Source organism: Taurulus bubalis (assembly GCF_910589615.1).
Source record: "Taurulus bubalis genome assembly, chromosome: 5".
In the NCBI taxonomy this organism is placed as follows: domain Eukaryota; kingdom Metazoa; phylum Chordata; class Actinopteri; order Perciformes; family Cottidae; genus Taurulus; species Taurulus bubalis.
The window spans coordinates 26,704,605-26,775,014 of record NC_136593.1 but is presented as its reverse complement, the minus strand read 5'-3'; the positions used below and the strand labels follow the sequence as shown (position 1 = coordinate 26,775,014).

The 70,410-nt window shown below is 41.9% G+C and overlaps 6 protein-coding genes across 6 annotated transcripts in view; 2 read left to right on the top strand and 4 right to left on the bottom strand.

Moving 5' to 3' along the window:
• The window catches only part of LOC306737118 (leucine-rich repeat neuronal protein 2-like), a gene marked incomplete at both ends in the record, with an annotated part of 2,316 nt that extends 2,264 nt beyond the window's left edge, over window positions 1-52 (bottom strand). The window contains one exon of the mRNA XM_079218819.1: window positions 1-52. This exon is cut by the window's left edge and continues 2,264 nt beyond it. Coding sequence (XP_079074945.1) covers window positions 1-52 — 52 coding nt within the window.
• Window positions 53-18,659: 18,607 nt separating this feature from the next.
• Window positions 18,660-21,276, top strand: LOC306736468 (acidic mammalian chitinase-like). Its single transcript, XM_079218110.1, has 11 exons — window positions 18,660-18,693; window positions 18,839-18,868; window positions 18,962-19,163; window positions 19,273-19,329; window positions 19,419-19,584; window positions 19,701-19,825; window positions 19,907-20,030; window positions 20,115-20,297; window positions 20,411-20,530; window positions 20,614-20,752; window positions 20,833-21,276. The coding sequence occupies exons 1-11, from the start codon at window positions 18,669-18,671 to the stop codon at window positions 21,129-21,131; spliced, it is 1,470 nt and encodes a 489-aa protein (XP_079074236.1). The 5' UTR covers window positions 18,660-18,668; the 3' UTR covers window positions 21,132-21,276.
• An 8,543-nt stretch (window positions 21,277-29,819) lies between these two features.
• LOC306737163 (acidic mammalian chitinase-like) lies at window positions 29,820-32,721 on the top strand. The gene is made up of 11 exons (XM_079218864.1): window positions 29,820-29,853; window positions 30,000-30,029; window positions 30,123-30,324; window positions 30,434-30,490; window positions 30,580-30,745; window positions 30,862-30,986; window positions 31,068-31,191; window positions 31,276-31,458; window positions 32,013-32,132; window positions 32,210-32,348; window positions 32,429-32,721. The coding sequence occupies exons 1-11, from the start codon at window positions 29,829-29,831 to the stop codon at window positions 32,680-32,682; spliced, it is 1,425 nt and encodes a 474-aa protein (XP_079074990.1). The 5' UTR covers window positions 29,820-29,828; the 3' UTR covers window positions 32,683-32,721.
• A 6,054-nt stretch (window positions 32,722-38,775) lies between these two features.
• Window positions 38,776-49,261, bottom strand: LOC306737117 (sodium- and chloride-dependent neutral and basic amino acid transporter B(0+)-like; the record flags this gene model as incomplete). The annotated part of the gene is made up of 11 exons (XM_079218818.1): window positions 38,776-38,783; window positions 39,413-39,538; window positions 39,643-39,735; window positions 40,086-40,221; window positions 40,323-40,463; window positions 47,058-47,190; window positions 47,280-47,394; window positions 47,609-47,770; window positions 48,270-48,401; window positions 48,496-48,640; window positions 49,256-49,261. The coding sequence occupies 11 exons, from the start codon at window positions 49,259-49,261 to the stop codon at window positions 38,776-38,778; spliced, it is 1,197 nt and encodes a 398-aa protein (XP_079074944.1).
• Window positions 49,262-52,863: 3,602 nt separating this feature from the next.
• Window positions 52,864-60,211, bottom strand: LOC306737116 (sodium- and chloride-dependent neutral and basic amino acid transporter B(0+)-like; the record flags this gene model as incomplete). Its single annotated transcript, XM_079218817.1, has 10 exons — window positions 52,864-52,899; window positions 53,444-53,611; window positions 56,549-56,658; window positions 57,074-57,173; window positions 57,218-57,254; window positions 57,365-57,479; window positions 57,695-57,856; window positions 58,356-58,487; window positions 58,574-58,718; window positions 60,188-60,211. The coding sequence occupies 10 exons, from the start codon at window positions 60,209-60,211 to the stop codon at window positions 52,864-52,866; spliced, it is 1,029 nt and encodes a 342-aa protein (XP_079074943.1).
• A 6,828-nt stretch (window positions 60,212-67,039) lies between these two features.
• LOC306736745 (sodium- and chloride-dependent neutral and basic amino acid transporter B(0+)-like) overlaps window positions 67,040-70,410 on the bottom strand; it is a gene marked incomplete at both ends in the record, with an annotated part of 6,592 nt that continues 3,221 nt past the window's right edge. Inside the window, 9 exons of the mRNA XM_079218407.1 lie at window positions 67,040-67,195; window positions 67,346-67,513; window positions 67,841-67,950; window positions 68,052-68,151; window positions 68,331-68,449; window positions 68,522-68,647; window positions 68,737-68,829; window positions 68,922-69,057; window positions 69,141-69,281. Coding sequence (XP_079074533.1) covers window positions 67,040-67,195; window positions 67,346-67,513; window positions 67,841-67,950; window positions 68,052-68,151; window positions 68,331-68,449; window positions 68,522-68,647; window positions 68,737-68,829; window positions 68,922-69,057; window positions 69,141-69,281 — 1,149 coding nt within the window. The remainder of the gene's footprint in view (window positions 67,196-67,345; window positions 67,514-67,840; window positions 67,951-68,051; window positions 68,152-68,330; window positions 68,450-68,521; window positions 68,648-68,736; window positions 68,830-68,921; window positions 69,058-69,140; window positions 69,282-70,410) is intronic.

The following is a 70,410-nucleotide window of genomic DNA, read 5'->3' as shown; positions in this document are numbered from 1 at the left end:
CCAACACACACAGGAGACACTGCGACTGTAGAAACACTAAAGTCGGCCTCATAATCCTCGCAGGTCACAGGAGCTGATTCAGACAAGGTGGGGAAGAGTATAATAGGATGGGAGATCAATCATTTGGACCAGAAATGTCTGTGAAGTCCTGTTATTAACAGTTTCAAGATGTGTGTGCCAACTGTTAAAGGTAGAGCAGATGGTTCAGTGTTGTCATTCATAAAACCTAAATCAATTAAAGAGCAATGCAATTGTTAACAACATTCGGCAGCATCGTCTAAAAAACTGAAATGTTCACTTTATAGCCACAGACTTTAGTTTATGTCGGTAGAGCAGTAGCTGGATGGCGGCCTTTGTTGTCACAGGATCGATGTCACATCCTGGCCACAGGTGGAGGACTCATGGCTCCCAGCGGGATGGCTCACTGTTTTGTCAGAAACACAAGAAGAGAAAAAAAGAAATTGAGAGAGGAAAAAGAGAGAAATTAAAATAATCAAACCAAAATCAGCTGTTTGCTATAGTCTATTAAGTACAGAAGCTGATAGTGTAAAGGATCCGGAGGGTCTTTTGAGCTGTTACGTAATAAATAACATGTGTGGGATGCTGTGCTCTAACATTGAACATTGAAGGTGAAGCACTGAGATGAAATATTAAAGTGCAACACGATTGACACTCCTCCTGAATATTTACCTATTTTCCTGAAGGCTGAAAGAAACCCTGGGGTGGGAATGCTGTAGCATTGCACTTTCTCTCCCTCACCGATTTTCTTTCTTTCATTCAGTTTTTACCTTCATTTGTTTGTCATTACTCTGTCCCCGTCTAACTGTGCTACTCCAGTCAATGCCACAACTCCTTTAGAAAACTAAAATTCCCCTCTGTATGCTTTTCTCTCCGTGCTCATCCATCTTCTTTCCTTCACTTCTCACTTGCAGAGCATTTCTGCAAACTACATCCTTGAACACTCCATGTGACCTTGCCAAGACATCTGTTGCATTTCAAATGCACACAGATTTAATTGAGAGTAGAAAAAGATATGTTCCGTTGTGACATGTTCCGTTTTAAGGCTGTTGTGGGTAAGACTGCGTGAAGGTAGCTGCTGCTTGAACAAAATCACACACACACACACACACACACACACACACACACACACACACACACACACACACACACACGGAGAGAGACACAAACACACCAGTTATATCAGTATTTACATTTGCCGCAGTTGACAGACTGTTATCCAGAGCATGGTTCAACACCATCACACTCTTGGCAGCAATGGGATCATTTCAGTATTTAGCAAACCAGTAGTGCAAAAAGAAAAGGTGTGTCACAGTAACAGCTATCCACCTATTCGTGACAGCAGGTTTTAATTTACACTGTATATGGAAGTCAGGATATACTTCATACAATACATGTACAGTATGTACAGGCTAAAAGGTTGCGTGCTGTTTATTGTATATTAAGCAACATCCAATAAACAGCAGTAATTTAAATCTCATTAAATCTACATTGATTGTTTATTTGAAGAGCAGCGAGAACATGTAAACACCTTGTAAAGTTGTTATGTTGTTCCAGCAGACAGAGCAACAGAACATCTGGCGCTGAAGCTCCTGAATGCTTTACTATGTTTAATGGCTAGTTGCTCATTTTCAATGTCTGCTGTTTGGCGCTGGATAGGTAGGCATATTTGCTGGAAATAGAGACACTACGCTGACAGGAGGGTGAATCATAATTAGCTTAAGTTACAGGTCATAAAAACAAAACATTAGGCCCTGTAGAGCTGAGGAGAACTGTAGAGTCTGGTGCTAATTCTTTATGTTTTAAACTACAAGTGATTCCACATTACACATTGTGTGACTGATTTGATTAATTGATTGTACGAAATATCCGTTACAGCAACTTTAAGTTTCGACAGCTTAAAAAGAACATCCTGCTCTAATTTTGTACATTTTCTAATATGTAGAATTCTTATGTGATGGTCATCTTTCAAATGATTGTGATTATTCATGTCCTGATCGTTGACACATTAGACATCCAAGTCTAACGTAATGCAGTTGTGTTCAGACAAAAGTCAAATTTTGGCTTTGTCATTTATGGCTTGTGCACAATTGTGACCACTACATATAACAAATGTATTGTTTCTTGCTTCTTAGACTATCTGATAGATGCCAAATGTGTCATGGTTGCTCATACTTTATACATTTTAAATAAATACACCTCTGTGTTTATTTTCTATGCTAACCATTTACATAGATTACTACGAGCACACCAATGCATTTGGCTGAAATTCACTAGATGACACGTTTCACCACAACACTGGCGCACTGCACAAAGGATCAGAAGCCTACTTTCTGCAGGCTGCTTTTAATTAATTTTTAAGATAAGAAGTCATGGCAAAACAAAGCAGTTTGTTTAATTTTGTCACAAATAGACGAGGAGCAGGAGACTCTTTACAGATGTAATTTGGATGGAAACTGGCATCAGGGCATCGTACAGACTAAACTCTTTGCTTTGTCCCTGCTCTCATTTGGAAGAGAATATAATGAAAACATTCAGGGTTTAACACCGAGCTCTGTTGTCTTCTGCGATCATCAGAAGTTAGCCAGTTTGGACATCAGTCACCTATTTCAATATTAGTATTCATTGGGTTTAGTTTTCGTTGGGTGTACAATTGGATTTTATGCTGATGTTGATGGGTCTGCCATCTGTGTGTGTTTGTGAGCGTGGATGTGGTTTACGTGTGTAATGTTTAAAGTTGCTGGGCATGTTAGTGCTGTCTATTTGTACGTTTGATTATTGATGCTGTTGCTTCCATCAGCTGTGCCTGTGAATATGAGACCGACGTGCCAGGATATGAGAAGCTGGTAATGTATGTTTTGTTAGTGCCTGTAATACCACCTCTGATGATGGAGCACCAGCCTTGTGTGATTAAGCTATGATGCATTCAGGCAAGTATGCTTCTGATGGCTTATTTTGGTTTCAAAACCTGATTTTCTGCCCATCCAGTCTGTGATTTCTGACTAGTTTTTTTTATTTAAGTTTGCTTGTAATTGAGCAGACATTGGCAGTGACATGTTGCTGTTGCTGTGCTCTGAAAGTTTGTCTCAGTGGAACACACTACATTATGCAATATTGGTATTGTGCATGACAAACACACACTATCACACAGGCAGAGAAGGCTTACTGCATAGTTGCTATGGAAACACATCTTCCAGCCTGACTCTGACTGAGTGTTTAGAGATTTTCTTTGTAGTTTATTTATCTGTTTATCAGTTGATAAGAATACAGATGTCTTTAGTGCATTTTTTTATATTTATCTTGCTTATTGTATGTCATATGTACGATGAGAGCAACGTGTAACCGGAGTCAAATTCCATGTATTTGTACACACACAAGATTTTTACAAGATGAACTTTTAACCTTTGTTGCAAAGTCTTTCCATCCTGGCAGCTGGTGTGATACAACATGACTAACAGGAAGTAATGTACAACTCTGCAGGCTGTAACGTCTGTTATGAGTCTGCGGATGAGGAGAAAGTGTGCAGAGATGCTTCGCAAGTTTTTTTCCCCCAACAAGAAGTAGAAATAATCAACAGATTCAATAGAGAGAAAAGTGATTCGCATTCAGACACCATGCAGTTTATTTGTTTGAGAAGCGCAAAGAGAGGGACTTTGTGTGCAGTAAGAGCTGCATGTAATCAAGCTCTGAGCTGTCACATTAAAAACACAGGAGCACCTTCTGGGGCTCCTCTTACTCTTTATCACCCATTCATCTCCTCACTCTCATCTTTTCAAAAGCTCAATCATTTTGATGCCCCGCCCGCCCCTTTTTTTGCTCTTGGTGTTTTCAGGAAACCAACACTGTGTGTAGATGTGTGTATACAAATGAATTGTCATTTTAACTATTCAGAGAAGTGTGAAATAGATCTGCATGACTCAGCGACTACTTTCATAACGCTGTCTCCTCCCAGCTGTCCACAGTCTTATCCCTCTCCACAAATAGGATGAATATTTTGCTCTTATTACTCTTCCGACTCAGATCTTTTGGAAAGTTTAGTATAACTACACAGTAGCGCACATATTAATACCACAGCCATACAAAGATGAGTAATAATAACAAAAACAAGACAAAGCTGCACTGACCTTAATCCAAAATCTGAAGTGACTCTCCAGTCGACAGCTGAGGAAGAACTTTTTTTTTCTTAACACTTTGTTGCAGGACCTAAGTTGCAGAGGGAAAGTAATGACCTAAATAGAAATAGTGACTGTATCTAATTCTACTGTAACGTTGTTGTCTTTTGACCCCATTTCTCATACATTGTATTAGCAAGTGCTCAACTAAAAGAGTCAATCAGTTGTATGTGTATTGATTTGGATGCCTGCACTAACATAAAGCTCCTCTTCTCCAACTAGTGCATCCATTTTGCGAAGCCTTTTAAAAGAGTACTCCAACGATTTAGCATTGCACATTGTTGGACTCACAATAGTTTTTTAAGAAATAGATACAAGTGGATTACGGAGCTACAAAGCTCTGGTCAGCTCACTTCTTTCTGACTCCACAGGCTCAGAGTCTTCGGACCCAACCGACGCTGACTCAATGACATCAATTACAGACAAGCAGCTCCTCTGTAGCCACAAAGGCTTTATAAAAATGTTTTTCTTTCTTTTAGAAGATGTCGTTCTACTCAGCCTACTAGACGTATGTGCAGAAGCAGTTTGGATCATACCGTACCACGTCACATTGGACAGGTTTTGCTTGTTTCTTTTACACCAATTTTGAAAATGATTCTCGCAGGCATATAAATGGTTCTGTTTCCCTCCCACACACTCACCCACACAGCTTATACCTGGGCAAATCAGCTAAACCTCCACTATCAACTATCTACCTGTACCCTCATGGCAACCAAGAAAACAAAACCATCTAAAAGGATTATCCATTTAATTAGATTTGCAGGACTCACAGTTTTTTCATTTGTTTGAACAACTCACTTCACTTGACACATGCAAGTTCCTGTTTATAGTGGAGCCATTAACACTTACCATTTGATACAAGAGAGGAAAACAATCGTATACAGTGTTGTAAAGGCATACATTAACACCTCTTTTATACTACACTAAAGATGTTTTTTACTTTAAATATCAATTCTGGCAGTATAGCTTGTGCTGTGTAATTCTATATTGAACTGAGACACTGAGGTGTGGGATAATTGATTGGTCTCAATCCTCTTATGATCAACTATCAGGAAGTCAATGGCTTGAAAGTTTTCAGAACCCCGAAAAACAATAGTTAAAGGTCTGTGTTATTTCCGGCTAGTCACATGAATGCTTCTGCAGAAGTTAAACATGCCTCCCCTATTGGCTCCATTTGACTTTGCTTTGAAAGATAGAGCCAGAGAAAAGCTTTTACCAACATTTTCTCACAGATAAAGGAGAATATAACTTTGGAGTAGAAATATATGCTTAAACCATTCATGTAAAAGGGTTTGTTTTTGCTGTGCACCTACGACACAGAGAGACACTGCAACAGGGCGGAGAGAGAGAGAGAGAGAGAGAGAGAGGGGTGATGGATGCAGATCCTAACATAAATAATATTGTTCAAAAAACAGACGCATTGCCCTTCAGCTGAATCTGTTCCTGCATGCACACGAACACATATGGACAAACTTATGATGTTTAGTAAAGAGACCCTCGAGCGTCTCCACACACCTGTGTACCTGCTACCAACACCTTTCAATCAATACTGCTTTCCCTCAGAGTGGATGGTCATGCATCCACAGCTGCATGGCTGTGTGAGTGCTGCAATGATCTGTTTGCTTAAAAAATGTACATCAACAAATGTCAGGTTTCTTACCGCAGCTGAAGCACCGACTACATCGCTCTTCGTCGTTTCTTCCTTTCTTCATTTGCTCAGTCTTTCTTTGCATTTACCTCATGTGCCGGGATGTCTTTTATCTTCAGTCACACGGTTGTTGAAATATCACTTCCCCATCTCTCCTCTCTGTCACTGGAGCCGAAGAGTAAATTGGCACAGACTGAATCTCTCTCTCTCTCTCTCTCTCTCTCTCTCTCTAGCTAAAATGGAGATGAGGTGTGTTCTGCAGCAGAGCTTCTGTTCCTCTCATCTCTTCTCTCACTGCCTGCCTCACTCTCACTCTCTCCTTCGTACTCTTTTCCTGTTTTACAAGCCAAAGAAAAACCACATGCAAAGTTTTCTTTGGCTCCTGCTGGCCTTTTAGTTGTTTGCCACAATCTACAAATGTAAGACCATCTTACAATGCCAGGTCATAGATTACAAAGCAGCTAGACAGACTGTGCTTCAATGATGAAAGTCATTATGTCTGTGTTATAGTATCTTCATACCTTTAAATTGCAGATTCTGTGAAACTTTTTTCAGCGCTGAAGTTGTGTCTCACAAGTCTATAACAAATTGTGTACGGATTTCATTTTTGTCAGGTTTCAATGTGGAATGGTCTAGTAATAATTGCATATAGCTCTTCAGAGAGTGCTACAGGCATGATGTATTGTTGTAGTTAGCATCGCACTGGTTCCCTCGACAAAAAACACATGGATTTCTTACATTGATTGGATTTTGGCTTATTGCAGAAAATAATCTCTGAGGCAAACTAAAGTGTATGATACGTACACTTCTTCACAAATGCACAATGCTTTTATGATTTTTGAAGTGTATATGCAATTACAGAAATAAAAAGCTAGCGTTGGGCTATAAATAAACTACACCACAGTCATATCCCTTCATGTCTCCACGACGAAGCTAAAGGTGGACTATAGTTTGGTGTGATGACGTTTTGTTGTCTCGTTTACTGAGACTGTGGCTCAGTGGTGAGCAGGGTCGTCCTTCAATCAGAGGATTGCCAGTTCGATCCCCGGCGCCACTAGCCCATGTCGATTGCTCCTCTCATGAATGGGTGAATGATGTCATGTAGTGTTAAAGTGCTTTGAGTGGTCGGAAGACTAGGAAAGCGCTATACAAGTACGGGTCCATTTAGCAACCGCCTTTTTAAAGACACTTTAAAGCTTCAAAATTCACGAGTGGGGTATACACTTACATATGTTATGTTGTAGAACAGAAACAGTACAACATATTTAGTGTCTGTTAACCACAGACTTTTCAGGCATCTAACCAAAAACCCGTAAAAAAAACGTTGACTTCAGGACGAGGAAACAGGAAGTACAAAAATGCTGTCTCATTTCTGGGTTTTAGGACTCATTCCTGCAGCACTCAATTGTGTGAGTTTACACTATTACACAGAACTTTACTTTTGTGTTGATTTTGGCGGCCCCTGTGGACAAAAGAGGAAGTGTTTTGATTGGTTTTGATTTCTCTTGTGCCTCCCTTTCCCCAAGCGGGAGATTACATTGATCCCTTTATTGGATAACAGCTTCTGTATAATGCCACATTGGCAGGAGGTGGCCATTTGAAAGAAAGGGCATTTAGTCCAGTTTGTGTGCAGACATTGAGAAGATCTCAGACTGCTGCATGCACATACTGTATATTTTTTCAATATCTTCTAGACAACTATAAGGAATGAGGTATGCCCTTACGTTGGCTATATATTGAAGATGTAGATATAACTATAGCTCTGTGGATTGGTCCAGGCTGCAGCAATACAGCAGTATATAAGATAAGATAATATAAAATAAGATATTCCTTTATTTGTACCGCAATGGGGACATTGCAGGATTACAGCAGCAGACCGCTAAAGTGCACACAAGAGACAGTCAAATAAAAAATATGAAATAAATACAAAAAAGCAATATAAATAAACAGTAAAACAGTAATACAAACTGTAGATAATCCACAATAGCAATATTATATATACAGACAGAATAGAATGTACTTAAAAATGTATTTATATTGCACCAGTTGATGTGATTAAAGTGACTAAAGTGATTGAAGTGTTTTTGTGGTCTCAGCTGGTTGTTCAGCCTGACAGCAGCAGGAAGGAAGGACTTGCAGTACGTCTCCTTCACACCGGGGGTGAATCAGCCGGTGGCTGAAGGAGCTGTGCAGAGCTGCCAGTGTCCTGCAAGGGGTGGGAAGTGCTGTTCATCAGGGATGATAGCTTGGCCATTCATATTACGAATAACATGCATGAAGCATAGTAAGTAATACCCTGTTATTGAAATGAACTTGGCAGTAAAAGACACTTCATACAAATGGTAGGGCAGGTAAAGACTGAAGTGGAGGTTTGTGCAAATAGCATCTGCAGTTAAAGGAAAGAAGCACATGCAAGAGCGTTGTTTTCTGTCACAGCTGGCAGCAAATAAAAAAAAGACTATGCACCAAACTGCTGACTGATAAAGTTATTAAATAGCTGGTGAATATTGTTGAACATTTTGCAAGTCAGAACCATTTATTACAGGTACAGTAACTATACAGTAAAGCATTACTTAAGCTTTCAGCAGCAATACTTTTACAAATGTTATGCATCCTTACCAAAAGGTAAGTGAGCTGCTCAATAAACCTCTCTGCATAAATAATACATAATTGTATTACTTCAACCACCACCATTTTTGACTCTACTATATTTTGCTGCAAAAGTGTTGGTGGTTAAATAAAAGACTAAATTCAATGAATGTTTATTTGATTTGTGAGTTAAACATGATTAAACATTTAGTCAGTCCAAAGGGACAAGACATCCAGAGTCTTTACTGGGTCAAACGATGCTGGCAGCTGCCGTATGAGGGCATGCATTTTTTATTTAAGCAATTAAATGAGGTGCTTGTGAAGAGAGAAGGGAGGTGTATAGAAACACAGCCTTTGGAAAGTGATACAAAATACACCCATGATATTTTTGAGCAGTTCCTCAACAGTATGAAAACTAGAAAAAAAACAACTTTATGTGTCACCATGTGTAGTTTAGTTAATGTTGAGACAAGTATAACTAAATCCAATCTTTCTTTGTGATCTAATAATTGGACTAAGTATAATAAGTACTCTTGATACTTTACCACCCATCAAACTACAGTGCAATGTTGGGATATTGCAGACTATATAACGTGATGACCTGGATCCTGTGACAGTTTTGAAGTGGTTCCGTTTCGTGGTATATGATTCATCTATAGCATTCATGATCATTGACCTTTTGTTAACGGAAAATAAATGACAGACTCACTCACACAGCTCCCTGCTTATGCTCATCTTTTATTTCATTGTAGTTCATGTTTACAACGAGTAGTGCTGGTGAGGAAATGTGTGTATTTGAGTGGGTGTATGGTAATTGAAAATCAGGCAGTAGTGGTTATGAAAGAGCTAATAAGAGGATAGAGAACTGCTACTAGAGGAATACACTAATAAAAAGCGCAAGAAAATAGAGAATGAACAGAAAGAGAAGTTGGTTACCTTGTTACTTGTGAAGTGAAACATATTTCCAGCTAGTGGGCTTATATTATTATTATTATGTATTGATGCATATTATTGTATATATCTATACACGTCTGTGTGGAGAACAGTTTGACTTGGCTCTCTAATGGCTTTCTCCTTCATTTGCCTGATTCATTCAGGAGCCGACACACAAACGTACACACACCCACATGCCCTGCTGACTGAAAGGCAGCATGGATAAGTGGTAGCTCGCCAAAAGGAAGGGGGAGAGAGGAGGTCGCCATAGCAACACTGGGGGGTTGTCGCTTTTATTGGAGAAAGAAAATCAGCTCTGCCTTATCGTCCCATCTCCCTCTCTCAATTCTCCTTTCTATGCATCGCCTCTCTGTGCGTTTATTTCAATTTTGCACGAGTTGACGTCAACTGCCTGGGAAATCTACAGAGCATTGTTAGCACTTTAGTTTCGCAACATTGCTAAAGATATAGTATCATGTATGATGCTGCACAGTGTAATAACTAAGAGTCTGTCTCATATTATATGATACAACGTAAAGTACTTGTACCTCATCAATGTAGCAATGGTCATACAGAGAAACCAGAACACTATCATAAAGTGTGTTTTTTCAGCTTTCAGTGGGTCAAGGTCTTAAATCCTAAATAAGTAAATTGACTGTTCTCAGTACATCTGAACAGAAGAAGGTGTATCTGTCAAGTTTAGAAATGTGACATATCAGAAAAAAAGCTTGCTTGCAATGCACACAATGCACAAATGTGCAACCTGTTATGGGATATCATGTGCTAACATGATATCCCATAACAGGTTGCACGTGGATATGTTGGAAATGTAGAATGCTATATGCATGACACAACAGCCCTTCCCTGTCACAGCATGCTGTATGAATTATGTTCACATGTGCAGTGAACCAGCTGGACCTGGGAACACTCAAGGACTTACGTATAACTCGCCCAAAATCACAACAACTAAACATGCATGTGAATGTGTGTGTGTGTGCGCGTGCACAGAAACATGTCAGATCAAAAATGATGGAGAATTTGCTGCCATGGTGACAAGACCAGCAGTATCTAATAGCAAAGGGCTGCTGAAGCCTGCCCACTGCGGAGGAGAGGCGGGTGAGGGAGGTGGAGGGAGCAAGGACAGAGATAGATGGAGGAAACTGAACGCTCAGTGCTACACAGTTTGCACAGTATTCAACATTTGTATTGTGTTTTTTGCACGTGGCATCACACTCTACATGCAGTTGTTGGACAACTTCCATACAAAAAACATAATTGTTATGTACTCCTAAGAATAATCACACACTGTAGAGAGCAGCTAATTGCACAACTTGATTTAACCTGCTCCGCTGGGATAGACCTGAACATAGAACATTAGATATATTATAATTACAGAGCTTCACCGTGAGTCTGTAGTATGTTGTGTTATACACAAGAACAGATGGCTGCAGTGGCCTCTTCTGTGTCTGGATGTGATGGATGACGATTAATCCTTGTTTCAATGCGTTTCAAGTAACTACAGTGTGTGTGTGTGTGTGTGTGTGTGTAATGCGTGGGAGATAGCAACAGGTTTGTGTTTATCAGCCAGTTCTCTGTGCAGGGTTGCCATGGTAAACGAGCTTGGTTTGTGGTTCAATGTAATATATCTCTACAGTATAAAAAGATCTGTTGTTTCAGAGGTTAAGACCTGTCTTGCTTGCAGTGTACATGAGCATTTTGACCATTGCAAAGAGCAGATGACATCACTGGAGGGGGAACTAAACTGATCCAGGAATAAATAGTCTTTCATTTTTGACCATTTGTTACAAAATGGAACCCAATGTACTCTACACAGCCTTTTGACTCTCTCTAGTGGTGATATTTGGTAGTGTATCCAACTCTATGGTCATGTTGTCAAAAATAAGGTACATAGTGTAAATCACTTTCATTATTTTAAATATTGGCCAAACAACTCAATTTCTTCTTCTGTCCCCTCAAAGTGGAAGTCTGAAGGGACATTTCACACAAAGTGCCCACACAAATCCTCCCAGATTTGTTTATGACGGTAAACAATTTGAAACCTTGCAATTTGAGTAAAGATTCAACAGTGATGCAAACACAAAACAATACGTTATTGTAGTGGCCGGCTATGGCCAGGTGATGGCGCACTGATATATGATGTGGTGATATACGTGTGAGAAGAAGTATTATTAAAGTTGTCGAGTTGCATCCTGATGGTTGTGTCCTTAAGTACCGAGTGTATAGGCACAATACATGGTGTCAGAAGCGTGTAACCCGCGACAGACAGAGTCTAGTGGTACAGACAACTAGTCGGAGTAGTTTGACGGTGAGGAGAGAGAAGACGGTGACGTTTGGAGCTAGAGAGAAAGTTTGACGGTGAAAGCTAACGACAAGCTAGCGGGAAGCTACTAGCACACAGCATAGATCACATCATTACCATCCCACCACCGGGACCTTTCGACTTCGAGCCAAGCTCGTGGCCCGCATGCATAAAAAGATTCGAACACTTCAGGCTGGCTTCTGGTTTGAAAGAAAAAGACAAAGCTTACCAGATGAATTCTCTCATTTACACAATGAGTGATAAGGCTGACGATATCCTGAGCGCACTGCAGTTGGCTGAGGATAAACAAAATGACTATGACGAGGTAGAAAATGCTTTTGATGGACATTTTGTCGGAGTGCATAATGTAATTTTTGAACGAGCCAAGTTTAATAAACAAAGTCAGGAAGTTGGCGAGACTGCAGATGATTCCTCAGCTCCATAGCATAGACAATGCAGAGACATACTTCTGCTCAACCTACGCAGATGTCTTTACAGGGCTAGGTAGACTTAAAGGTGCATATACAATTAAGCTGAAAGACAATGCACCACCCTATGCCCTCTCTGCCCCACGACGTGTAGCCATCCCACTCCGGGCCAAAGTTAAAGAGGAACTAGACCGGATGGAGAAAATGGAGGTCATAGCCCGTGTTGAAGAACTAACTGAATGGTGCGCAGGCATGGTGCCTATTGTGAAAACGTCAGGGAAACTACGCATCTGTGTAGATTTAACCCATTTGAACGAGAGTGTCATCAGAGAGAGACAGTGGATGAGACGCTGGCCAAGCTGGAAGGAGCCAGAGTTTTCACAAAGCTTGACGCGACATCAGGCTTTTGGCAAGTACCACTCCATCAAGACTCAATGCTGTTGACCACGTTCATCACACCAAAGGGCCGATATTACTTCAAGAAGTTCCCCTTTGGTATATCATCGGCCCCTGAGCACTTTCAAAAGAGGATTTCCCAGCTGATTGATGGCATTGACGGAGTGCTATGTCATGCTGACGACGTCCTCATCACAGGAAAGGACCGGGCAGAGCACGACGATAGGCTGCACATTGTGCTACAGAAATTCAGAGAGTCTGGGCTCACTCTGAATGAAAAATGCCAGTTTGCACTGACAGAGGTCCGTTTTCTGGGCCACGTCATAAACTCCCAGGACATCAGAGCAGACCCGGATAAAATAAAGGCGATCCGTGACATGCCTGAGCCAAAGGATGTGGCAGATGTTCGCCGTTTCATGGGCATGGTGAACTTTGTAGGAACAGTTTCACCACGCCTACCCGACTTGACAAAGCCCATTCGCGATCTGTTGAAGACAGAGAACAGCTGGACATGGGGAGCACCCCAACAGAAAGCGTTCTTGGACACTAAGAAATAATTGGGGTCAGAGAATGTGTTAGCCCAATACAGCCCAAACCACGAAACCATGGTGTCAGCGAATGCCTCTTCGTATGGACTAGGAGGCGTCTTGACACAGAAACAGCTAGGCGGTGAGTGGAGACCTGTGGTTTTCATTTCAAGAAGTTTGACTAAAGCCAAGTCAAGATATGCCCAAATAGAAAAAGAGGCTTTAGCTACGAGCAAGACCTGGAAAAGGAATGCAAAGCTTACTTGGACAGTGTAGTAGAAAGCCTGCCAGCCACACCGACAAAGCTGGAACAAATCAAGAGCGCACATATCTCTGACAACACCTGCAAACGTCTCAGTCGATACATTGCAAATGGCTGGCCTGACCACAGACGAGATATGCATGAGCTGCTGTTGCCCTACTTGCCTGAAAGGTCAGTCCTGCATGAAGGAGGAGGACTGCTCATGAAAGTTGAGAGACTCATAATCCCTGAACACATGAGACCTGACATCCTGCAAAGACTTCACCAGGGACATCAGGGTGTCAACAAATGCCTAGGGGGGGCTAGAGAATCTGTCTGGTGGCCAGGCATCACGTCTGCTGTAAGGCAGATGGTCGAGAGATCTGAGATTTGTGCACGTGAAGCTCAAACACCTGTCGAGCCTCTGCTCACGACTGACCTCCCAGAGGGTCGCAGCAGATCTTTTCCAATGGCAGAATTGGAACTATTTAGTCATGATAGACTACTTCTCTCGCTATATTGAAGTTTGCACCCTACCTGGAGCCTCAACAGCTAAACAGACTATTGCAAGATTTAAAGTTGTGTTTGCTAGGTATGGATGCCCAGAAGTGCTAGTCATGGACAATGGTCCTCAGTTTTACTGTCATGAATTCTCTCAGTTTGCAAGAGATTATGACTTTACACATGTGACAAGCAGCCCCCGTTATCCCCGCAGCAATCGGGAGGCTGAACGGGCCGTCAGAACTGTTAAGTCTCTCTTAGAGAAAGATGGTGATTTCCACAAAGCTCTGCTGGCCTACAGGTCTACTCCATTGGCACACGGGACCTCCCCACCACAACTACTGATGGGGAGGAGACTCAAAACACCAGTTCCAGTGTCACCGCTGCAGCTACAACCACAGTGGCCGGATCTCAAGGAATTCAGAAAAAAGGACACTGCGTTGAAACTGCAACAGCAACAAACGTTCAACCGGAGACACCACACTCAAACCTTGCCACCTCTTCAGTCTGGACAGCAGGTGTGGATCAGACCCACACGCACCAGAGGGACAGTTGTGGGCCCTGCACCTACACCACGCTCATACGAGGTGGAGACTCCGGATGGACGACGGCTGCGACGCAACCGTTCACACCTCAGGGAAGTACCAGTGCCCTCAACATCAGGTGACATGTCAATGACTAGGTCAGGGAGACTTTCTAGGGCTCCTGAAAGACTGGACGTTTGAACACTAAACACACACCACGGAGGACAGAAAAGAAAAACATGAAAAGATGTTAAAACAAAAGAAGTCATAATGTTCTGTTTGAAGAGTGAAATGTCTAGTTGAAAAGCTACGTTCTGAGTGGATGCATCTAGTGAGTAATCTCATACAATAGCTACAGTAAAGTATAACTTCTTCTGTTAGTTTCTCAGTTCAGACTTGAGTTTTAAAAAGGATTTGCGTGAACTCCTGAAATTATAAGATAAGTTCGGAAACTGGAAAGTAGCTATATTGTTGAATGCACTGTGTCATCTTGAGGTTCTGACAAAGCAGTTAAACTTTCATCTAAAAAGGGGCAGATGTAGTGGCCGGCTATGGCGCACTGATATATAATGTGGTGATATACCTGTGAGAAGAAGTATTATTAAAGTTGTCGAGTTGCATCCTGATGGTTGTGTCCTTGAGTACCGAGTATATAGGCACAATACAGTTATCTCCTTCATTATGGAATTAAGGAACAGCAGTATGCTTAATGTCACATATAACAGGTTGATATTTGTTCACACTTTTTTACCAAGCAGTTTAGCACTCAGCGTTTGTTGCCAGGGATAATACTTTGTGGCTGACGCTCAAAGTATGCTTAAAGGGAAAACCAATTGAAAGCCAGGACTGGCTGAGCTGCTCATATGTGATTATATATTCATTTGTTTATTTTAGTAATCCCTCCAGTGTGTATCTGGGGGTGACACAATTGGTTGGTCCACCACTTTAGACTAGACAGCAAAATCGCGACAACTATTAAATGGATTATCATGAAATATCGATATCCAAGTTCTCCAGAGGAGAATAATGACTTTTGTGATCCTGTGACTTTTTTGTGCTATATCACTGGATAGCATCATTTCCCGGTGATATCCTCCAGTAGCTTTTCTCAAACTCCACAACTAAGTTGACATTTTTGGTTTATAGTGAAAATACTTACAATACTTACTGCCTACAAAATAGATGGCAAAACTTTTGCATAGACTTTCACGATTCCCAGAGAGTGAATCTAAATGACCCCCAGACTTTCCATCTATGTAGTGCCACTAGCCATTCACATCTTTGTCCACAACGTTGGTTTATAACCGAATACCTGCAAAACTATAGGACAGCTTTACTTTGTGTTTTGTGCTAATTAACAAATATTAACACGTCAAACTGTCAGGGTAAGGAGAGAGGACCCAAACGCCGAAGAAACAGTTCAAAAAAGTAAATTTAAATTCACAAAACTCAGGCTTCCAAAAACAGGAAGGAGGAACGCACAAACAAAAGAGTAATCCCAAACACGGAGCAAGAAAAGGAGGCCAGTACCAGGAGCAAAAACAGGGAGCAGAAAAAGGGAACAAAAACAGGCATGGGCAAGAACCGACAAAAACAGTTACACTCACGGGACATCCAACAGGGGTAGCTGGGGAAAACACAGTACAATCCGACAAGGGGATAGGAGACAAACAGGATTTAAGTACAATATGAAGGTAACGAGGAACAGTTGGAAACAATGAGGGCAGCACAGGTGAAAGGAATACACAATCAGGGATCAGGGCAGACAGACAATCACAGGGGAGGAAGTGCAGGAACACAGAGGACACACAAGACAACGGCCGTTTCTCAATACACAAGTTCACAAGTACGGACTTGTGAACTTTTGGAGTCTGGACTTGGAGTCTGGACTTGGAAGTCCAGACTCTCAAAGACAGGAGAACGCAGGACGGTCTTTCTGCAATTGGAACAGCAGCTGACTTGATGACGTCACCACCTCAGCTGTTGTTGTCATGAGTAACTCTGATTCTTCACTGTAAAGTATTTTTACAGTCAAACAAAATGTGACAACCCTGCTTTTTTGTCCTGTCCTGGTTTCACAGACACACACATACCATTGTATATATATTGTGTGTATATATATTATTGTGTTTATAAATATATATATATATATATATATATATACATATATATATATATATATATATATATATATATATATATATATATATATATATATATATATATATACACACACAGATACACATCTCATTGTATATATATTGTGTTTATAAATATGTATTTTATATAAATACTTATAGATACACATATACTTGTATATATTATTTGTTTATAAATATGTATTATATATATACACATATAATTGCAAACAATTCAGTCAAAAGTAATAAGACACCGCTGTAGTTCAAAGTAAAAGTTAAATTAAAATCTTAAGTTATAAACCTTAACCTTTCCCTCAGTCAAACTGATTTAAAATAAATAATAATGATTGCTTGTTAAATCCTCGAAACAGAATTATATCATATATATATATATCATGTTTAATCGATACGTAGACATCGGAGCCAGCGGATCATTTCAAAAGGTCCAGCCGAGATCAGGCTGCTGTCGGCGGGCAGCAGAGCGCTGACGGCCCGGTGCTGCGGGGCTCACGGTCCCGCGAGCAGGACCTCAACCCGTCGGCGTATCTTTTTAAGTCGGCCGATTCTTGAGAAAGCGACCACAGATTTGATGCTAACTTCTCGCCTGAAAACATCCTAAAATTACATTTTGTGACTCAACAACGGTATTCAGAGAATGTCAACTTTCAGTTATGAGTTTTCTCATCCGTCATTGTTCCCCGCTTGCTGGTCCGAAATGCATTCTGGGATATTGGCTCTCTCAAGTACGCTCAAGTCTGCTCTGATGCATCCCCGGTAAAATGAGCGGATCAAGTCACATCCGGGCATTTTCACCGTTCTTGGCGAGAAGCGGACTTTTGAATTGGAACAGTACTTGGGCCGCGACTGATGACGTTTCACGAGTCCACGAGAACACAAGTACAGAGAAGAACGCTCATTGAGAAACGGCCAAGGACTTCACAATAAGACAGGACACCAAACAAACCAACATCATAACACAAACACTCGAAACTAAGATGTTGAAAGTGAACATCAGGTTCAATCTATCGCACACAAATACTGTACCTGGTATTTCGGATATTACAAGTGTGAATGTGACTGGAAGGTTCTCTCCCCATTCACACTAAAAGGTGGTGTTCATTAGAAGTACAGTCAACCTTCAATTTCAGCCAATATGGTCAACAGTAGCAGATGTGGTTGTATTGGGCAGCACCCAGGTGTGACGTAAGCATGACTGTGAACTCTAACAAGGTCTAACAGATTGCTGTTAGACCTTGTTAGAGTTGCCTCGATAAGTACAAGTTGAATTATATACAACTTCTCATCTTATCCACACCAATACAAAGCAGCTATGAAGGCTTAATCTTTCTTCGTAATCTTTGTTGTTTTATTTTAAATGCTGTGGCTATTTAAAGAGGTTTTTATTTCTGTGTCATGGGACTACAAGACACCACTATCTTTAATTTATACACGTACAAAAAAGTTAGGACCATACAAAAAATGCAATACTACATTATAAAGTACTACTAATCAAATAACACATTTGAAACAACACATTTCAAATGAACTGCACACTGAAAATAACTACTACATCCTTAGAGTTTATCCTAATGAAGAGCGTTTAACTAGATAATATAAATGTTTCATATGTGAACAGAAATGTGTCCCCTTTAATGAATGCATTGCAATCACCAAACTGCTGATCCACATTGAAGGACAGGAAAGGACAAACAGCCTCCTTCCATTTCAGTATGACAAGCAGCACAGTTCATTTGATGCACTAACAGTGTTAACTGCTATTAAATCATGTCTAAATGTGATAAGGCATGTAGCATAGTACTTAAGGACAGCTGAGTAAACATCACTATCAAACAATTTATGTCAATGGAAAATTATGGAAACAAATTATGCTGTTGATGTATTCACAATACTGAAAAGGTTGATTGAAATATGAAGCAAAGTGTAAACCTAAAACACTCTTTTACAATTTAAACTGCTGTTGGAGTGTCCTGCACTTTTTGGCTATCAACAATAACCTTGAAAATGCCTATTTGAATCGCATCATATAACTATCAGAAGGCACTTGAAGGTTATCAGTGCTTTCCACTCTGGTCTTTGCCAAACACATCAATGAGTTTGACTCAAAAACCACAATCAAACAAATGCAGATAATCCAGATAATGCAGATATGTAGAGGAACCCAGGAGTATAAAAGAGTTTGCTGGTCGTTAGGTTGTTGTACAGAAGCAACATGGGCAAGCTACTCATCTGCGTCGGTAAGCTGAGCTTTTGCTCATAGAAACTTTTTAAACTTTGCACATTTTAACTTAATTTCATCTTGTGCATTGTGCAGATTGTTTTTCATTAATACGGAACCTGCCTCCTCCTTACCTTCTCAAATTATGTCTCCTCTCTCTGCAGGACTGGCTCTCCTGCTGCACGTGCAGCTAGGTAAATATATCCTTTATGCATTCAGTGTTGGTGTGATTTGTGTAGACCTAAGTTGGTGACACAATGTAAGAACAATTATTCCATATGTTGCAGGATCATCCTACATCCTCTCCTGTTATTTCACTAACTGGGGACAGTACCGTCCCGGAGCAGGTAAGTATTTCCCCACCAACGTTGACCCATGTCTCTGTGACCACCTCATCTATGCCTTTGCTGGAATGGATGGCAACATGATCAAGACCTACGAGTGGGATGATGAGAAACTCTACGGACAGTTCCAGGCCCTGAAGAACGAGTCAGTACACACATAGTCATAGTATGACTCCAGCACACATGAAAACACACATTAATACATCATTTATGCAAGTGTGACAGGTTAAAGTAGATGTTGTTGCTGCCTACAGGAACAGCAACCTGAAGACTCTGCTGGCCATCGGCGGATGGAACTTTGGTACCGCGAAGTAAGTCGTAATGACATGAGGATCAATACTCCCACCAAGAGGAACTCGTTACACAAATAGAAGCTCTCTGACTGTCTTCCTGTCTCCAGGTTCACAGCTATGGTTTCCTCTGCTGCCAACCGTCAGACCTTCACCAACAGCGTGATCAAGTTCCTGCGTCAGTACCAGTTTGATGGTCTGGATATCGACTGGGAGTACCCTGGCTCTCGTGGCTCCCCACCTCAGGATAAGGCTCGCTACACCGTCTTGGTCCAGGTCGGTCAAATTACTAATCAAATTCTAGACAAAGTCAGGTTGTAGGTGGTAGTATTAAATCCAGTATTACTGTTGTTAAACATGGTATCTAGGATTCAACTTGTTATGTGTTGTAGGAGTTGTTGGCCGCCTTTGAGGCAGAGGGCAAGAAGACCAACCGTCCCCGTCTGATGCTGACTGCTGCAGTCTCTGCTGGAAAGGGAACCATCGAGAGTGGATACCAGATTGCCCAGATTGGAGCGTAAGTACATGAGCAGACATTTTGTTGCGTAGAAAACCACCCTGACTAAACACTCAATCCTCATCATGTCTTGTTCACCAGTGTGCTTGACTACTTCCACGTCATGACCTACGACTTCCACGGTTCTTGGGAGCACAATGTCGGAGAGAACAGCCCTCTGTTCAAGGGCCCCTCTGACCAGGGCTCCATGATCTACTTCAACATGGTGAGTGAGGCCTCCTGCTGTAAATTACTAACAATTAGACAACATAACAGATGCTCATGCTGGCCTGTACTCTCTCATGTGTAGGATTATGCTATGAACTACTGGAAGAGCAATGGTGCCCCAGCTGAGAAACTGCTGGTTGGATTCCCCACCTACGGCCACACCTTCCGCCTGGCAGGCGCCAACACTGCTGTGGGAGCTCCTGCTAGTGGACCCGGACCTGCTGGACCTTTCACCCGTCAGGCTGGCTTCTGGGCCTACTATGAGGTTTGTCCTTCTTTTTCTGAATCTGTGTGTGCATGCATACATTTTAAAACAGTATAACTTATTGTATACATGCATTGTGTAGATCTCTAACTTTAAATCACCCCCTCCATCAGATCTGCACTTTCCTGAAGCAAGGAGCCACTCAGGCTTGGGACGCCATACAGGAGGTGCCATATGCCTTCCATCAGGGAACCTGGGTCGGATATGACAATATTAAGAGCTTCCAGGCTAAGGTATGAAGTTGTATACGCTATTAGAATTCCTGTCACAAATATATTTACGTGTTAAAGTTATTTAACGCTGTTTCGCTCAACAGATTCAGTGGTTGAAGAAGAGCGGTTTCGGTGGAGCCATGGTGTGGAGTTTGGATCTGGATGACTTCAGTGGCACTTTCTGTGGCCAGGGAAGATACCCCCTGATCAACACCATCAAGACCGGACTGGGAACTGGAGCTTGTACGCATAACACACATTTCCTCTGGTAATAAATAATAATGTTGTTTCTATCTTTTAAATTATTTAATCTCTCTCCCCAGCCTGCGCTTCTCGTCCTAACCCCCTGCCTCCAGTAACACCCACCAAGCACGCTGTGCCTAGCGGTGGCGGCGGCAGCAGCGGTGGAGGTAGCAGCAGCGGTGGAGGTAGCAGCAGCGGTGGTGGCAGCAGTGGCGGCAGCACAGGATCTGGCTTCTGCGCTGGCAAGGCTGACGGAATCTACCCTGATACAACCAACAAGAACGACTTCTATGATTGCAGCCAGGGAAGAACCTACACCCAGCACTGTGCTGTCGGCCTGGTGTTCGATGATAGCTGCAAGTGCTGCAACTGGGCTTAAACAATCCATGGTTGAACTGTACACTGTTTGTTCTTAAGTTAGGATCTAGGTCAACTATCATGCAACATAAGGCCATCCAACTAAGGCTCCTTCAAGAACAACTATGTCACTGTTCCTACCAAAATAAATATCACATTTAAATCTATGATGGTTTTTTGTCTTGTGTATGTTTCTCTACAATAACATCTTTAACACTCAAAAACTTTGAAGCAGAATTCAATAGATATTACAATACAATATTTTTTCTTATTTCATCTATTCACATTAGAAAAGAAAACACAAAATGAAAACGCCTAAGTCACACTTTTTCGTCAAAAAGGTGTTTATTTAATACCCATTATTTTAGGAAGGTGACGCGGTTTGGATAATAGAATGGTAACAGGGATCAGATACAGCGTGTTGAAATGGGAGCTTTTGAAAAAGGTGCTTTTGAATAGGTTGAGTGGTTATAAATGTATGCCAATTAGTGAGGTATGACAGGGGAGCCAAATGGCAATCTCACCTAAGAGTGTAAACTGAGAGTCCAGGCCAACTATGAAAAACATCAAAAAGAACAGGACAGACCAGAGAGGGGACATGGGAAGCTTAGCCAAAGCCTCTGGATACGCAATGAATGATGCCAGGCCAAATACTGCGCATAGAGGGAGAAACATCACGTCAGATGTCATATACTAAGGGGTATATATTACAGGTGCCTGACCTTCCTTCACCACTGCTCCAACAGGGTTTCCATAGATTTGAGCCATATGACCCAACATTGAATAGTTCGCAAAGCCTGCCAACACACTGGTAGCTAGGAGGAGATAAAAGATAGTCACACAGACTACTCAATTTAGAAGTAACAATTTCACAGAATTTACAAAAGGGTGCCACTCAAAATATTTCCTAGCAGCATATATCTACAGAAAATGGAAGCTATGACCCTCTCTGAGGACTCATGGACTCACTAGATGGCTGCTCACCCGTGTCTTATTTAATACCACTCAGGAGAATCTTCGTTAGAATAATTCAAAATGAATAGTGGCTTTAATATTTACTAAATTACTTAAACCCAGTTATTGTTATTTCTTTACTTAGTTCTAATGATAATAAATAAATAAATAGATAAGCTTGATTTAGGAGCGGCTGAAGCTCAGGGGGATGAGTGGTCATCCAGTAACCACAAGGTAGCTGGCTCGATCCTCAGTCCCCCCCATAGCCCACATGTCGAAGTGTCGAGCAAGACACTGAACCCCTAGCTGCTCCCCGGGCGCCCCACAGGGCAGCCCACCGCCCCCCAACCAAGGATGGGTTAAATGCAGAGAAGAATTTCCCCAAGGGGATAAATAAAGGATAATTTCTTTCTTGATTTGTGCTTCAAATTAAATCTCGGTTATCTACCATGGTTAAAGAGAGTTACAACAATTGTGTCCAGGACCATGCTGTTGTTGAAGTTGTTATAGGAAGCAAGAGAATAAAAGGTCTGAGTTGCTGCATCCCTCCAGACCTAGAACACACTGTCAAAAGACACAAACCTATCAGGCAGATAGCAGAAACATTAGGATTGACCAAATCAACAGTTTGGTACATTCCTAAAAATAAGGAATGTACTGTCAAGCTCACTAACACCAAAAGGCACTGAATACATGTAAAGTCGATGTAGCAGAATTCTTTCCCTGGTGAAGAAAACCCCGTCATAACATGAATGTTAACGATAACAGGACACTGCTGTCATCGAAAGTCACTGCTCTGTCCCTCCAATACCACCCCCCCAACCTGTGACGCCTCCCTTCCGGATGAGCTTAACAATTTTTATGCCTGCTTTGACAGGGACAACCAGGAGGCGGAGGCCATCAAGACTTTGCCCCCTGCAGACCACCAGCCCCTCACCCTTTCCCCCACCGACGTGTGTGCTGCGCTATGCAGGATCAATGCACGCAAGCCTGCTGTCCCTGATGGCACCAGACGTGTGCTCAAGGCCTGTGCTGGGCAACTGACTGGGGTCCTGACTGACATCTTCAACCTGTCACTGGCCCAAGCAGCCGTACCCACATGCTTCAAACTCACTTCAATCGTGCCAGTGCCAAAGCACTCCACTGCATCGAGCCTAAACGACTTCCGCCCTGTTGCACTTACCCCCATCATCATGAAGTGCTTTGAGAGGCTGGTCCTGGCTCATCTCAAAACCTGCTTACCACCCACACTGGACCCCCTCCAATTTGCATACCGCCAGAACAGGAGTACAGAGGACGCCATCTCCACAGCGCTTCACTCTGCCCTCTCCCACCTGGACAACAACAACACCTATCTGAGAATGCTGTTCATCGATTTCAGTTCAGCATTTAACACCATCATTCCCTCCAAACTAAATACCAAACTAGGTGAGCTTGGCATCAACACCTCCCTCTGCAGCTGGATACTGGATTTCCTAACCAACAGACCCCAGTATGTTAGGTTAGGCAACCTCACCTCCTCGACCCTCACCCTGAACACTGGTGTTCCACAGGGCTGTGTGCTGAGTCCTCTCCTCTACTCCCTGTTCACCTATGACTGCACGCCTGTACATGGTTCCAATACCATCATCAAGTTTGCAGACGACACAACGGTGGTGGGCCTCATCAACAACAACGACGAGTCGGCCTACAGAGAGGAGGTCCGGCACCTGGCGGCGTGGTGCGCCAACAACAACCTGACCCTCAACACCAAAACGCTCATTGTGGACTTCAGGAAGACAAAGCGCTGCACACACTCCCCCATCCATATCAATGGAACAGAGGTTCCTGGGCTGTCCACATCTCAGAGGACCTCTCCTGGACCCTCAACACCTCAAACCCTGGTCAAAAAGGCACACCAGCGTCTCTTCTTCCTGAGGAGACTGAAGAAGATCCACATGTCTCCTCTGATCCTGGTGAACTTCTACCGCTGCACCATCGAGAGTATCCTTACTAACTGCATCACAGTCTGGTACGGCAACTGCTCTGTCTCAGACCGGAAAGCTCTGCAGAGGGTGGTGAAAACCGCCCAACGCATCACTGGAACTGCACTCCCTGCCATCGAGACCATCCACCTCAAGCACTGCCTGCGGAGAGCACACAGCATTGTCAGGGACACCACTCACCCCAGCCATAGACTGTTTGCCCTCCTCCCCTCTGGGAGGCGCTATAGAAACCTCCGTTCCAGGAACAGCAGGCTCAGGAACAGTTTCTTCCACTCAGCTTCCACCCTTAACTCTGCATCACGGTGACAGCCCCCATCTCATCACCACTACCAACCCCTCTCCCTTACTAACACCAGACACCTTCCCATATGTATGTATGTGTATATGTGTATGTATGTATATATGTATATGTATAGATAGAATGTATACATATGTTTATACTGTCCTCATTATATTATCTACCACATTGCACTGCACCTCAACTGCTTCTCTTTTAAACTCTGGACAGATGCAAACTCCATTTCGTTGTCATAGTACTTGTACTATGTGCAATGACAATAAAGTTGAATCTGAATCTGAATACTGAGGTCAAGAATACTCTGGAAGTAGGCGTGTCATTGTCGAAGTCTACAATCAAGAGATGCCTTCATGAATCTGAATACAGAAGGTTTACAACAAGGTGCAAAGCACTGGAAACTGTCACGGCTCGGCCATGACTCATGTCCTTTTTTTTGTCTTTTCCCTGTGTCTCTTGTGTCCTCTGTTCGTTCCCTGATATGTGTGTATGTGTGTGTGTGTGTGTGCCGTGGGTGTGGATTCCGGCAACTGGCCTCATCTCCACACCTGCACCTTATCTACAGCACCTGTCTTCAATCATCTGATCACATCCTCCCTGTTAAAACACCCTGGCTTCGCTCTCTCCAGTTGCCAGATTATTTCACCATCTCCAGTGGTACTTTGACTCTTGCCTCTTATCCGGGGTAGGGTCGCGGTGGCAGCAGGTTCAGCAGGCCAACCCAGGCTTCCCTCTCACCCGCAACACTTTCTAGGTCATTCTGGGGGATCCCGAGGCGTTCCAAGGCCAACCGGGAGATATAATCCCTCCAGCGTGTCCTCGGTCTTCCCCGGGGTCTCCTACCAGTTGGACGTGCCTGGAAAACCTCTAATGGGAGGCGTCCAGGAGGCATCCTGACTAGATGCTCGAACCACCTCAGCTGACTCCTTTCGACACGAAGGAGCAGCGACTCGACTCCAAGCTCCCCCCTGATGTCCGAGCTCCTTACCCTATCTCTAAGGCTGAGCCCGGCCACCCTACGGAGGAAGCTCATTTCGGCCGCTTGTATCCGAGATCTCGTTCTTTCAGTCACGACCCAGAGTTCGTGACCATAGGTGAGGGTTGGAACATAGACCGACCAGTAAATGGAGAGTTATGCCTTCCGGCTCAGCTCCCTCTTCAACAAGACGGACCGGTGCAGCGCCTGTTTTACTGCTGCAGCCGCACCGATCCGTCTGTTGATCTCCAGCTCCACCTTACCCGCACTCGTGAACAAGACCCCAAGATACTTGAACTCCTTCGCTTGCACCACCACCCCGGTCTGCCAGCCTTGTGAAGCATTGAGGCTTTCTTCCTATCTGTACCGAAAAGGATTCAAAGCTTCGGGGCTTCACTTTGAAGAACAGCGAAATCAGGTGGCCAACTGGAATTAAAGCAGCCGTTTAACAGTGTGACCAAAGCACTAGAACACTGGTGTCAAAGTCCCGGCCCGCCACGTCATTTTATGTGGCCCGCGACGGCTTGAAAGCCATGAAATCGCGGAGCTGTCAGTCACGGGCCTTTGCATGGGCAAAAAAAATAAATCCTGTGCTTTTATTTTGAAGGGAATTTTTAATGCAGTAGAGTGCCGTTTATTCAATTCCTGTCATATTCATTGAATGTGCTGTAACTATGTTACGTTGTTCAAAAAGATGCTAATGTTAGCTAAATGGTAATGACTAAACTGTCACGCGGTAAGGTTACGCTAATACTGTATTTCAGCCTTTATATGTACCTTGAAAAACCAACCTATTTTTAGGCCCTTTCCTCGAAAATTGAATCCCCCCAACCCCAAAAAAGGGTTTATCTCTGCAACCACTAGGGCTATTTGAATAATTGTGGTTATAATAAAAGGTGCAGATGAGGATTTTTCATCTTAATTGTCCTGCTTATTCGTTGGCAGTGTCCGAAATATCTGATCAAGCAAATCAATTATGCAATTGTACATTTTATTTAAAGATCACACCATTATATAATAAAAGGTGGTTTTGTCTGTTGAAGTAGGGGTTTTTAATTCAATTGAAGACAGCATTTAAACTTAAATGGTTGAAACATGTTCAAAACTCTGATGCAAATATCTCAAATCGTGTGACAAACCGTTTTGTTTCAAATGTGTCAGATGTCCAGATCTGCAGCTGGTAATAATACAAACACAAAATAGTAGATAAAGAATAATGCAAAGCTTTCACATGAGAAAAAGCAAAAAGTGTCCAAAATGTAAATACTCAAGTAAAGTAGCAGAATCTTTAATACTGTATTTTACCTGATCAAGGAAGGACTTCAGGCCTGTAACTGACAGAAACAGAAAAGTGAGACAAGGGTGACACCTGCTGGACAATGAGAGGACTCACCAAATAGGCTCAACCACACTGAACGGAGAACAAGTCAGCTCTAACCATAACACTAACCCTCAAATGCTGGAATCGTAATGTAAATCCCCTGAATATGGGGATATTATTTCTCTATAACATAAAACATGCAGGAGCATGTTGAGCATAAGTTATTGGGAGAAAAAACAAAAACTCATGTTCGTTATTCTCTGATTGGCACATGACTATATGTGACCATGTTTTTCCAACTGAGCCCCACCCACTGTAGCACTGTGGGAAGAGCCCAGAGAAAAGATACATGAATCTATCATGTCAAATAACTAAAGTGCTTCAAACTTTGGCAAAGGGTAGTGTGCTATAGGACCATCGTTTAGAGAAAGAGCCTTTTAGCTCGTTACCAGCTGCATGACAGGAAAGCAAAAAATGAATGTACAAAAAAAGGATTCCACTGAAGTGACTAAGACACACTACTACTAAACACAACGGTCTAGATGAAGGACTCAAAGCTAGACCCTGAACCAGGACATTGTCGAAGTACATGGACAACAAACAGCTACAGCGGTTCCTTGGTTTGCTAATTTCTACAGACAGTCCATCCGAGACTACAGCTAAGTAGCTGTCCCCCTCACGCAACTCACCTCCACTGCCGCTCCATTTTCTTGGACTCCGGAGGCAGACTCTGCTTTTGCCACACTGAAGAGACTATTCACTTCTGCCCCGGTGTTAAATCACCCAGATCCCTCTCTACAGTTTGTGGTGGAGGTGGATGCCTCGGATTCGGGGGTCGGGGCGCTCCTCTCTCAGCGGGCCCTTCAGGATCAGAAGCTACACCCATGCGCCTTTTCCCCCCGGTGTATTTCACCTGCGGAGTGCAACAAAGGTCCAACCCTTTTTCTATTCCCCACTGCCCCTGGTCCCACATAGCAGTGGACTTTGTCACTAGCCTGCCCCCTTCGGAAGGAAACACCGCCATACTAACGTCCGTGGACCGTTTTCCCAAGGTGGTCTACTTCATTCCCCTCCCCAAGTTGCCGTCAGCCACCGAAACTGCTAACCTCCTGGTCCTCCATGTCTTCCAACTCCACGGCATCCCCCAGGACATTGTGTCAGATCGAGGACCTCAGTTTTCTTTTCAGGTCTGGAAAGCCTTCTGTCAAGCCTTAGGTACTACCGCCAGTCTCTCCTCGGGATATTACCCCCAGACTAACAGGCAGACGGAATGGGCAAACCAGGATTTGGAAATAGCATTGCATTGTGTCACGGCTCGCCACCCGTCCTCCTGGTCCGCACACTTGCCGTGGGTTGAGTATGCCCATAACTCCCTGACCAACTCCGCCACAGGCATGTCCCCCTTAATGTCCTCCTTGGGATACCAACCGTCCCTGTTTCCGGACCAGGAGGAGGAAGTGGCGGGGCCCTCCGTTCAAGCAAGCCTTCGTAGGTGCCGGTCGGATTTGGAGGGAGGTCCGGTCTGCGCTCCTCCGTTCGGTCGCCCGCACTAGGCGCCAAATCCCTGTACCCACCTATCGCCCAGGTCAGAAAGTGTGGCTCTCTACGCGGGACTTACCCCTTCAAGTCGAGTCCCGCAAACTGGGACCCCGCTTCAATGGACCCTATCAGTTGGATAGGATCATCAATCCCTCTCTCAAACTCCCGTCCGCAATAAAGGTGCACCCAACCTTCCATGTCTCCCTACTCAAACCGGTGTCCCCTCCTGCTCCTCCTTGACTGCCAATGGAACTGGGTCACTGCTGTTCATTGATGATGTCACAGCTAATAGAAATAGCAGGATGAGTTTTGAAGTGTTTAGGGCTTTATAGTATACTCAGATTCAACCAAATGCTGCAAAACTGATTGGGTCAAGTCAAAGAAATGGAATATTTTTCAATGGCTAACTCAGTCACCTGATCTCAACCTAAGTGAGCATGCTTTCCATTTACTTAAGATAGAACTGAAGGCAGAAAGACCCACAAACAAGCAGCAACTGACGGAGGCCGCAGTAAAGGCTAGTTTTCTTCCACCCTACCTGATCAGTAAGAATAGCAGGATCTTTGGAAATGTCCGAGCAATTTTTCCAAATTTGTTTCATTTGTTTCTGATTGTTAGGAGATGATGATTGAAGTGTAAAAAAAAACAAGAGTATCTGTATCACAGGGACCAAACTGGAAAGCTGGCAATGATCGCTGTCAGAGAGACACCTGGAGGTGAACCCGTAAAAACGTGGTTGTTAATAACTCCTGCATAGGCCATTCATCAACAGCTTATTACAATACATCAGCTCTTAGTATGCTCAATGTCAAACATGGACTGTCACACACACACACACACACACACACACACACACACACACACACACACCGTTATTTGGTCACCAAGACTGAGTTGTTATCCGTGGAGCACCTCGAATGGAGGCTTATTTGATTAATTCTCAGGTCTCTTACGACAGTAGCCTTTAGAGTACACCGCTGGGTGTAGCGGTGTACTCTAAAAGCTACTGTAGTATGAGCCCTGAGGCTTAATCAAATACTATTTACCTGTTTACATATACTCAGAAGTTATTTAAATAAAACAATGAGCTGTCACGCTGTTAGATAAATACGCTTTCTGTTTATCTGGTTTGACAGCCTGGTCTGCCATTTACAACGATATAAACTGCATCACCTACCTCATCAGTGTCCTGCATTTGGGTACTCACTGATCATAACATAATTTGACCTGTCTTAAAAACATATATATAGTAATAGTGTGCACCAACAAAGGATTCAGAGCAAGAGTCTGGTTTCCAGAGAAAGGAGAACCAGTGATAGCTGGAGGGGCGGTCATCATGGTTACTGTGTGTACTAATACATATAGTTTAAACTTAAAAAAACGTAATTCAAACTACTGTTTGAGTGTCCTGCACATATTTGCTATCAACAATAACCTTGAAAATGTCTAATTTAATCACATCATATCAAAAGGCACTTGAAGGTTATCAGTGCTTTCCATCATGTTCCTGGTCAAACACATGAATGAGTTTGACTTTTGAGTTTTAGTGCATAGGTAATCAAAAACCACAAAAAGATAATGCAGATATGTAAAGGAACCCAGGAGTATAAAAGAGTTCGCTGGTCCTTAGTTTGTTGTACAGAAGCAACATGGGCAAGCTACTCATCTGTGTCGGTAAGATGAGCTTTTTGCTGATAGAAACTTTTTAAACTTTGCACATTTTAACTTAATTTCATCTTGTGCATTGTGCAGATTGTTTTTCATTAATACGGAACCTGCCTCCTCCTTACCTTCTCAAATTATGTCTCCTCTCTCTGCAGGACTGGCTCTCCTGCTGCACGTGCAGCTAGGTAACTATATCCTTCATGCAGTCAGTGTTGGTGTGATTTGTGTAGACCTAAGTTGGTGACATAATGTAAGAACAATTATTCCATATGTTGCAGGATCATCCTACATCCTCTCCTGTTATTTCACTAACTGGGGACAGTACCGTCCCGGAGCAGGCAAGTATTTCCCCACCAACGTTGACCCATGTCTCTGTGACCACCTCATCTATGCCTTTGCTGGAATGGATGGCAACATGATCAAGACCTACGAGTGGGATGATGAGAAACTCTACGGACAGTTCCAGGCTCTGAAGAACGAGTCAGTACACACATAGTCATAGTGTGACTCCAGCACACATGAAAACACACATTAATACATCATTTATGCAAGTGTGACAGGTTAAAGTAGATGTTGTTGCTGCCTACAGGAACAGCAACCTGAAGACTCTGCTGGCCATCGGCGGATGGAACTTTGGTACCGCGAAGTAAGTCGTAATGACATGAGGATCAATACTCCAACCAAGAGGAACTCGTTACACAAATAGAAGCTCTCTGACTGTCTTCCTGTCTCCAGGTTCACAGCTATGGTTTCCTCTGCTGCCAACCGTCAGACCTTCACCAACAGCGTGATCAAGTTCCTGCGTCAGTACCAGTTTGATGGTCTGGATATCGACTGGGAGTACCCTGGCTCTCGTGGCTCCCCCCCTCAGGATAAGGCTCGCTACACCGTCTTGGTCCAGGTCGGTCAAATTACTAATCAAATTCTAGACGAAGTCAGATTGTAGGTGGTAGTATCAAATCCAGTACTACTGTTGTTAAACATGGTATCTAGGTTTCAACTTGTTATGTGTTGTAGGAGTTGTTGGCTGCCTTTGAGGCAGAGGGCAAGAAGACCAACCGTCCCCGTCTGATGCTGACTGCTGCAGTCTCTGCTGGAAAGGGAACCATCGAGAGTGGATACCAGATTGCCCAGATTGGAGCGTAAGTACATGAACAGACATTTTGTTGTGTAGAAAACCGCCCTGGCTAAACACTCAATCCTCATCATGTCTTGTTCACCAGTGTGCTTGACTACTTCCACGTCATGACCTACGACTTCCACGGTTCTTGGGAGCACAATGTCGGAGAGAACAGCCCTCTGTTCAAGGGCCCCTCTGACCAGGGCTCCATGATCTACTTCAACATGGTGAGTGAGGCCTCCTGTTATAAATTACTAACAATTAGACAACATAACAGATGCTCATGCTGGCCTGTACTCTCTCATGTGTAGGATTATGCTATGAACTACTGGAAGAGCAATGGTGCCCCAGCTGAGAAATTGCTGGTTGGCTTCCCCACCTACGGCCACACCTTCCGCCTGGCAGGCGCCAACACTGCTGTGGGAGCTCCTGCTAGTGGACCCGGACCTGCTGGACCTTTCACCCGTCAGGCTGGCTTCTGGGCCTACTATGAGGTTTGTCCTTCTTTTTCTGAATCTGTGTGTGCATGCATACATTTTAAAACAGTAGTAATAATAATAATAATAATACATTGCATTTGTAATGCACTTTATATTTAAACTCAAAATCTCAAAGTGCTACAGAACAGGATAAAACAAGAACATTTTTAAGATATATCTAAAAGCAAAGCCCATAAAAGATATTTTAGCAGTACGCTTTCTTAAAAAGGTGAGTTTTTAGGTCACGTTTAAAAGCCTCTGCAGTCTGTGGGGCCCTCAGATGGTCGGGGAGGGAATTCCACAGCCTTGGAGCTGCAGAGGAAAAGGCCCGATCTCCCATAGTGCGGAGCTTGGTTCTGGGGACTTGGAGGGTATTTTTGTTTGCAGAACGGAGGTTGAATGAGGAGGTCTGGGGGGTGAGCAGTTCTTTTAGGTATTGGGGGGCATGTCTGTGAATGCACTGATGAGTGAGGAGGGAGAGCTTATACTCAATTCTGTGCGGGATGGGTATAACTTATTGTATACATGCATTGTGTAGATCTCTAACTTTAAATCACCCTCTCCATCAGATCTGCACTTTCCTGAAGCAAGGAGCCACTCAGGCTTGGGACGCCATACAGGAGGTGCCATATGCCTTCCATCAGGGAACCTGGGTCGGATATGACAATATTAAGAGCTTCCAGGCTAAGGTATGAAGTTGTATACTCTATTAGAATTCCTGTCACAAATATTTACGTGTTAAAGTTGTTGCTGTTTTGCTCAACAGATTCAGTGGTTGAAGAGCAGTGGTTTCGGTGGAGCCATGGTGTGGAGTTTGGATCTGGATGACTTCAGTGGCACTTTCTGTGGCCAGGGAAGATACCCCCTGATCAACACCATCAAGACCGGACTGGGAACTGGAGCTTGTACGCATAACACACATATCCTCTGGTAATAAATAATAATGCTGCTTCTGTCTTTTACATTATTTAATCTTTCTCCCCAGCCTGTGCTTCTCGTACTAACCCCCTGCCTCCAGTCACACCCGCTGTGCCTAGCGGTGGCGGCAGCAGCAGCGGTGGTGGCAGCAGTGGCGGCAGCACAGGATCTGGCTTCTGCGCTGGCAAGGCTGATGGAATCTACCCTGATACAACGAACAAGAACGACTTCTATCATTGCATCCAGGGAAGAACCTACAACCAGCACTGTGCTGTCGGCCTGGTGTTCGACGATAGTTGCAAGTGCTGCAACTGGGCTTAAACAATCCATGGTTGAACTTTACACTGTTCGTTCTTAAATTAGGACCTGGGTCAACTATCATGTAACATAAGGCCAAAAATCATAAGTCATAAAAATGAATAAATAAATATCACATTTAAAGCAACTTCAGATCTCTGATGTTTTTTGTCTTGTGTATGTTTCTCTACAATAACATCTTTAACACTCAAAACCTTTGAAGCACAATGAATTATTCAATAGCCATTGGAGGTGAACCTGTCTATGCTATAAAAACGTGGTTGTTATTATCTCCTGCATAGGCCATTCATCAACAGCTTATTACGATACATAATACGCATAAGCTCACAGCCAAACATGGACTGACACACACACGCAACACACACACACACGCACCGTCATTTGGTCACCAAGGCTGAGTGGTTATCCGTGGAGCACCTCAACATCCAGTTGTCCAGTGTGTTCTAAAAGCATGAGCCCTGAGGATAAATCAAATATTTACCTTTTTACATATACTGTACTCAGAAGTTATTTAAATACAAAACTGAGCTATTAGATAAATATACTCTCTCTTTCACAAACACACACACCCTAAAATCAACGGTTTATCTGGTTTTACAGCTTTTCCTGGAGCTGAGACAGCTCCTTCTGCAGGAGTGAATAATGTTCATGGTGCAGTGGTTGATGCATTGCAGTGAAGTAGTGGATTAAATATCCATCTTCACTCGATATATTCAATATTCAACACTTCTCAGGCCTTCTAAGGCAATACAACAATAAATAGCAGTTTTCCAAATGATCAACACCTCTTTAACCTTTCCAAAACTCCCCCAAACCGCCTGCGGTTTGACAGTGTTTACGTTTTAAAACGTTTTAAAATTCGCGATAATACATCGCAGAAATATGGTTTCACAGCTAGCTGAAAGAGGAGACTTCCTGCTTCCGCTGCCTTCCCCCTGCAACATTTCACCATGATTCAGACAATAATTAGGGGCATCGGCGTGTCATATGACGCGGTGCCCAAAAAGTACTCGTCACACGAAATCCTTCACCGTGATTTGTTGAATCATGTGTTCGTCGACATTTGGTGAAATAAGCGAACCGACGAACACTCAAGAAACTCACAAAGAACCAACATGTAACTACACACCTGAGCTCTGAAAACACGCTGGCGTTTTCAGCCAAAAAGAAGAGAGATTATGGCAAAGGACGCACTTTACTTCAGAGGAAGCTGTGGTGGCGATTTTGGCGCCGAGGACGACTTTGAAGGCTTCGACTCCTGCGATGAAGAGGAGTATGCAGACAGAACGGATCCATTTGAAGATGGGTATGTGTATTTAGCTACTAAACTTTGTGTTGCAATAGCATATTTTACGCTAGCAGAGTGAGCACATTTAGCTGGTCGCGCTCCCTTGCTGCTCGAGTCTGGCATAACGCAGGTACGCACATAGTTTGTCTACATTAGCAGTTAGCACAGTTAGCTCAGGCCCTGAGCTTAGTCCCTGCTGGATCTTTGTTACGGGTTATGGTGTGCAATCGTAATTTTCTTTCAGTGAACTTAGTACCAGTAGTCATTTATTTTACAGAGAGGATTCACATCTGCAGCAGTGGACAACTTCAGGAGGAAGACGACAGCTCCTAGACCTCTGAGTGTTCTGGGAGAGGACGTGGACATAGTGGAGGAGTACAGGTACCTGGGTGTTTCCATCGACAGCCGACTGAACTGGAAGGCCAACGTCAACGCTGTCTACAAGAAGGCGATGAGTCGACTCTTTTTCCTGAGGAAGCTTCGATCCTTCAATGTGTGCAGCAAGATACTGGAGATGTTCTACCAGTCGGTTGTGGCCAGCGCCCTGTACTTCGCCATGGTCTGCTGGGGGAGCAGCATTGGAGCCGGTGACACCAACAGACTTAACAAGCTAGTTAAGAAGGCCGGCTCCATCATTGGCTGCAAGCTGGAGTTTCTGGAGCAGGTGGTGGAGAGGAGGACGCTGAAGAAACTTTTGTCCATATTGGACAACCTGTTTATAGTTATCTACACTTAACATATCATATTACATACATTATTTGCATTTTTGCACTCTCCTATTGTTTGTTGTTGTTATTTTTATTTACACCTTAATATGCACATACATACTTGCACTTCGACTGTTTAAGTTAATTTAATTGAATTGAATTCCTAAATTAATACTCTGTTATTCTTTCTTTGATCCAGCTATTTTATTATTGCTGTTATTTTTTAATCTTTATTCTATTAGTATTATTATTGCATATATCTTTCATCCCTGTTGTTTTTATATCTTATTTTCTGTGTAAATGGCTGCTACGCGACACAAAATTTCCCCTTGGGGATTAATAAAGTATATATTCATTCATTTAACATGCAGCGTCGCTCCAGCCACCAGCACCTACGCTGTCGTGGAAGACTGACAACAAAGTTAGTATTGACTAGTAGTCATTTATTTTACAGAGAGGATTCACCACCAACAGACCCTCTAGCACATCCATAAAAAAATCATAATACGAGAATGTATTGTCCCATTGTTGTATCCGTCTGCGTTACTGTCATAATAATAATAAATTGGCAACCTAGTATAAATGTCATTGTTTTGGGCTCCAATAATATGTTATACTTTGGTGCAATGTAAGAGGGCAATGTAACCTGTTGTTCAGAAAAACTGCTAACACACAGATTATATATACTTATGTTGAGCTTAAAGAGTTCAACGCAGAATTCAGGCGGTTTTGAAAAGTGAAGCTACTGTGTAATGGCGTGTTCACACCGGGCAAAACACGAATTGTCGCGTCGCGGTTACTGCTTCAGTTTGGTCGCGTGAGTGAAACGAGGGTGTTCACACCAAACGCCACAAAGGTGGATTGTTAGGATTGTTAGGATTGTTATGGTTGTGATGGTGACAACACATGTCGTTTAATGTTTGGCACACGATCCACATCAAGCCTGCATTTTCCTTTTGTCTGTCTCTTGTTGATGCTCATCATGTAGCAATCAAATCCCCACTAGCAACAAGGCATCAGGTATAGTGCAGAAAAGACCCTCTCCATACTGCTCGTTAATGCAAAACCTCACTTCAGTGGGTCCGTGACTTGCTGTAAGTCAGTTCATATGGAAGTTAGCTTGCAACGGTTGAAATGGCAACGGTACTGACCATCCTGCAATGTTAATTTGAATGGGAATGTCTGTTCTACTCCTATTCTATTTCTATGGATTTCACATATGTTAATACATAAGTAAATCTCAAATATGTGTAAAAACAATGAATGTATCGCCAGACAGACACTCATATATAATCAAATTAGGTATTTGATTTTTTTTTTTGCAGCATTTGAAGGATTTTTAATTTTGGCTTTACTCCTTTCAAACACAAATGACACAGATATGATAACTGGCATTTCAGTAACATATGGATTTACTTTACTTTGAACAATTCTGAGTTGGTTTTGTTTCATAGAAGTAAGAAAAACAAACTTTTGATGAGTTTGTGACAAGGTAGCAGATGAACAGTTTATAAGTATAGAAGGATGTTTTTCCATATTCTCACATACTTCTCACATTATAGTTCTCAAAACAGTGACAGTTATCAAAATAGTGACAGCACTAGCAGCTTCTTTCAGTTTTTTGTAACTTATTCCACAAAGACACAAAACCAGGTTTACAATTAATGCAAGCAGCATGCAATTCGGAATAGATTAGCAATGGTGTCAATTATTTGTTTGGGAAATGATATAATTAACATGCTTTATTTACTATCTTGCCATTGTTATAAATCAAGGAATTCCGATAGTTGACTTATTTTGCAGAACTTCTGCTAAATTATAATTTTCTTCATGATGTGTTAAAAATAGTAAGTGACTACTATTCACTAAGTGTTCACTGTTGGCAGCACGCTTTTGAGGAGGTAGATCCAAAGGAAACTAATGTGCCAGTCTGTCTGCTTTTTCATATGCTGATTACACTGTATGTGGGAGTTAAGCTTTGACTCAAGCTAACTGGTTGAAAAGACATATGTGTGAGCACATTCAAAGCAAATGTTGAGAATCACTGACATAATGGGATATGAAACATATCAGTATATCCATCAGAACTGAACACATATTTACATTTGTTTATCGTTTGTTGACAGTACTCTAACTCTGTCACAGCATTCTTGTGAGTAGCGTTCACCTCGATAGACGTCCAGGTAGGGATGCCATTCCTCAGAGGGAGAACACAATGACTTCAGACGCTGTAGAAAGTATATGGTATAATAATGAGTGCATACTTAGGACATCACTGCCTGAAATGTACAGAATACAATCTCAGCCTGCCTTACATGCTTTCTGTATTATACAAAACAACATGCACACCTTCCAAGGGCTTCCCTGTGCTCTCATCATTTTATACACAGCGACGACAGGAATCCAGGCAAGGATGAACCCAATAATGCACCAGCCCAGAGCCAAGACCCACTCAGGATACTGGATCGTTCCATAGGTTGGGGGAATTAAGGTTATGAAAGACCAAACCAGGATCACCTAATCAACAAAGAACATTTTATATTATATTATTGGCGAACATAATATCTAGTCAGGGTTGGATAGTAACGGATAACATGTAATCAAGATTACTTAATCACTTAATAAGTAACTGTGATCAGCCTAGATTACATTTGAAAACATGTGCAATCAATTCATAATTACATTGTCAAGGATTACTTGATAACCTTTTTCTTTCTTCTTTAAAATATACCTTTATGCCAGCATGTTTTGTAAGAGTAGTTTGATTTGAGCAATTCTAAAACAAATATATTTAACTGTTCATCAGTTACTCCTCTCAGGTTGCCAGTTTTGTGACTTAACTAATATTTGCTTTTTAATGATGATTTATGGATAGTGGAGTTTTTATTCCTTTTTATTTACATTGAAAACGGAAGATGAAGTGCAAAAACAACAGTAACATAAACTACAGTACACAGGACACCTCTCCTTTGAGAAAGTTTGTGGAACTCAATTTGTTGTGGCTGCGTCTAATTTTCAGTTGCAATGTTTTCACTGTTGGTTTTTGAAGCAGTCCAATAGTATTCAGGTTAGATCCAATACTATGATACAGATACTTCAAGAAATAGAAGTAGAAAAGTAGTAGTAAAGTAGTAGAAAGTAGCATTTAACAATGCATGGGAAGCAGTAATGTCACCAGAAAAACAGGGGACAGATTTCTGGCTTCTCCTGTTTTTCCAACTGCAGCGATGATATTATATGAATTAGTTATCTTAATACAGATTAATACAGGCATGTACTTAAAAAATAGTTAGTAAAATACAGATATCAGACGACATTTTTTAAAGTTAATGTTGTATGTACTTAAAACAAAGTTCCAGATTATTGGTACTACAAAACAAACTTAAACATATAGCCCTACATTGCTATAAATCCAAAATAACTTCTAAAGTACAATATAAAAGATACAGAAAAGAGAAGTTGTACTCACCAATAGGATGCAGGGGACGATGAAGAACCAACATGCTCTCAACCACAGCCAGAAATAGAAGCTCTTTTTTCCAATCATCATTTCAATGTCTTTAATTAAACTGTTTCCTCCTGCAATGCATGAGAATACAATGTCTAATGGATAGCTTGTCAATAAATGTTCTGCATTGATTCTTGCTCTATATTCTTGTTCCTTAGTGGATGCATTTCATTGATTCAGGCACCAGCAACAAGTCAAGGTTTTCCCTTATCCCATATATCTACTTGAAGGATTGGCATCCAACTGTGTGCAGGCATTCATGGTTTCATTCCCCACTGTCCAGCACTATGCTTTCCGACCAAATACCTTCAAAACTACTGACCTTCCCATCAGCCTCAGTTGTAGTTTGTGTTGTGCGAATACTAGCACACTAGCATGCTAAACTAAATTGATGAACAGACATGTCTTTGTGACCATGTTAGCATGCTCATGTAAGTAGTTAGCTCAAATCAAACGTTACAAAATGAAACTATATATTTGTAACCCGTTTTACTTCTTCATAGGAATTAATTGGGTTGGGACTGAGTGCCACAAAGTGGGTGAAAGTGTTTAAAAAACTGACAAACTGAAAATATATAGAATATATAGAATATCTACAGCCCTACAGACACATGCAAAACATACTGTACTGTATATCACTATTATCACGTTTACATATTGTCATCAGCCATTTATATTTACCATATATGTAGCAGAACCCAATGATCTCCATGAGAGCCAAAATTAGCATCATCCAGTTGCCAACCCAGTAGTCAATTTGAGTCACCCAATATATTCCTGACTAACACACACACACACACACACACACACACACACACACACACACACACACACACACACACACACACACACACACACACACACACACACACACCGCAGGTAAGCAGGGTAATAATAACAGACAGTAATATTGTCCTTATTGTTATTGTCAGTAGATGTACTGTACCCTTGTGACACATGGAAGGCCCAAGAGGAAGACAGTGACACACGTCCCTATGGTGTATAAGAAATGTCTGGATTTGAAGATTTCAGTGAAAGCATCACTCAGGCAGGTGGTGATGACCTCTAATTATAATAAGAGAGATGGCAATCAATGGCAAATCAACACGATTTGTTTTTGCTTGAACACATATACAGTGTGTTGAAAAGGGTGCTTTTGTATAGGTTGAGTGGTTGAAAAATGTATGTCAATTAGTGAGGTATGACAGAGGAACCAAATGACAATCTCACCTAAGAGTGTAAACTGAGAGTCCAGGCCAACTATGAAAAACATCAAAAAGAACAGGACAGACCAGAGAGGGGACATGGGAAGCTTAGCCAAAGCCTCTGGATACGCAATGAATGCCAGGCCAAATCCTGCGCATAGAGGGAGAAACATCACGTCAGATGTCATATACTGTAGCAGCTTTTGGACATTTTCTATTTTTTTAAGTAAGGGGTATATATTACATGTGCCTGACCTTCCTTCACCACTGCTCCAACAGGTTTTCCATAGATTTGAGCCATATGACCCAAAATTGAAAAGATGGCAAAGCCTGCAAACACACTAGTAGCTAGAAGGAGATAAAAGATTAGAGGTAACAATTTCACAGAATTTACGAAAGGGTGCCATTTAAAACATTTCCCAGCAGCTTATATCTACAGAACATGGAAGCTATGGATGACCCTCTCTGAGGACTCATGGACCCACTAGATGGCTGTTCACCCGTGTCTTATTTAATACCACTTAGGAGAATCTTCGTTAGAATAATTCAAAATGTATAGTGGCTTTAATATTTACTAAATTACTTAAACCCTGATATTGTTATTTCTTTACTTAGTTCTAATGATTTGTATCAGTAGTGATTGATAAAAAAAATAGATAAGCTTGATTTGTGCTTCAAAGGAAACCTCGGTTATCTACCAAGGTTAACGAGGATTACAACAATTGTGTCCAGGATCATGTTGTTGTTGAAGTTGTTATAGGAAGCAAGAGTCACGATTCCACCTGAAGCAATGCTCAGGGAATAAAAGGTCTGAGTGGCTGCATCCATCCAGACCTAGAACACACCAGCATGTCATGAGAGTTATTAGCATGCTGACAATGAAAATCACTGCTAAGTCTTGTGTTGCAGTTAAACATGGGTTGTTGGGTTATTACATGTGGTTCGGTCAGTTTAGTCCAATTGCATTGGGAACCAATGAAGTACTCAATCCCATCTGTGGCTCCCTCTAGCGTCACACCTCTGATCAGCAGGATCACAATCACCACATAAGGAAAAGTAGCTGTGAAATACACAACCTAGAGAGACAAAAAACATGAATCACACAACGATCACGTGAGTTAAACACGGAGCAATGCAACAAACATGGCACGTATATTCCCGCAAAACACCACATTCTTGTTTATTGAATACATATCGTATACATAAATATGCGCATGACGGGATGCTGCGTCATTAACGTACAATGCATGTAGTCAACATCAAGAAGGACGAATTCACTAGAACTAGTCACATTTACCGTAAAATGCGGGTTATAAGCCGTTACTTTTTTCTTTTCTTTTTCTCAACTTTGACCCGTGCGGTTTAAATATCGATGAGGCTTGTTTAAGGATTTTTCCGATTCTAAATACGATACCAAATTCACTTGAAATATTCCTAAATCCCCTTCACGAGTGATCTCACTATAAAAGAGGGTCTTCTCAGCAGCAGCCAAACTGTTTGCTGTCCTCCTTGCCCCACGGTGCCTCTCACCCAGCTACCCTGCTTGGCTCTCCGCCGGCACCCACCGACTGATTGACGGCAACACACAGACAGCTGTTGCACACGCAGACGCGTGTCCTCCTACAGATCGTGTGCCCCGCGGACGGATTGAATTGGAGATAAACCTTAACTCTCTATGATTACACATCTTATGCCGTGTTCACACCGGACGCGACGCGAATTTGCGGCGCGACCAGTTTACATGTTAAGTCAATCCACAGACGCGCTGCGGCGCGAATTTGCGGCGAGATAGACGCGTTTGAGGCGGCGCGAACAGAACGTTTGACCTGGGGCGAACAAAGTGAAGGACGCGGCGCGAATTTGCGTGAGTTGAATTATCCCAACTCTGGCGGAGAAATCGCGTGACGCAAAGTTGCGGCAGCCAATCAGCGTTGAGAATCAGCGTTGAGAAGCTCCGCCCGTCACCACCGCCGTCTCCCCGTTTCTGAATGAAACTGCTGCTGCTACGCCTGAACCAGCGCTGACAGCGCTTCATTGAGACGCTGTTGTGGGACTACGGATAATATTATGAACCCAGACACCATGGAGTTTGATGTTCCGACATATGTGGAGTTTACACAAAAAGTATGAAGCAGAATTAGTGGTTATTTCCATGGTGGATGGCATAATTGGTATCGTTCTACGGAGATACGCGAGACGCAGTTCCTGGAGGAGTCGGTGAAATTCACCGAGCTGTGTGCGGCTACGGATGATGTTATGAACCCAAATACGAGGGCGTTTCATGTTCCGACATGTTTGGGACTTCCACAACAAGTATAAAGCAGAACTAGTGGTTATTTATTCCATGGTCGATAGCGGAAATGAAAGCTTCGTCGCTTGTCTCTCACAGAGGCAACAGAGCTAAGCCACGCCCCTTTGGTCGCGCCGCGAATTCGCGTTTGGTGTGAACACCCTCTTTCTACTCGCGCGAGTAAACTTCCGCGGTGGACGCGGTGCCGCAAATTCGCGTCGCGTCCGGTGTGAACACGGTTACTGTCTGATAGGAAAACGTAACTAAACTGAACAGAGGGAAAAAGAGAGAGTATTACCGGAGTAAAATTAACGACTCAAAGAATGATGGAAAAAAACTCTGGAGAATTATAAATGATATTATGGGTAGGTCCTCACATCAATCAATGCCTAACATAATAAATATGTTAGGCATCGCGTAATAAATAATGCTCACAAGACTAGTAGAGATTGCCAATTACTTCAATAACTACTTCATGAGTAAAGTTGATAATCTCAGAAAGAACTTGTCACCCACTGATGGCTCCTACTCATGCACACTAATCGAGAATTATATGATGAAGGATACAAACTGCCATTTTGATTTTGTGCAGGTTACTTCCCCTGACATTGAGAGAATGTTGTTGTCTCTGCCTACAAGTGGTGGGCCGTCAGGGCCTTCTAAGCCTTCTCTGCTGGCCTAAACAGAATCACAAAGTTATAGCTATTTTATAATTTAATTGTTTTTCACAAATACACTACATGTATTATAATAATTTTTCCCTATCAGGTTATTTTCTCATTGTACAGCTCTGTTGCTCAGCCTGCAGTCTTCAGCCATCAGACTGCAGCTGGTTTGAAGGAGAAACTTTCATCCAATCAGATTTTTTCTCTTCTGTGTCTCCAGGCCAACAAGGCAGTTTAAACAGGCCTTTGCAGATTAAAGTACACGAGGAGTGGACGTTGTGGTTGATTGTCATGGACTTCAACCAATCAGATCGTTAGTTTGACAAGTTGGGCGGATTCTTTGACGTGCAGGGCCTGCGAGGTGGCGTGGGCGTGTGATTGGTCAGTGGCCCAGCGTGACCATTAACATGCGCTGTGATTGGCTAGTGTGTCAACAGGGCGGAGCTCAGTGGGAGCTTGAACGGTTCAGACTGAAGCTAGAGAATTTGTGACATGTTTATTTTTTAGCGTATCTTGGCGCTCGGTGGAAGATAAGCGGACTTGGTGGTGGGTTTGGGGCGTCGACTGCTGCTGTCGAGCGGATATCTTCTGTCCTAAAATGCGTGGAGGTTTCCGGGGGCGCGGTTGGGAGGCTCGGCTGTCCTCACCGGTCTATGGCCACCTGTTGCTGGAACTGAAGCTCCGTAAACCGTACGACCGCGTTGCTGAACTTGTTGTTAATAAGGACAGGCGGATGGACTTTGTCTTTAAGTGAACAGCATCAGGTGAGTTGCTTTCTGTGTTTCATCTGCGGTGGCGTTGTGTTGTGTGCTGTTTTTTTTATTTTTATCATGGATTGTTTATTGTTTATTGTTATGTTATAACGAAGTGTGGTTCTTGTTGATGCGGGGAAATCCCCGAAGGGCCGACGGGGTCAGGCGGGTCAGAGAGGCGCTGTGTGAGCTCTCCCCGACTCAGAAACGTCCGCTAAAAAAAATCCTTCTTCACTACTTCTACTCAGGGCTCTCAAGTGTCACGCATTGAGCGTGACTGTCAAGCATTTCGGTCTTAAGTCACGCCCTCCCGCCACACATCGTATTTATCACGCTGAAAAAAAACTCTAGGCTATTTAATGTGCCGCAGCGCTCAAACATGACCTGGTCGCGCTGCCCTCACCATGGAGGAATCAAGCACATCTCCCCCGAATTCCCAGCCAATCAATAAAAAGAGATGGGCGACACGAATAGCCAATCAGAAAAACGTATCTGTTGTATCTAGGTGAAATGTAATCCTGGCCGTGCCTCCGCCACCCCCACATATTGTCACATCTTCAACAAGTGCTTAATGTATGGTGTATGCCCAAAGGTCTGGAAAGTGGCGAAGGTGATTCCTATACCAAAGGACAAGAAATCAGCCTTCACATGTGTAAATAGTCGTCCAATTAGTATACTCCCCATTTTGAGCAAATTGTTGGAGAAAATAGTTTTCAAACAAATACAGGATTATTTTATTGTGAATAACCTCATTATTAGCTCCCAGCATGCATACAGACCGAATCACTCAACAGCAACTGCCCTTGCCCAGCTAACTGATGACTGGCCGATACAGATGGACAATAAGAAAATGGTCGGCACAGTCTTGCTTGACTTTAGTGCTGCATTTGATGTTATTGACGATACAATTATGATTTCCAAACTTGAAAGTTATGGATTCAGCATTACTGCACTCTCTTGGATGGTCAGTTATCTTTCTGAGAGATCGCAAAGAGTCTTTTATAATGGCAGTTTATCAGACTGTAGTTACGTTAGCTGTGGAGTTCCACAAGGAAGTTGCTTAGGCCTTTACTCTTTTCCATTTTTACAAATGATCTCCCTTTATCAATTAAGAATTCCAACATGGTAATGTATGCGGATGACACAACATTGTACAGCCAGGCTTCAAGCAAACTAGAACTCGCAACCATTCTTAATCAGGATCTGGAGAGAGTGTCTGATTGGGTGAAACTTAACAAATTAGCCTTGAACATTTCCAAAACTAAATGTATTGTGTTTGGCTCAAGGAACATACTTAATGGTGACACACAACTTCACCTGTCAATGTCAGGTTCAGCAATTGAACAGGTCAGGAAGTCCAAACTACTGGCTGTAGTGTTGAATGAACAGTTGTCGTGGTCTGAGCACATTGATGGCATTGTTACCAGAATGGGCAGGGGCATAGCTATGACCAGAAAGTGCTTTACTTATTTAACACTCTCTATTGTTTGTCAGGTGATACACTCCCTAGTCTTTTGACACCTGCTATACTGTCCATTCATATGGTCAGTAGCTGCTAAGAAGGACATAAATAAAATACAAATTGTTCAAAACCGAGCTGCCAGATTAGCACTCCAGTGTTCAATTAGAACTAATATATCATATATGCACTCTCGCCTGTCATGGTTCTCAGTAGAAACTCTACTTCACTATAGCCTAATCTGTCATAATCTGTCATTCAAAATCTGTCATTCAAAAAACAATTAAAGGCGCACCTCAGGACATCAATCACTTAACGTTTTCCTTTGCTTTTTAGTCACCTGGTTTTCTTGTATAAGTTATGGTTGAATTGCACTAGGTATCTGACTGTACTATTTTTATTCTGTTTGTATTATTTTTAACTGTTTGTACTAGCGTACACTGTTTGAGTAAACAACACTGAAAATTAAGCACAAAATCTAAAATGATTGTCAGCATTAGCTGCAGCAGCTAGTGTGGCGTTTGTTATAAATGTATGTTGGTACATTGATGTTCACGTATGTTTAATGGATGTTCAGAACAAATAGTACATGTAGGGCCTTAGGACCCAGGGGGGATTCAGGTGGGAAGCACAACCTGTGACCTGCATCGGGAGGTCAGAGCACGGCGGCCCGAGGAATAAAGGAGTTACAGTTAACAGCAGTTTGTTCTCACGTCTCGTGTATTTAAAAACATGACAGCTAGCTCCCCGACAACCACCGAAGGTAACGGGACCAGCCCCGGCTCGACGCCCGACTCGGGCAGTAGCAGCAGCAACAGCGGCTTATAAACTGCCGCGGCTTGTTTAAGATTAAATACAACTTTTTCTTTAAATTTAGTAGATGCGGCTTATAAAAGCTTTATAACCCGCATTTAGGGTAGTTATAAAAAACATGACAAAACAATCCAACAAAACTGGGGCACTAAAACACCACACACTCAAGAGCACAAGCCAAGATCAGAAGGAATGATATTAACTGTATAATAAAAACAACAGCATAGACACTGTGGCGGCGGGGTTCAGCTGCAGAGGGAACTAAGCGAGGGTTTGGTTCATTGAACCGGTGCCGGGATGAGGTATTATCAGCCTCAGCTGGGGGCAATTTGTGAGTTAAAACAGGAGTAGCGTCTAAGAAGCGGGGAAAAGCGTTGAGCAGAGGCGACGTGACCGCAAAAGCTGTTACAGTCGGAGGAGAAGACGAGCCAAGGTGGGTGCGCTTAGGGCCGAGGCCGGGAGTGCACACCGTACAGCTGATAAATAAAAGCTATTTGTGCTGCCCGAGACTCGCGGGGGTAACGGAGATTCGTTACAAACACCGTTGACACATTAACACAAAGCTACTGCAGATGTAAAAACACAAAAGCAGTTCACTCACCAGATGCTGTTCACTTAAAGACAAAGGCCATCCTCCTCTCCTTGTTAACAAACAGTTTAATGACGCGGTTGCACAGTGCATCAATACGCTTCAGTCCCAGTAACACTAAAAATGGCATAACTTCTGTTGTGTTTCAGCCTGAACTATTCTTACTCCTACTGAGTTCTGCAAGCAGCTAGGTAGCTTTCTGTTGACTAAAGTCACGCTGGCCCACTGACCAATCACAGCGCATGTTATTGCTGACGCCACCTTGCAGCTGCTGGCACATCAAAGAATACGCCCAGCATGTCAAACTAAACATCTGATTGGTTGAAGACTATGACAATCACCACAACGTCCCCATGTACATTAATCTGCGAAGGCCAGCTTGAAGCCTCTCTGCTTCCATAGAGACATAAGAGGTGAAATCGGATTGGATAAAAGCTCTCCTTAAAAGAAGCAGAAGCAGAGCAACGGACGACGACAGGAGCTGTGCAATGACAAAATAAGCTAATAGGGAAAAATAATTATAATACATGTAGGGTATTTGTGAAAAACAATTAAATTGTGTGCGCGCCGCGATCAACAACACAGGCGTAGTTCCAAACCCATGGCCCGCCACTGAGTATCACATATGGGTGTGGTTAAAATAAACATTGTTGAACCTCGGAAAAGTAAAAAATGTTGCATAATTAATAACAGATTATGCAACATAAGCGAGGACGCTAAGTGGCATAACTATAGTATTGATCTGAGCAGTAGAGGTACATGCTCAGTATTAGCTAAGATGCTAAAAGCTAGCAGGTTTCTGCTTGTCAACAAACAGTGGCTGTATAGACGAGAGGCCAAGCTATACTGTTTTAATGTTGATTTTAAAATAAGTTTGGGGCTCTGTTTTGGCCAAAGCTCATTTTCTTAATTGTCGATGATTGTTGTTTAGTTGTTGATAATCCTTGTTAAGCTACACTTCGGAAGTTGTTTGCACAGACTGCAGGCGCCCCTCTGTTTGTCTGGACATCAGGGTTCTTGCTGCTGATGTTGTTGCTCTTAAAAGTTCACATTCAATGCAAAAATGTGGCAAGGACTTTCCATGAGGTGGATGTTGTCTTACTTTGCCTGACGACTTGATGCCTCTGAAGAGCGCTGCAGCAACAATCACGGAGCTCAGCAGCAGACAGAGGGCCAAGTGCCAAACTACTGGTCCCGTTTCATCCAGACCACTTGATCTCTGCAGAGCCACATAACTGAGATGGAGAGACATCTGCCTTTACAGCCACAGCAGTATGATAAGTGTGTGTATTTGTGCTTGGTTGCACAAGTGTGTGATTCTTACTCCCAGTACTGCTCACTCGGGCTCTGCACTGGAACTGTGATCATGTTGGATGAAGGACAAGTACTGTTTTCCTGAGTCCAGTTGGCCACTAAAACACCACTAACATTGCAGTACACTAGAAAAGGAGAGAGGAACAGTTAATGTCTTACTTAAAATATCAATGTGATGGGTGTAATACACATATTAAAGAAGCTGTGTCCATGTAACATGTTGCCTATGGTGCCTGGAACTGTTCATATCAGTTAAAACTAAAGTGTAACCGATGTCAAGAGTCACCAAACAACGGATTTGATCAGCACATCTGCAAAGATGATGGAGTGGAAAAGCACCTCTAGGAGTGTTGCTGCAGTTGCTATCAGCCCAACTGAGGCAGCTGGACCACGGCAGAGGAAACTGGAAGGAGGCGAACATGTAGTACAGGCCGTAGGCTATCAAGACGTTATAAGAAATTGAGAGTAATAGCGTCCCCATAACCATGGCAACACCAACACCTGGAGAAGAAGAAAGAGACTTTATAAATAGCAGGGGAAGTAAGTATTGTGGTCACTTGAACCATTGAAAGGTGACTTGGAGAAGATAACAGGGTATGCATTTATAATAAGTTATATGGCAAAATGTGTTCCTAAAATGTACAATGTCTGAACTGACATTTTCTCAATTTCATAATTTCTGTTGGGCAAAAAAATAACCTAAAGCTATTCTTAAAATATTACCTTTTACCCTTATACTACCTTAGAATAAAAGTTACCAAAATCTGCAAACGTCTGCCATTTAAAAAACAAAAAATATTAATTAATTCATAAAGAAATCTATTAATTAATCAACTATAAAAAGAAACTGATAGTTGCAACCATTTTTTACATCAATTCTATGAAATCATGTGAATATCTCTCACATGAAATGTTGCTCTAATCGTTGAGCAAATGTTTAATATCGCGTGTTTTAAGCATGACGGCCTTTAGAAGTAGTCGCCTGATCTTTCAGGCTTACCCTGCAGGAGTGGCACTGCTCTCCACATGTTGATTGGACCTTGGCTGCAGAACTGACCAATGGCATTTTCCAGGAGAAAAAGAGGAATTCCACATACAACCAACATCAAGAAATAGATAATGAGAAAGGCACCTGCTCACAGGGAGAAAAGAGTTTCTATGAGGGTCACAATATTTACAACATGTTATCATGAGGGATTTTAAAAACATTGACGACAAATAATTACCGCCTCCATTTTTATAGGCTAGATATGGAAATCTCCAGATATTTCCCAGGCCGATAGCAAAGCCTATTGCAGAGAACATGTACTCTGTCTTGTTGCTCCAGTTTCCACGGTCAGGATTCTCATCGCCATCATCCACATGAGAGTCCTGTTCAAACCAGTTTTAAATCGAAAAAATCGGAAAGATTTAACAATGTAAGAAATATAAGAATTCACTACAAACCATTGTGTAAACAAATACTTAGTCTGTGTTCTCATTTCAGACATTTTGACTAATTACAGTAAAAGAAAGTCTCAGTTTTACAAATATAATGTAATTTGTTACATCTGTCTTTGTCCTGCCACGACAAGTTAAAACGTCTGCTATGATAAAGATTTATAGGAGACATACAAACATCATAAGATGCAGGACTATACAGTTATTACAACCTCACTGTAAGTCATGTTTGTATAGCAAAGAAGCTGTTTTTATTGAACAAAAGTTAGAACATTTGAATTCAGGAGTATTTATGTTAATGATGAATGCTTATTTTTTAACAGTAAAAAGCATTCAACTTAAATATTTGAGAAAGAAAAGAAAAATGCAAGGCTGTGTATAAGTTAGTGATTACATTTTCTGCCGTACCTGATCAGTAAGAATAGCAGGATCTTTGGAAATGTATGCTTATTACGATAATAAGAATAAACCTATTACGATACATAATAAGCATAAGCTCACAGTCAAACATGGACTGACACACACATGCAACACACAAACACTCACCGTCATTTGGTCACCAAGGCTGAGCTGTTATCCGTGGAGCACCTCAACATCCAGTTGTCCAGTGTGTTCTAAAAGCATGAGCCCTGAGGATAAATCAAATATTTACCTTTTTACATATACTTAGAAGTTATTTAAATACAAAACTGAGCTGTCACATTATTAGATACATACGTTCTCTCTTTCACAAACACACACACCCTAAAATCAACGGTTTATCTGGTTTTATAGCTTTTCCTGGAGCTGAGACAGCTCCTTGTGCAGGAGTGAATAATGTTGATGGTGGTTGATGCATTGCAGTGAAGTAGTGGATTAAATATCAATCTTCACTCGATATATTCAATATTCAACACTTCTCAGGCCTTCTAAGGCAATACAACAATAAATAGCAGTTTTCCAAACGATCAACACCTCTTTAACCCTTCCAAAACGCCTGCGGTTTGACAGTGTTTACGTTTTTAAAATATTCATATATTCGCGATAATACATTGCAGAAATATGGTTTGACATCTAGCTGAAAGAGGAGACTTCCTGCTTCCGCTGCCTTCCCCCTGCAACATTTCACCATGATTCAGACAATAATTAGGGGCATCGGCGTGTCATATGACTCGGTGCCAAAAAAGTACTCGTCACACGAAATCCTTCACCGTGATTTGTTGAATCATGTGTCCGTCGACATTTGGTGAAATAAACGAACCAACGAACACTCAAGAAACTCACAAAAAACCAGCATGTAACTACACACCTGAGCTCTGAAAACACGCTGGCGTTTTCAGCCAAAAAGAAGAGAGATTATGGCAAAGGACGCACTTTACTTCAGAGGAAGCTGTGGTGGCGATTTTGGCGCCGAGGACGACCTTGAAGGCTTCGACTCCTGCGATGAAGAGGAGTATGCAGACAGAACGGATCCATTTGAAGATGGGTATGTGTATTTAGCTACTAAACTTTGTGTTGCAATAGCATATTTTACGCTAGCAGAGTGAGCACATTTAGCTGGTCGCGCTCCCTTGCTGCTTGAGTCTGGCGTAACGCAGGTACGCACATAGTTTGTCTACAATAGCAGTTAGCACAGTTAGCTCAGGCCCTGAGCATAGTCCCTGCTGGATCTCTGTTACGTCATTTATTTTACAGAGAGGATTCACATCTGGAGCAGTGGACAACATGCAGCTTCGCTCCAGCCACCAGCACCTACGCTGTCGTGGAAGACTGATGACGACGCAGACACTGCTCACCAGGTACAGAGCTCAGCTGTACATGTACACATTTATGCAACCTAGTATAAATGTGATGTTTTGGGCTCCGATAATATGTTATACTTTGGTGCAATGTAAGAGGGCAATCTAACCTCAACGCAGAATTCAGGCGGTTTTGAAAAGTGAAGCTACTGTGTAATGGCGTGTTCACACCGGGCGCGACACAAATTGTCGCGTCGCGCTTACCGCTTCAGTTTGGTCGCGCGAGTGAAACAAGGGTGTTCACACCAAACGCCACAAAGGGGGCGTGGCTTATCGCCGCCGATTCTCTACGTGAAAAATAGTCATCTTTTCCGGTATCGACTAGGGAATAAATAACCACTAGTTCTGCTTTATACTTGTTGTGGAAGTCCAAAACATGTCGGAACATGAAACGCCCTCGTGTTTGGGTTCATAACACCATCTGTAGCCGCACACAGCTGGGTGAATTTCACCGACTCCTCCAGGAACTGCGCCTCGGCTTCTCTCCGTAAAACGGATATCGATTATGAACAGTCTTGTGTATTTTCTCTACAATAACATCTTTAACACTCAAAACCTTTGAAGCACAATGAAGTTATTCAATACAGAATAACTTTGATCATCAAACATTTTTTTGTATGTCATTTATTCACTCCTTTATTGTACAGAGAGGTCCTTTAAAAAGTGGACTGTTTATGGTTTTAAAGGCAAACGGCAATTGCAGTTAAAACAGTTGAGCAGTAAGAAAACAGTAGCAGGAAGACAAAGCCAACAACAGAGGATAAAACAAGTACAAATTCATTTTAAAACACTTGCACACACCACTAACTTTGCTACAATTTGTAAACCTAAATAATGTCTCAATGTATTGTACTTACTTTATTAACCTGTAGCACTCTCAATAGAAATAAGATCAATTAAAATAGAAGAAAGATTAAAAAAACATAAACAGGAAATCGCACCATCTTTTAATATTCAAAAACCCTCTATGAAGTTTTCCCTCTAATACTTCAACAAACTTGCAATTAATATACTGGTATGTAATATACTCTTAGCTCCATAAAAAAGGAGTTGAAGGACCATAAAGTGTTTGCCGTGGTCATTTGACTAGGATTGTTATGGTTGTGATGGTGACAACACATGTCAATTAATGTTTGGCACACGATCCACATCAAGCCTGCATTTTCCTTTTGTCTGTCTCTTGTTGATGCTCATCATGTAGCAATCAAATCCCTCTAGCAAAAAGGCATCAGGGATAGTGCAGAAAAGACCCTCTCCATACTGCAATGTTAATGCAAAACCTCACTTCAGTGGGTCCGTGACTTGCTGTAAGTCAGTTCATATGGAAGTTAGCTTGCAACGGTTGAAATGGCAACGGTACTGACCATCCTGCAATGTTAATTTGAATGGGAATGTCTGTTCTACTCCTATTCTATTTCTATGGATTTCACATATGTTAATACATAAGTAAACCTCAAATATGTGTAAAAACAATGAATGTATCTCCAGACAGACACTCATATATAATCAAATGAAGTATTTGATTTTTTTTTTTTGCAGCATTTGAAGGATTTTTAATTTTGGCTTTACTCCTTTCAAACACAAATTACACAGATATGATAACTGGCATTTCAGTAAGACATGGATTTACTTTACTTTGAACAATTCTGAGTTGGTTTTGTTTCATAGAAGTAAGAAAAACAAACTTTTGATGAGTTTGTGACAAGGTAGCAGATGAACAGTTTATAAGTATAGAGGGATGTTTTTCCATATTCTCACATACTTCTGACATTATAGTTCTCAAAACAGTGACAGTTATCAAAATAGTGACAGCACTAGCAGCTTCATTCAGTTTTTTGTAACTTATTCCACAAAGACACAAAACCAGGTTTACAATTAATGCAAGCAGCATGCAATTCGGAATAGATTAGCAATGGTGTCAATTACTTGTTTGGGAAATGATGTAATTAACATGCTTTATTTACTATCTTGCCATTGTTATAAATCAAGGAATTCCGATAGTTGACTTATTTTGCAGAACTTCTGCTAAATTATAATTTTCTTCATGATGTGTTTTAGTTTGTAGTGATAAAACAATAAATCAGATTTTTAGGGGAAACATTAAATTACCACTATGTATTACAAAGCAAAGCAAATCAGTTTCAGAGATAAACATAATAAGCTAAGGAATAATACATATATATTAAAGGGACAAGGAAACATAATTAAACTAATTTCATGAATAAGATCTGTATTAAAAGAATTCAAGGTTCAGTCTCTTACATGTTGCTAGATGACCACCAGATAGCACTCTTGACTAAATTACAAGAGGAGCCCTTCAGCACATAAAGATGTGTCCAATCAGCATAATAGTTTAAAAGTGCTTAAAAGCTGAAATTAGCCATTAGGACTGATAATTATGAGGTAACAGTCCTGAAACAAACAAGAAAGACAAAAATACTACACATGAGTGGTTAAAAATAGTAAGTGACCCTTACATTCACTGTTGGCAGCACGCTTTTGACGAGGCAGATCCAAAGGAAACTAATGTGCCAGTCTGTCTGCTTTTTCATATGCTGATTACACTGTATGTGGGAGTTAAGCTTTGACTCAAGCTAACTGGTTGAAAAGACATATGTGTGAGCACATTCAAAGCAAATGTTGAGAATCACTGACATAATGGGATATGAAACATATCAGTATATCCATCAGAACTGAACACATATTTACATTTGTTTATCGTTTGTTGACAGTACTCTAACTCTGTCACAGCATTCTTGTGAGTAGCGTTCACCTCGATGGACGTCCAGGTAGGGATGCCATTCCTCAGAACACAATGACTTCAGACACTGTAGAAAGTATATGGTACGGTTAGGAATAATGGGCGGATACTTAGGACATCATTGCCTGAAATGTACAGAATACAATCTCAGCCTGCCTTACATGCTTTCTGTATTATACAAAACAACATGCACACCTTCCAAGGGCTTCCCTGTGCTCTCATCATTTTATACACAGCGACGACAGGAATCCAGGCAAGGATGAACCCAATTATGCACCAGCCCAGAGCCACGGCCCACTCGGGGTACTGGATCGTTCCATAGGTCGGGGGTTTTAAGGTTATGAAAGGCCAAACCAGGATTACCTAATCAACAAAGAACATATTATATTATATTATTGGTGAATTGGTGAAGTTCTGGCAAACCATCCGACGGCTCAGGAAGGGAAAGCAGGGCCTACCCCAGGCTGTTCTCAGCAGGGCCTACCCCAGGCTGTTCTCAGCAGGGGGGGGGGAACTGCTGACCCGGACTGGGGACATCGTCGGGCGGTGGAAAGAGCACTTTGAGGAACTCCTAAACCCGGCTAACATGTCCCCCGAAGAGGGGGCAGCGCCGGAAGACTTTGGGGTGGTTTCTCCCATATCCCTGGCAGAGGTCGCTAAGGTAGTCAAAAAGCTCCTTGGTGGCAAGGCGCCAGGGGTGGATGAGATCCGCCCTGAGATGCTGAAAGCGCTGGACATTGTTGGGCTGTCTTGGTTGACACGCCTTTTCAGTGTCGCATGGGGGTCGGGAACAGTGCCCATGGACTGGCAGACCGGGGTGGTGGTTCCCATCTACAAGAAGGGGGACCGGAGAGTGTGCTCAAACTATCGTGGCATCACACTGCTCAGCCTCCCGGGAAAAGCTTATGCCAGGGTGCTGGAAGGGAGGCTCCGACCGCTTGTCGAACCTCAGATTCAAGACGAGCAGTGCGGATTCCGTCCCGGTCGTGGAACAGTGGACCAGCTCTTTACCCTTGCAAGACTACTGGAGGGGTCCTGGGAGTTTGCCCAACCAGTCTACATGTGCTTTGTGGACTTGGAGAAGGCTTTCGACCGGGTCCCTCGGGGGTTTTTGTGGGGGGTGCTTCGGGAGTATGGGGTGCCGGACCCGTTGGCACGGGCTATCCGGTCTTTGTACGCCTGCAGTAGGAGCTGTGTTCGTATCCTCGGTAGTAAGTCAGACACGTTCCCGGTGGGTGTTGGCCTCTGCCAGGGCTGCCCTTTATCACCGGTCCTGTTCGTGACCTTCATGGACAGGATATCTAGGCGCAGCCAGGGGGCGGAGAGGATCCGGTTCGGGAGTCTCGGGATCGCCTCTCTGCTGTTCGCGGATGATGTGGTCCTGTTTGCCTCCTCGGATTGTGACCTCCAGCATTCACTGGGGCGTTTTGCAGCCGAGTGTGAAGCGGCAGGGATGAGAGTTAGCGCCTCCAAATCTGAGGCCATGGTGCTCTGCCGGAAACCGGTGGATTGCTCCCTCCAGGTGGGGACAAACTGCCTACCCCAAGCGAAGGAGTTCAAGTATCTCGGGGTCTTGTTCACGAGTGAGGGTAAGGTGGAGCGGGAGATCGACAGACGGATCGGTGCGGCTGCAGCAATAAAACAGGCGCTGTACCAGTCCGTCCTGGTGAAGAGGGAGCTGAGCCGGAAGGCGAAGCTCTCCATTTACTGGTCGGTCTATGTTCCAACCCTCACCTATGGTCACGAACTCTGGGTCGTGACCGAAAGAACGAGATCTCGAATACAAGCGGCCGAAATGAGCTTCCTCCGCAGGGTGGCCGGGCTCACCCTTAGAGATAGGGTAAGGAGCTCGGACATCAGGAGGGAGCTTGGAGTCGAGTCGCTGCTCCTTCGTGTCGAAAGGAGTCAGCTGAGGTGGTTCGGGCATCTAGTCAGGATGCCTCCTGGACGCCTCCCATTAGAGGTTTTCCAGGCACGTCCAACTGGTAGGAGACCCCGGGGAAGACCGAGGACACGCTGGAGGGATTATATCTCCCGGCTGGCCTTGGAACGCCTCGGGATCCCCCAGAATGAGCTGGAAAGTGTTGCGGGTGAGAGGGAAGCCTGGGTCGGCCTGCTGAACCTGCTGCCACCGCGACCCGACCCCGGATAAGCGGCTGATAATGGATGGATGGATGGATATTGGTGAACATAATATCTAGTCAGGGTTGGATAGTAACGGATAACATGTAATCAAGATTACTTAATCACTTAATAAGTAACTGTAATCAGCCTAGATTACATTTGAAAACATGTGCAATCAATTCATAATTGCATTGTCAAGGATTACTTGATAACTTTTTTCTTTCTTCTTTAAAATATACCTTTATGCCAGCATGTTTTGTAAGAGTAGTTTGATTTGAGCAATTCTAAAGCAAATATATTTAACTTTTCATCAGTTACTCCTCTCAGGTTGCCAGTTTTGTGACTTAACTAATATTTGCTTTTTAATGATGATTTATGGATAATGGAGTTTTTATTCCTTTTTATTTACATTGAAAACGGAAGATGAAGTGCAAAAACAACAGTAACATAAACTACAGTACACAGTACACCTCTCCTTTGAGAAAGTTTGTGGAACTCAATTTGTTGTGGCTGCGTCTAATTTTCAGTTGCAATGTTTTCACTGTTGGTTTTTGAAGCAGTCCAATAGTATTCAGGTTAGATCAAATTTGTTTGGAATCAAAAGGATTACGTTACTTATTACAAATGGATGCATGCAATTTGCATTCAGTAATTGTTTTTGCAGAATTTGCTAAGATCCAATGTTTTTTAGGGATAAGCCTCTGAGTCTCTGATTGCAACATATTTCTCCAATTGACGACAGACGTTATTAAGTAAATTCATGAATGTTATGGAGCACTTTGCAAAACAACACTAAAGAGAAGAAGAAAAACGAGAGCACAGACCGATGCAATATTAACCAGAAAGTAGCATTTAACAATGCATGGGAAGCAGTAATGTCACCAGAAAAACAGGGGACAGATTTCTGGCTTCCCCTGTTTTTCCAACTGCAGCGATGATATTATATGAATTAGTAATCTTAATACAGATTAATACAGGCATGTACTTAAAAAACAGTTAAAAAAATACAGATATCAGACGACATTTTTTAAAGTTAATGTTGTACTTAATTAAAACAAAGTTCCAGATTATTGGTACTACAAAACAAACTAAAACATATAGCCCTACATTGCTATAAATCCAAAATAAGTTCTAAAGTACAATGTAAAAGATACAGAAAAGAGAAGTTGTACTCACCAATAGGATGCAGGGGACGATGAAGAACCAACATGCTCTAAACCACAGCCAGAAGTAGAAGCTCTTTTTTCCAATCATCATTTCAATGTCTTTAATTAAACGGTTTCCTCCTGCAATGCATGAGCATACAATGTCTAATGGATAGCTTGTCAATAAATGTTCTGCAGAAATTCTTGCTCTATATTCTTGTTCCCTAGTGGATGCATTTCATTGAACCCTAAATTGGTGAACAGACATGGTAAGCATTGTCTTTGTGACCATGTTAGCATGCTCATGTAAGCAGTTAGCTCAAATCAAACGTTACAAAATGAAACTATATATTTGTAACCCGTTTTACCTCTTCATAGGAATGAATTGGGTTGGCACTGAGTGCCACAAAATGGGTGAAAGTGTTTAAAAAACTGACAAACTGAAAAAATATAGAATATATAGAATATCTACAGCCCTACAGACACATGCAAAACATACTGTACTGTATATCATTATTATCACATTTACATATTGTCATCAGACATTTATATTTACCATATATGTAGCAGAACCCAATGATCTCCATGACAGCCAAAATTAGCATCATCCAGTTGCCAACACAGTAGTCAATTTGAGTCACCCAATATATTCCTGACTAACACACACACACCGCAGGTAAGCAGGGTAATAATAACAAACAGTAATATTGTCCTTATTGTTATTGTCAGTAGATGTACTGTACCCTTGTGACACATGGAAGGCCCAAGAGGAAGACAGTGACACACAGTGACACAGTATGATAAGTGTGTGTATTTGTGCTTGGTTGCACAAGTGTGTGATTCTTACTCCCAGTACTGCTCACTCGGGCTCTGCACTGGAACTGTGATCATGTTGGATGAAGGACAAGTACTGTTTTCCTGAGTCCAGTTGGCCACTAAAACACCACTCACATTACAGTACACTAGAAAAGGAGAGAGGAACAGTTAATGTTTTACTTAAAATATCAATGTGATGGGTGTAATACACATATTACAGAAGCTGTGTCCATGTAACATGTTGCCTATGGTGCCTGGAACTGTTGATATCAGTTCAAACTAAAGTGTAACCGATGTCAAGAGTCACCAAACAACGGATTTGATCAGCACATCTGCAAAAGATGATGGAGTGGAAAAGCACCTCTAAGAGTGTTGCTGCAGTTGCTATCAGCCCAACTGAGGCAGCTGGACCACGGCAGAGGAAACTGGAAGGAGGCGAACATGTAGTACAGGCCGTAGGCAATCAAGACGTTATAAGAAATTGAGAGTAATAGCGTCCCCATAACCAAGGCAACGCCAACACCTGGAGAAGAAGAAAGAGACTTTATAAATAGCAGGGGAAGTAAGTATTGTGGTCACTTGAACCATGGAAAGGTGACTTGTAGAAGATAACAGGGTATGCATTTATAATAAGTTATATGGCAAAATGTGTTCCTAAAATGTATAATATCTGAACTGCCATTTTCTCTATTTCATAATTTCTGTTGGGCAAAAAAATAACCTAAAGCTATTGTTAAAATATTACCTTTTACCCTTATACTACCTTAGAATAAAAGGTACCAAAATCTGCAAACGTCTGCCATTTAAACATTTTTTTAAAATAATTAATTCATAAAGAAATCTATACATTAATCAACTATATAAAAAAACTGATAGTCGCAACCATTTTTTACATCAATTCTATGAAATCATGTGAATATCTCTCACATGAAATGTTGCTCTAATCGTTGAGCAAACGTTTAATATTGTGTGTTTTAAGCATGACGGCCTTTAGAAGTAGTCGCCTGATCTTTCAGGCTTACCCTGCAGGAGTGGCACTGCTTTCCACATGTTGATTGGACCTTGGCTGCAGAACTGACCAATGGCAATTTCCAGGAGAAAAAGAGGAATTCCACATACAACCAGCATCAAGAAATAGATAACGAGAAAGGCACCTGCTCACAGGGAGAAAAGAGTTTCTATGGAGGTCCCAATGTTTACAACGTGTTATCATGAGAAAACATTGATGGCAAATAATTACCGCCTCCATTTTTATAGGCTAGATATGGAAATCTCCAGATATTTCCCAGGCCGATAGCAAAGCCTATTGCAGAGAACATGTACTCTGTCTTGTTGCTCCAGTTTCCACGGTCAGGATTCTCATCGCCATCATCCACATGGGAGTCCTGTTCAAACCAGTTTTAAATCGAAAAAATCGGAAAGATTTAACAATGTAAGAAATATAAGAATTCACTACAAACCATTGTATAAACAAATACTTAGTCTGTGTTCTCATTTCAGACATTTTGACTACAGTAAAAGAAAGTCTCAGTTTTACAAATATAATGTAATTTGTTACATCTGTCTTTGTCCTGCCACGACAAGTTAAAACGTCTGCTATGATAAAGATCTATAGGAGACATACAAACATCATAAGATGCAGGACTATACAGTTATTACAACCTCACTGTAAGTCATGTTTGTATAGCAAAGAAGCTGTTTTTATTGAACAAAAGTTAGAACATTTGAATTCAGGAGTATTTATGTTAATGATGAATGCTTATTTTTTAACAGTAAAAAGCATTCAACTTAAACATTTGAGAAAGAAAAGAAAAATGCAAGGCTGTGTATAAGTTAGTGATTACATTTTCTGCCGTACCTGATCAGTAAGAATAGCAGGATCTTTGGAAATGTATGCTTATTACGATAATAAGAATAAACCTATTACGATACATAATAAGCATAAGCTCACAGTCAAACATGGACTGACACACACATGCAACACACAAACACGCACCATCATTTGGTCACCAAGGCTGAGCTGTTAGCCGTGGAGCACCTCAACACCCAGTTGTCCAGTGTGTTCTAAAAGCATGAGACCTGGGGATAAATCAAATCAAATCTGCAGGAGTGAATAATGTTGATGGTGGACCACTGGACCTCAGGAGGGTAAAGTTGAACTTCAATCAGGTTTATTCAACAGAGTATCACACAAGCAGATAATACGTGTACACGGGTCTGTAGGAAGGGCAGCTCGCTCTATTCCTCGACAGACTGACTCTTTAGGAGCGTGCAAAGCGTTATATAGTCTCTAAGAGCATTTGTGATTGGACAGGACTAAGATGGGAGAGTCTCCTGGTTTAGACTTTGAGATCTCCTTGGTGGAGCACAGGGTTGGACATACCCCTCTTGGCTCACGAGTCCTCCAAGGCCACGAGTATCAGTGTGTGTGCATGTTGTCAGCCAAGCGTGAATGTGTGTGCGCAAAATGTAACAATGTCAGTGAAGCATTATTGTGTGTGCGCTAACTGTATCAATGTCAGCGAAGCATTCAGTGAAGCATTAGTGTGTGTGTGTGCTAACTGTATCTTGTCTGAACTGCTGAGCGAGGCCAAGTTCCTAATCTAACAAACTGTATCTCATCAAAACTGTCAAGCGAGGTCAAAGTATTATTCTCACAAACTGTATCACATCTGCAGCAGTGGACAACATGCAGCTTCGCTCCAGCCACCTACGCTGTCGTGGAAGACTGACGACGACGCGGGCACTGCTCACCAGGTACAGAGCTCAGCTGCACATGTACACCTATTGAACTGTTCAAACTGTGTGAAGTTAGCATTGGCTAGTCATTTATTTTACAGAGAGGATTCACTACCACCAGACCCTCTAGCACAGCCATCCCCACCTGTTTTCTATTTCTGAACATGTATATTGTGTAAATATATTTTTTACATTTATAATACATATTTTATTTGAAAACAAAAAATGTTGTAATGGTCATTTTTCATTTGCACACACCCCATGAAGCTTGATTCAATTCAATTCAGTTTATTTTATATAGCCCAACATCACAAATACAAGTTTGCCTCGGAGGGCTTTACAATCTGTACACAGGACATCCCTGTCCCGGGACCTCACATCGGATCAGGAAAAACTCCCCCAATAGAGATAGTAAAAACTCTTTCACAGAGAAAAAGGGGAAGAAACCTGAGGGAGAGCAACAGAGGAGGATCCCTCTCCCCGGATGGACAGAAGCAATAGATGTCATGTGGCTAGAATGAATAACGTAACGGAGTTACAGCACATTCAATGAATATGACAGAAATGATTCATATAATGAGTAGTAGGCATGGTCCATGATCCAGATAGCCACGATCCATTAAGCAGAAGGAGGTAGAGAGGAGGGGCATCAGCAGGGCCATGGCAGCTGGCAGGCCTGGTTCCAGGCCGGTTCCATCAGCAGGGCCATGACAGTAGGCATGACTGGTTCCAGTCATCCACGATCCATGGAAAAAGAAAGTAGAGTTAGTAATATGCATTGAAGAGACAATCATTTATCCAGAAGGAGAGAAAGTAGAGGTGAAGAGGAGAGGAGGAGCGAAAGAGGAAGAGAAGGAGAGGAGGAGCTCAGTGTATCCTAAGATGTCCCCCAGCAGTCTAGTCCTATAGCAGCATATCTAGGGGCTGGACCAGGGCAAACCTGAGCCAGCCCTAACTATAAGCCTAAAACAGCCCTAACTATAAGCGCTATCAAAGAGGAAAGTCTTAAGTCTACTCTTAAATGAGGTGACCGTGTCTGCCCCCCGGACTGTAACCCTGCATTCAGTGAGCGTAATGCTCTCGTGGGGTAATATGGCACTATAAGGTCCTTAAGATATGATGGTGCATCACCAGTTAAGGCTTTGTAGGAAAGGAGAAGGATTTTAAATATGATTCTCGATCTTACAGTGGAGAGCAGCTAGTACAGAAGTAATGTGATCTCTCTTCCGCGTCCTCGTTAGTACACGAGCTGCAGCATTCTGGATCAATTGGAGAGATCCAAGGGATTTACCGGAGCAGCCTGATAATACGGAGTTACAGTAATCCAGTCTTGAGGTAACAAATGCGTGGATGAATGTTTCTGCATCGCTTTGAGACAGGATGTGCCGGATCTTTGAGATGTTCCGTAGGTGAAAAAAGGCGGTCCTTGAGATCTGTTTCACGTGGGACCCAAAGGACAGGTCCTGGTAAAAAATAACTCAGAGATTCCTTACGGTGGTGGTAGATGCCAGAGCGATGCCATCCAGAGAAACCATATCATCAGATACTTGAATTCTGAGGTGTTCTGGGCCGAGTAAAATAACTTCAGTCTTGTCCGAGTTCAGCAGCAGGAAGTTTCAGGTCATCCAGGTTTTGATGTCTTTAAGACACGCTTGAAGTTTGGCGACCTGGGCCCTGTTTCTCGTACCTGGCTTACTGAGTTAGCGGGCTAATTGTCAGGATAAGATGACGTAGGTCTGGCTTTTCGGTTTCTCGAAGCAAGCTTTGATAAATCACCATAGCAACACAGCCAAAAATCTAAACCTGCTTCCGGGCAGGCTTACTGAAATTCACTGGATAAGCTGGCCACTCCCACCGGACAAAGGCAGCTCACTTCCTCATTGATGAAGGAGCGATATTAGTTATATTAGTTTTATAGGGAGAGAGTTCTTTCAGATCGCCAGGATCCATCCTTTACATTATCATGACTTCCTGTACGTGGCGATATAGATTTTGCCGGCAAGGAATCATTTATTTACGAGAGCTTCTCGAGCCGCGGACATTGCTCACCACAGGCGCAGCTGATCGCCCGTCTGACAGACATAGAATATCAGCCGCTGCATGCCGCACTGTTCTTAAGTTTATTTAGATCTTAAGAAACTTCTGGATGTGTTGAAAGCACTCATAATTATATGCCAGTGTTATAAGTACACCATACATATCATTATTGTAGAACATGATTATGGTGATCGTGATAAGAATACAGAGAATCATACACAATTTATTTTCACTGCTTCAATTGATTGAATTTCTGATTATGAATAATACATACATACTGATCCGCCCATACACATATTCAAACTCCTAGTTATATGGTAATCTACACATACATTTATATACATATAGTACATGATTCATACGCACATACAGTACATAAATCCTCATAAGTATATATTTATTCGTAAATATAATCTGATTGATTTGGGTGATGAAGCACTGAAAATTTGCCGATACATTTTCCCAACACTGACGCATTTAACTTGTCTGATATATTTGCAGAGGTGTCAAAAGTATTCACATTCATTACTCAAGTAGAAGTATACATACTAGGGTTTAAAAATACTTCTGTAAAAGTTGAAGTATCAACTCAAGCTTTTTACTTAAGTAAAAGTGTAAAAGTATTGGTTTCAAAACTACTTAAAAGTATAAAAGTAAAAGTAATGTAAGGGGAATGTTTTTTCTCCATTAAGGACAAACTCTTAAGCCGCGTCTCAGAGGCCTATAGTGCACTACCCCACCTCCCCCCAAAACAATAATTTTTATAAAGGCCATAATGACTATAATGTTTTAAAATGTTATGTTGAAAAATGTGGGATGCACTAGGCTACCCGTTTCAGCTGCATATATGCCCATTTAAAATGATCACATTTTATTACAATGCAAATACATTAAAGTATCATATGTGTACTACTGAGCATTAACATGCGTTTCATGGAGCGGAAGACATGATAACTAGTTGCCTATAAGTATTGTAATAGTGCAAAATAGGCGGAGGCGGCGACTCCGACACAAACACTAACAAAGCTGTAGTTCTCAAACTTTTTCTGTAAATAACATAATTGTGTGACTCATCTGTGCTTTTATAAATAACAGAATAAAGAAAATTGCAATCACTTTCAAGTAAATCTGATTGCCCCATCAGACAATGTTTTGTGTAAGTTCTATCTGTGCAAAAAATGTTCATATTTAGTTACTACTAAATAGCTCATTGTGTAAAACAATAAGCTTTTAATTTTTTTTGCCAAACAAAACAGAATGAGTGCAGATATGTGAACCATCACATTGTATCAGTAATAGTGGCTGCAGTGAGCTGCTTTCCTCGACACAAATGTTATAAACGGGGTTGTAGATATGATACGGCCTCTCTCAATTCATGCTCAATATTGACCTTAGATCTGTTTTTTTATTTTGAGAAACGCAACAGCAAGAAAAGACGAGCTCACGGAGCTCACGGCGTGGCGTCAAATCGCACATGCGCAAGCGTAACCTGCACTAAGGTCTAACAAGACCAGTACAGTCCCCTATCTGATGCAACTAGAAGGTCATTAGTAATTGTCACTAGTGCTGTCTCTGTGCTATGATGATTTCTAAATCCTGACTGAAACTTCTCAAATAAACTATTGTTATGTAAAAAGTCACACAACTGGTTTGCGACTACCTTCTCCAGTATCTTAGCAAGGAAGGGAAGGTTAGAGATAGGTCTGTAGTTAGCCAACACCTCTGGATCCAGAGTGGGCTTCTTAAGAAGAGGTTTAATTACAGCTACTTTAAAAGACTGTGGTTCATGATCCGTTAGCAAAGACCCATTGATAATATCTAGTAGAGAGGCACTAACTAAAGGTAAAACTTCCTTAAACAGCTTTGTCGGAACAGGGTCCAGGAGACAGGTAGACGATTTAGAAGTAGAAACCATTGAAGACAGTTGGTCGAGGTTGATGGTAAAAAATCCATCCAGACACACAACAGGGCCCACAGCCTCCTCCATGGCCATCCCACCTGAGGATGGACCGGCAGTAGTCGAGGGCAGGAGATCACGGATCCTGCCTCTAATAGCCAGAATCTTACCATTGAAGAAGTTCATGAAGTCATTACTACTGAGGTCTATAGGAATACACAGATCCACCGAGCTATGACTCTCAGCCAGCCTGGCCACAGTGCTAAAGAGAAACCTAGGGTTGTTCTTGTTTTTCTCTATTAGTGATGAGTAGTAGGCTCCTCTGGCATTACAGAGGGCCTTCTTATATGTTCTCAGACTATCCCGCCAAACCAACCGGGACTCCTCCAGACCGTTGGAACGCCATATACCCTCAAGCTTCTGTGATGCTTCCTTTAATATACGGGTCTGAGGGTTATACCATGGAGTGAGCCTCCTTTGCTTAATGATCCTCTTTTTTAGAGGGGCTATCGAGTCCAGTGTCACTCTCAATGAGCCAGTAGCACCATTGACGAGCTGATCAATCTGGGAGGGAGTAAAGTTAGCACAGGAGTTCTCTGTTATATTGAGACATGGTAATTAATCAAATACAGAAGGAATCGCTTCCTTCAATCTAGCAACAGCACCGTCAGTTATACATCTGGTGTAAAAACTCTTGCCTATTGCTGTACAATCCGATAGTATAAACTCAAAAGTTATAAGGCAATGGTCTAATCTGATAACAAATTTGGTTTTAGACATTTATTTACATGTATCTACCATTGTATTCATATATTTCACTGCTTTTGTGAACCTAAGACCTTTGGTAAACCAATTTCAAGCACCAAAACCGTTCATCCACATGAGTAAAGATATGTTTTCACAAGAGATATGAAGAATTTCCCAAAATCAAGATTCCATTTTTCAGCTTTAGTCATATTTTGTCTTTACACTTTTGCCTTATGACAATGGTGCCTTGTTATATAGAGAGCTGAGATTGTTCTGCAATTTATGATGTAAAACATGGGTATGTATCTTATATGCAAGTGCCTTTAAAAGAGTTGCAAGAGTTCCAAAAAAGAAATGTGTATATAAAAAATTCATGATAGGAGAATGTATTGCCCCATTGTTGTATCCGTCTGCGTTACTGTCATAATAATAATACATTTGCAACCTAGTATAAATGTGATTGTTTTGGGCTCCAATAATATGTTATACTTTGGTGCAATGTAAGAGGGCAATGTAACCTGTTGTTCAGAAAAACTGCTAACACACAGATAATATATACTTATCGTTTTGAAAAGTGAAGCTAATGTGTAAGTGTAAGCACCTCTGGTTGCAAAAGAAGATAGAAGTCTAGAAGAAAATGGCCCTACTTCTTCTTACTTGATTTACTACATCAGTAAACATTGTAAACATGAGTTTGTGGTCTCAGTTACTAGTTTGAATTTTCTTGAATACAGCTGTTCATTTAAGAAGTTATGGTCCCATTTAGAGCAAAATAGATGATAAAGAGTATAATTTCGGTCGTGGCTACCCTGTGATTGACATGTCGTTACCACGGTGTTGTCTGGTCTGGGTGTGACTGTGTGACTACAGCTACTTCTTATAGTCTATGGTCAGAAAACAGCTGTCAGAAATAGAGAAAGGAGTTGTTTATTGTTGAATATCACAGGTGAGGAGCAAATACAACGTAGTTAACTGACAAGAAACTGTACATGAATAGTCACTACTGACAGAACATAAAACATTTTGAATGAAAGAAAATGGGATGAATACAATGAATGGATCATTAGCAAAATAAAAACAATTAGGAAACGTGCTATTGATAACAATCAGCCACTAGATGTCGCACTCTCCCTCCCCGTTGCAGTGAATTCACTTCACAATAAGTGCTTTACTTATAGTACAGCTATGTGGTGAATTTGGGGTTTGACATCATTTGCAGAGATTCAGCATTCAGAGATTTAAGTTACTTTGTGTGTTGGTGTTTCAAGATTCATGTAACATAAGCTTAAGATCTTTAAGATATTGCTATCTAGTTTTAGGTAACGTTTTTTTTTTTGCAGGGTATACAGCATAACTTATTCTTTCTTATTTTCCAGTCTAATACGGATCTTCGTTGTATAGCCTACATTGTTTGAGGTATAACCGGACTTAAGGTTGTAAGGACTATGACTGCTGGTTATTGTTGTGGATTTTGTTTAAATATGCAGACTTGTAATGAAATGTTTTGTTGTTTGTACGATTAAGCTAAAATAGGTACTATCTGCTGACGTCAGTTGTCATTTGTTTCCATGGCACATATTCACATATTTTGCAATCTGATGGACAGCAGTCAGACATCAGTGTCAGTGAGGCCAGGCATGGCGAAGCAGCCTCCTTCTGTCGCTGAGCACTTTGGGTACGTAGCCGGGCGCTTATTGTCAAACTCAGCCATTTATCAGTTTTTGCCACACTAACTGTCAAACTTGATGGTTCACAAGCCTTGCAGGAAGTGGGAAAGTCTAAATAATGAATTCACAAATATATATATATATATATATATATATATATATATATATATATATATATATATATATATATATATATATATATATATATATATATGTATATGTATATATATATATTTTTTTAGGGAAAGTGATACTTTTATTCGGAACCTTTCTAAAATATTTGTGCATACTTTTTTTAGAAATTAGTTACCTACATCATTTTTTTTTAATATGACCTTTAACATGAATGCATTGCTTGTATTGTTCTCCGTAACGTTCAGCTGTTTTTCACTTGTTGTTTTCAGTCATTGGTCTGTGTGGTCGAGTCCTAAACGGCTCTGCTTCAATCACTGTTAACACATGACTTCACACAAGCTTGTTGCATGCTGCTTGCTCCAGCAGGACATGGTGGATGGTTTATATTTGCATTGCTTAATCTGACTTTCAATACAAAGAGTTCATATATTACACTGCTACACTGAAAAGAAAAGAAGAAAATGTAAACACATGAAAACACACATCAGAGCCATGAGCTCGAGATTACGTTCACATTTACTTCTGGTTTGGTTCTTTTGCTCATCCTCAGGCGGCAGTGTTCTTGTGAGTAGCGTTCTCCTCGATGGATGTCCAGATAGGGATGCCATTCTTCAGCTGGAGAGCACAACGACTTCAGACGCTGTGGAAAGTGAGGGATTAGCATTATGTCTTTGAATTCATGGGAAAAAATCAAAAGCTTTGCAAAATGCAATGCTTTAAATTTTTTTAGAAAAAGACAAAAATGTGTGAACCACAATGCCCTGTCAGTTATCATAACACACATACACACCTTCCAGGGGCTTCCCTCGGCTCTTATCAGCTTATACACAGCAATGACGGGGACCCAGAGGAGCATGAATATAGCCATGCACCAGCCCAGAGCAAAACCCCAGACTGGGAACAGGACTCCTCCATAGGAGGGTGGCGTAACTGTCATCAGGGACCAGATCAGGATTACCTAGAGAACAAAGGGAGACGATTTCATTACATTCAAATTCTTTACATTCAAACTAATGTTTAATGTGAATTTATAGAACTAGTTTAGACAAGGGTCCCTCTTTTTCACACAAAGTTTGAATTTAATTTAATTTAATTGTAATTCAGATCTTGAATTACACGTTTAGTGGCTGCTGCAGTAATAATACCATTGTATATATATAATAATAATAATAATAATAATAATAATTAACAATAATTCTCCATTTGATGGCCTTCCTCAAAAATATGCATGAGGATTCGAGTAGACATTTTTGGCATCAGGGGCATTATGTGACGACGTACTCACCACTATGATGCAGGGACTGATGAAGAACCAACATGCTCTCCACCATAACCAAAACATGAAACTCTTCTTTCCAATCATCATCTCAATGTCTTTGATAAAACGGTTCCCTCCTGTAATGCATCAGAAGAATACATAGACCTGAATATACACAGCTGGATTTTAAGGCTCTATGTCACCTTTACATCCTCATATCTCCAGTTATCATATTTACCATATATGTAGCAGACACCAATGATCTCCAAGAGAGCCAAACATAGCAACACCCAGCCGGCAGCAAACTGGTCGATTAGAGTCACCCAGTATATTCCTGCCTGTCTCTCACACACACACACACACACACACACACACACACACACACACACACACACACACACACACACACACACACACACACACACACACACACACACACACACACACACAAGCCGGGTAAGTTAACTAGGCCTTTGTGTGACAACAGTTACATTAAGTTACACTAAGGAAGACTTACCCTTGTGACACATGGCAATCCCAGCAGGTAAAGGATGGCAGACGTCGTAATAGTCAATAAAGCTCGTTTGGATTTGAATATTTTAGGGTAGGCATCGAGCAGGCAGGTGGTGATCACCTCTAATGAAAAAGAGATTTTCAGGATACAGCATGGTCTTAATGTTAAATGTGAATGACAACTGGATATCTCACCTATTCCTGCAAACTGGGAGTCCAGACCAACAGTGAAAAGCATGAAGAAGAACAAAATGGACCACAGAGGGGAAATAGGAAGCTTAGACAGAGCATCTGGATATGCAATGAATGCCAGGCCAAATCCTGCACAAAGACAATGAAACATAACATCAGAGGCTGCTTGAAAGTCTTCCAAATGTTGTATTAATTGCTGCCCACATGGTGTGTCTGACCTTCCTTCACCACTTCTTGAACAGGCATTTTGTAGATGTGAGCCATGTGACCCAAGATTGAAAATATGGCAAAGCCTGCAAGCACACTGGTACCTAATAAAAACATGAAATTAGCTAAATAGATAGAACATATACATTGTTTAAACTTTCTTTAAATAAGGCTGTGACAGTAGCTGTGATCTTACCAGCATTAGTAAGGGTTACAACAAATGCGTCCTTGAACATATTGTTGTGGAATTTGTTATAAGAAGCAAGAGTCATGACTCCACCCCAGCCAATTGAGAGAGAGTAGAAGGTTTGAGTTGCCGCGTCTTTCCAGACCTAAAAACACGGTCATGTTTTAAATGAATATACTTAGATTGCTGTACTGCGTTGCAGATAAATATGTTTAGTTGGGTCCCTACCTGTGCTTCTGTCAGTTTCGTCAAATTGGATTGGGAACCAATGTAGAACTCAATTCCATCTCTGGCTCCCTCCAGTGTCACACCTCTGATCAGCAGGATCACAATCACCACGTAGGGAAAAGTAGCTGTGAAATACACGACCTGGTGGGACAAAAGCTAAGAGTTAAAATTGTATAAAAAAGTAAATAGTTAATTTATATTGTCTTGCATTATTGCAGGGAGTTTCGATCATAAATTGTAAAACGTATAAGGCCTTAAATTGTGAAGGAGTTTGCCATGTTGCAATTAGCATGTGTCTTTTCGTCTCTGCATCTATAGCATTCACTTGCACTTGTAATCTCAAGATAGTTTGTTTTAAAGCTTTCATACGAATGTCTACATTTTTACAGAATAGATTGACATTTTGGCCAATAAACGTATTCCCTTTCTTGCTGAAAGTAAAGAAGACAGGATTGAATGAACTCATATCTGTATGGAAAATGGCTGCAAACAGCAGCTGCTTAGCCTAGCATAAAGACTAGCTTAAAGGGGCGAAACAGCATTTCCTCTAATTCTACCAGCAGGTCAACGTTTCAGTTTGTCCAACAGGTGTTGGTTCATGACAAAACCAACACCATTCCCATAAGCCTCAGCTGTACTTTGTGTTCAGTGTGATTGGAAACTGTTAGCATACTAACACACTAAACTAGAACTGTAAACATAGCAACATTACAGGGCTCTCAAGTGTCACGCATTGAGCATGACTGTCACGCATTTCGGTCTTAAGTCACGCCCTCCCGCCACACATCGTATTTCTCACGCTGAAAAAAAACTCTAGGCTATTGAATGTGCCGCAGCGCGCAAACATGACCTGGTCTCGCTGCCCTCACCATGGAGGAATCAAGCACGTCTCCCCGAATCCCCTGCCAATCAATAAAAAGAAATGGGCTACACGAATAGCCAATCAGAAAAAACGTATCTGTTGTATCTGGGTGAAAATGTGGTGGAAGTTCAATTGGAATAAAAGGAGTCCTACAAAGAATAATTTGTCTTTGTGGTTTTAATATACTTCTGCTTAGAAGGACCGAAGCCGAACAGTGTACAAACAAGTGTCAACTGCCCTGAGATCGGTGCCGTTTGTCTTCCTCTCCCGGGTCTTTATAGGCCTTTTACATATGAGACATCAAAAGATGATTTATTGATGCACACCATATCCTGCAATTAGATCATGTACAACTGGACAGGGGTTTCCCCCGAGATTGCGGCTTATTTGGCTCAAGCTAAGAGAAAA

Excerpts from the sequence above, each read along its gene's own strand:
- LOC306736468 (XM_079218110.1), top strand. The coding sequence starts at position 18,669 with ATGGGCAAGCTACTCATCTGCGTCG. Across the intron at positions 20,298-20,410 it reads GCTTCTGGGCCTACTATGAG|ATCTGCACTTTCCTGAAGCA; the intron begins GTTTGTCCTTCT and ends CCCCTCCATCAG. Across the intron at positions 20,531-20,613 it reads TTAAGAGCTTCCAGGCTAAG|ATTCAGTGGTTGAAGAAGAG; the intron begins GTATGAAGTTGT and ends TTCGCTCAACAG.
- LOC306737163 (XM_079218864.1), top strand. The coding sequence starts at position 29,829 with ATGGGCAAGCTACTCATCTGTGTCG. Across the intron at positions 31,192-31,275 it reads CCATGATCTACTTCAACATG|GATTATGCTATGAACTACTG; the intron begins GTGAGTGAGGCC and ends TCTCATGTGTAG. Across the intron at positions 32,133-32,209 it reads TTAAGAGCTTCCAGGCTAAG|ATTCAGTGGTTGAAGAGCAG; the intron begins GTATGAAGTTGT and ends TTTGCTCAACAG.